Raw genomic sequence first — 60948 nt, 5'->3', positions numbered from 1 at the left:
CTAAAAAAAGATAAAAACATATTATTTTACCGGGCATGCTCCGATTCTGATTCGCATAATCCTTATAGGATTCGAGTATGGTTTCTCTTATGGTGGGTCTGATTGGACCCGACACCAGTATCTTAATCAGGTCTAGGTTTGGTTCCACCTGGGTCCGAACCAAACCCTACCCGTTGACACCTCTACCTGCCCCCACCAGAGTACCACTAAAGGCCTTAGTGCACTTATGACCTATGCCACAAAATATCGCGTTATATTGAAATATTGCAATATCCAATACATAATCAACGATATTTTTCAAATTATCTATTATTTGAAAATATCACATTTTATCACAAAAATAAAATAATAAAAACATTCCCTAGATTTTCTCTGAAGAAACTATATTTACAGTACACTACGATATTTTTCCTCGCCGATATTTTCCTGAGATTGTTTATGACTAACCAAACCAAAAGAGTTCAACCTTCAACGGAAGCGCTCCCCAGTCTCTTGATGGCTTCGTCGATCTCTCCTCATCTGAAGGCTACGCTTCAACGCACGCTGTATACTCCACGGGCGGGCCTCCCACTCGTGCGAATCACACGCACGAAGGAACGGCGGAAGATGTCGTTCACACCCATCTGTTCGGCTTCTCAATCAGGGGATAATGGAAACCTCCCGATCATTACCTCCAACTCTGGTAAAAGCGACCACCATCCTTTTTTCTATTTGTTTCACTATATTTTGTGTTGAAGATACGAATTGATCGAATACTCCGGGTTTTTTTAAGAAAATTTTTGTTGGGTATCTTTAGATTCGCTCAAAATGGGGAAGATGGTAGTAAACTTCGTTTGTTTTTTAGATGATATTTGTAGTAGTTTCTATCTGTTTCAGATAGTGAGATCTGGAAAATTTTATGCTATTCCTCTATTCTTTAGATTGAATTTTGGGTAACTTTTTGTGTTGTCTCAATTGGTAAGACAAATGTTGAAGAAGGTAGATAAGAAAGCGTTATGCTGGATTTTCATTTGGGTGGTTTTGATTGTTCTTTGTGGTTGATGAAACTTTTTATGGCTATGGTCTTTGGTAAATGTACTGAATTCGAGCAATTGGACCAAAGTTTATTTCTTGAGGATATGGTGTTTTGGAGACCAATTGGATGGTTTTCTAGATAGTCTTTGATTTTTTAAATTGGGGAGAATGAAAAAATGATATGCTTATTGGGAGAGTATCTGGTGGTCCTTTTTTGTTTGTTTGGATAGTATGATTTATCAGAACATTTCATGTTGGTGTGCAATTATGATTTGAGAGAGAAGATTCTTTTTTGCGTTATGCAGGGCGAATTTCTGAGGTCAAACGTATGACAAGAGAAACAGACGTGCAAGTGAAGTTGCATTTGGATGGGACAGGCATTGCTGATTGCAATACCGGTATACCCTTTTTAGACCACATGCTTGATGTAAGTATTTAAGTTTCTCTCTCTTTTACCATGTAGTTAACATTTTTGTGATTGAGGAGAAAAAGTGTACACTTTTGCTTTTCGTGAGAAAATTATATTCAGTTTGAGACTTTGAGTAACTGTACTGATTGTAACAAGAATTAACTAATTAAGTTCAATTGCGTCATTATTATTATGATACGAAAGGCTCCATGAAATGCAGAGGGAAACGCTGCATCTTTTTTTTGAAATGCATGGCTTACAATGGGAAACCAGAAATTTGTATACTCTAAACAGATGGGCATGGTTTCTTCAACATGGGAATATTTGAAAATAGACATGAACGACTGCATGTTTACGTGCATGTTGGTAACCCATCTATGAAACCATTTCCCAGTAGGCTGTTGCACAACAAAGGTTTTTTCGCCTTGTAAATTTGAACAATTTCCCAAGGAAAAAGAAACATGCATGCATTTGCTAGCCCAAGTTTGTTTCTGAGTTTTCTTTTACAGATGACTTGCTTGTGTAGCACGTATAATAATAGTTGGGATTCTACTGGGTGTTGAACAGCTGTATACACTCCTGCAAATTAACTTACATGCTGTATGTGTATATGCAGCAACTTGCCTCTCATGGCTTGTTTGACCTACTTGTAAAAGCTCGTGGAGATATTCATATTGATGATCATCACACAAATGAAGATGTTGCACTTGCCATTGGAACAGTACTCTCTCTCTCTCTCTCTCTCTCTCTCTCTCTCTCTCTCTCTCTCTCTCTCTCTCTCTCTCTCTCTCTCTCTCTCTCTCAGTATTAATATTGATGATCATCAACATGTTATTTCAGCTTTCACTCAGTATTTTAAAGATTTATATTATGTTTCACTTACTGCGGAGGGTGTCATTGGTCATGTTTTTGTTGGTTCGATTGAGCAAGATCAAGCCAAAATTATGCAAATGAAGTTATCTGAAGATGAGATTTTTAGGGCCATCAAAGGTTTGTCGGGGTGGAAAGCCTCAGGTTCTGATGGGTTTCATGTGGATTTCTTCAGAATTTTTTGGTCTTGTGTGAAGCTTGATATTATTAACATGTTTGATGAGTTCTATCGTAACTCCAGATTGCCTATTCAAACCCACTTGGCAATTATTTCTTTAATTCAGAAAGATGATGTTGCCACTGATATCTCTAGGTTTCGCCCGATTTCTGTTATGAGTGCCCTTTAGCGGATGATTGCCAAGGTGTTGGCTAATAGGTTGAAGGTCGTGGTTAACCAAATATTTTCGAACTCTCAGTTCGCCTTTGTCCACAATAAGAGGATTCACCATTCACCATCTTGGCCTCTGAAGTAATTCACTCCTTACATCTTAATGGTCAGCCCTACTTTTCTCTTAAATTAGATTTTCATAAAGCCTTTGATTTTGTGCATTGGCCTTTCTTATTTCAAATGTTATCCAATTTTGGCATTGGTCGTCGTTTTTCTGGGTGGGTGAGGAATTGATCTCTAATGCTCAGGCTATGATTAAGATTAACGGCATTAGAGGTTGCCAAATTAAGTTGGGGCGTGGATTACGACAAGGCTGCCATCTCTCGCCTTTGCTGTTTAATGCCATTGTTGAGGGTCTTGTGGTGTTGCTCAAGCGTGCTGCGGAGAAGCGCCTGATAGATCCTTTAGATGTTCCGGGTTTCTCAGACCATATTCTTATTTATGCTGATGATATGATTATTTTTGGGCTAGCAAACGTGCAGCAAGTGCTTAGATTCAAACTTATTTTTCAGTTCTTTCTGTCCCTTTTTGGGCTTTCCCTAAATGATAGCAAATGCTCTCTTAATATGTTCAATGTTGAGTCTTATATGCTTGCAACAGGTCAACGAATTTTTAATTGCGCTATCTCTGAGTTGTCGATGACGTATTTGGGTATGCCGTTACAAGTGAAGCGCCTCTCTTCCGTTGCTTGGGCTCCAACTATTCAAAAAGTAAAAAAATAAGCTTTTTGCGTGGCTAGCGTCTTATCTCTCCATCGTTGGCCGTCTGACTTTAATCAGACATGTTCTTTCTTCTATTCCTGAATTCTTCATGTCAATGTTCGTGATGCCTGTAGGTGTGGAGAAACAGATTTGTCGTTTAATGGATGATTTTCTTTGGTCTGGGTGTCAACTCCAGAGTAAGCACCATTTGGTTGGTTGGCGAACGGTGGTGTTACCTAGGCATATGACCGGCTTAGGTGTTTTTGCTCCACGACATAGGAGTATTGCTCTTGTGGCCAAGCAATGTTTGATGGCCCATCATCCAGATTGTCCATGCGCTAGTTTGCTTCATGCTAAATATGGTACTCTTGATTTATCTCTTTTTCGTCATGGAACCCGGAAGTTGGCGATCTCGCACTTGCGAAGCATGTGGCTAAGAGCCTTATCGTTCTTCAGACATCAAATTGGAGATGCGGGAAATTATGATCAGTAGTTGCAATGGGCGATTGCGCCAAATGGTGCGTTCCTCACCCACAAAGTGTATAAATCGTTGCTCCCCCTGGGGGCAGATTGGTTCCCTGAGTGTGTGTTATGGGCTAAGGGTCTTTCCCCAAGATCTCGAGTCTTGGGTTGATTAATTTTGCATAATAGGATTTAGACTCACAGTTATTTAAAGAAGTTGGGCTTTCAGTTTCCTAGCTGGTGTGTGCTTTGTCAAGCTGTTGAAGAAACTACTTCTCATTTATTCTGGTCCTACCCAATCTTTGTGGCCCTATTTAATAAGACATGGAGATCTCCAGATGTAATTGTCAAAGAGGAGTCTTTTGTGCTCGATCTGCTCCTGGGGCCTATTGGAATTAGACGTTGCAAGCGGTGGAGACTAATCTGAAAGGCGTGGTTGCTTACTACTTGGTGGTTTGTTTGGATGGCACGCAATGATGCTACTTTCCGTCAAATTCCGGTCGTCCTTAATAATCTTGTCCATAAAATCTTGGTTGATGTATATGCGATTCTACGTATGCATCTTAGAGACCTCTCATTCACTCTTAACAACGTTCACTCATTGGTGGTTTCTTCTAATCCAACGGATCCTGGTTGAGCTTGGCTTTGTTGTCGGTTGTTATCTGTCTGTAGTTTCTTTTTCTTTAGCTATTTTTTGTTTTGTTTTCTATATTGTTCGGTTCATGGGTTTAACATTTTGTTGATCTTCATGAGTGGTAATGTTGATCTCTCTCTCTCTCTCTCTCTCTCTCTCTCTCTCTCTCTCTCTCTCTCTCTGCTACAAGCCAGTAGGCATGGGTTCATTCAGGCCTTTTACCAAGTTTCTGCGTGAACCCATGTGCGAAACCAATTATTTTTTTTCTGGCCTAGGTGCATAAATACTTTGCTGTTAAGAAGTTTTTGAGGCACTCGAAACTGACCACTCTTCAGCTGGTTTTAACACTGCTTTAAGCCCAAACCATGTTGTTAGTTTGGAAGGAGGTCCTTTTGTTGGATTCCAATAATTCTGGCATCTGTGGTTGTGTACTTACATAAGAGCACATTGTAGGTTGATGAATGTCTGTGCATGTGCATGAATGCAAAAAAACTGTTGAAGCTTTAATGATTTATGCTTGGTGGATTATGGATTTCTTGTTTATTGCAGGCATTGCTTCAAGCCCTTGGAGACAGAAAGGGAATCAACCGCTTTGGAGATTTTTCTGCTCCTCTTGATGAAGCCCTTGTGCATGTTTCATTGGTACAGTAATTTAGCTGGATTATTGTGGTAAAATTCCTAGTGTTTCTCATCAATATACCATTATGACGCCAGCAGTTATGTAAAAAGCACAATCATCATTCAACACTTGTTTGGAGTTGACTCAGAATGCCTTTTATATATATATATATATATATATATATATATATATATATATATATATATATATATATATATTGGTGAATTTATTCACCGCAATACTTGTGAGTCACGGTTTTAAATTGTAAACAGTTGTCACAGAGAGATTGAGAAAAAAAATATAAAAACCATGACATCACAAGGATTATGAACAATTGAATTACAGAACTCTCCTTCAACCCTTTAGGCATAAGAACCTTGGTGCATCAATGTGATTTTGATGTCTATTCGATATGTTCAATTTTCCTATTGTGCCTACAGTTCTATTTTCCTCGAAATTTCAAATGTAGGTGATAGATTAGTATTTTCTCTGTTCAAATGCAATGGAGACTTTCGATTTTAGATTGCAAAGCATTTTTATATTGTTTTCCTTCTAAATTTCTATACACACGTATAACTCATATTGCGGGCTTTTCCCATTCTGAAGACATCAACATCCTTTGTGAATCCAGGATTTATCTGGACGACCCCATTTAAGTTATGATCTAAAAATCCCTACAGAGAGAGTTGGCGCATATGACACTCAGGTAAGGCCAAGTGAATTTATGCTTCCATCTTCACAACTTTATTATTGAATTGTGTTAGTGATTTAAAACACTTTAGCCTGCTATGGTACGATTTTTATTTCTTTAACTTCTTTTAACTGATTAAATAGAAAGAAATTTTGTATGTGGACTGCAATCATTTTGCTACCTGTCTTTGCAAATTTGAAGTTCAGCTGTACTCCTGCAAGGCATATTATACTTTTATGGGCTCATATTGCAATAGTTTACGATCATATCTGGCTAGTCTGTCCCACCTATGTCGCACTGATACTCCATGTTGATTTTCGTTTTGCATCCCTTTACATAATAGTTATGCTGGAAACTTCATAAAAATGGCTGTATCCATGTGTGCCATGTGTCTAGAAGCACTCCCTTGTGGGCTCTCAGCTCAGTTCCCTAGTATAATTCCAGACACACAAATGCACATGAGTGTGCATATGCATGTGAGTATAAATGAGTCACATTGGGACTAGATCAAGTTTACTTTTACTCTTTAAGGCTAGCCTGATGTGATCCATTGCATATGAATGGTGTCTGTGGCTGTTTTACTCACAGTATGGTGGATCATGATTGACTGGATAAACTGTAATCCAATAATAGTTGACACTTGAATTGTAAACACCCTTAGATAATGATTAGAAGATTGTTTCATTGATCCAGTTGTCAACAATGCTTTTTCTGTAGCTGGTGGAACATTTTTTTCAGTCTTTAGTGAACACATCTGGGATGACCCTTCACATTCGGCAGGTACGGGCTATTAGCTTTAAATCATTAATCTTTAGTGAACACATCTGGGATGGTTTGTGCAAGACTTGTTTTAGGTTCTGCATCAAGCTTCTTATGTTGCAATCCTGACAGCTTGCTGGGAAGAATTCACACCACATTATTGAAGCAACTTTCAAGGCTTTTGCAAGAGCGCTTCGGCAGGCTACTGAATATGACTTGCGACGCCAGGGGACTATTCCAAGGTCGTATTGCCCTCAACCCTTTAATAATCCAAGTTTAAACTGGAATTTTAACTAAGAGGAATTGGTGATCTTAATTTGCAAATAGTTGCACATTTGAAAGAAACAAAATTCTTGATCCTTGGTCCTTTTAAGTAGTGTGTGGTCTTTTCTTTGATTGTCATCTAAGGTTCTTTTTTATGATCACAGTTCTAAGGGGGTGCTATCTCGCTCATGATGCTGGAAACAGTCACTAGAAAGCTAAGGTAAAGTTCAGGATGAACTCTCTCTCTCTCTCTCTCTCTCTCTCTCTCTCTCTCTCTCTCTCTCTCTCTCTCTCTCTCTCTCTCTTGTGCCATAATTATGTTCTATGGTTTTGAATCACTTTTAACCTTGATGGCAATATCCTTTACTGCGTTATTGTTATTATTACTACTATTGCTACTACTACTACTGTTGGTGAATGGCAGGTTGTGTTGCATTTGATCAGCTTCCAATCAAAGGTGGTGAGAGGAGTTGGAAGGCAATTAAAACGGGTCCACTTGCTAAAAAATTGGACATTATCCTATAGAATGTCTTCTGTAACAGTAAGTCGCGATAACTATATAAACATGTATTATGAAATTAAAAAACAGAAAAGGAAAAACGGGGGATATGTTTCTGGAATGTTGGTCCATACATGCATGGAAGCTGTACTCGATGCCATGTTGACAAATCTACTTGAGCATCCGTAATATATACCTAGTGAACTTGATGTGAATCATGCACATTCCTCAAGTATTCACAAACTGAAATTGCCAATATGATGCTATTCCTGGCTTGTGTTTGGGATTGCTCGAGTATGGCTATCTAAGCTCCAAGCTATCGAACATAACTAAATATGGTCAAATCAACAGCTTAATTTTGCAGTGAATAATTCATATAGTTGGGAAGGAATCAGATAGGTGGATGACAAAAGTTGCAGACTAAATGATCTCAAGTTTAAATCTCAGAGGTATATGTGTGTGGGATTGAGAGAGTTTTTATTCGCCCCATACAGAAAACCGTGTCTATGTTGCTTATGAGTGTACGTGTGTTATTAATAATACTATCCAAACCAGATCAGATCTGCTCTTATATAAACTAAGGGCCTGTTTGGAACTGTAGCTGGGATGAGCGTTTATGGAGTTTATGCATTTGAAGAAGTGTCAGCTGCCAAATCCATGATTTAGTGTAAATACAAAGGAGAAAGGGATCCACCTAACCCCACCGAGGTGGTATCCACCCAGTGCCAAGATTCCAAACAGGACCACCAAGGTATTTTGACCAAGATTTTACCTTGGGACCACCAAATGCTTAAACGCCCATCCTAGCGCCGAGTCTCCAAACAGGCCCTAAAGCAAGCCAGGTGCGGATATGAACATGGATAATAGTTGCAAAGTTTGTGCAAGGTTTGGATTTTACCCAGACAGCCCAAATCTGAATGGTCTTCTAGGAAAAGATGTTTTTTTTGTCACAGCTACTATCACTTCTCTGGCTTGCATAGTTAGGGCTTGGTTCAGAAGAAAGCAACTGCAACATTTCATCTAATTGGACATAAATAGATGTGATCTTGCACTTTATTGAGAGACCATTACCAAATCCAACCATAATATGGAAAAATATGCTAATCACTGATTTGATTTTCCTCTGACAATGTTTTTTCACAAGACTGGTTTCAAATTATGTCGGGTTGAGATATGAAAGCTTAAGCCCAACCCATCCAATATGAAGATCATTTAAAATGTAGAATTTCTACTTAATATGCACCAAATTCTCAGGCCAGATATCCATAAAAAATTATAGCTTAAACCTGACCTGTATATTATTCGGGTCGGTTCAGGTCAATCCAGATAACATTTGAGACAAAGCTGTAAGCTCTTGCCCAGAAATTCGGGTTAAGTAAATTATCTACTTTTTCAGATGAGCAACTTAGGTTGCATTGCAATTAACCTGAAAAATATTAGAGTTCAAGCTCTATGCCCTTACCCAGACATTCAATTCAGTAAGAGGCAGATACCTAATACAGATCCAACCCATTGACAGCCCTACACAGGAAACTCAGGAGAATTTAGACTTTTTATCTTGGATCAGCATCACCACCCTTCTGACTATGGGCATAGAGAGATCCAAAGAAACACCACGAAAAGAAAAATTATTCTGATTTGGAAGACCCACCCACCTCAAATTAAAAATAACTATAAAAAAAACGATGCACAACCGAAAGAAATCCATACCAAATTTGATACTCAACCTGCATTGATCTAACATCTCATTGGAAAGAAGCTGGCATTTAGAGCCAGTGGAATACTTCATATGCATCAAACTCACAATTCATAGAGACCGTTCCAAAATGACTAACTCTCACACCTCTAATCTAGTTATAAATGATTTTTTTTTCAAATGTTTGACACCCAAGTTATAATTTCACATATCGTGTTGCCAAAATAAGTTTATTGGTTATGTATCAAGTATGGTATATCACTGAATCTACCACCTAAAATTAACAGAAAATGTAAGAATACAGTATTACAGTGGGTTACTCGAACGCGACAAGCTTAAAGGGCCTTGTGTTTGAGCTTGGTAACCCTTCTTCACCGGTCTGTTGTCTGTGATAACTGAGCCATCCTCCAAAATTGTTTGAACTGGTGGAAAGGTGGCGGTTGTCTTTGCAACCCATTTTGTTGGTGGTGGTGGTGGCACATAAGCATTCTGTGGAGGCTGTCGGTTAGTCTGGAATCCAGGACTGTGGCCCCTCACAAACATCCCTGGTCGAGACTGATAAATCACCTCTTGACGGCCTTGAATTGTCAAAGCCGACATCTCAGCCTGTATGCTAGCATACTGTGGTCGAGGGTAAAATCTTTCTTGTGTTCTTGAACTCTGTCTGCTATCTTGTCCTTCAGCACAACCAGAGGTTAATGAGGATGGCTGACCGTAGAAGTCATGAAAATTATTATTTGCATCACGGTTCTGACTAGAAGATGGACTGAAGCCTAGTTCATAACCAGAAGGTCCAGCTGGCCTTGGTCTATTGAATGTATGGCTTGAAGCATTCCAGTCTTGTGGATCATATGGTCTTGAACTGCTATGAGAAAACTGTGAAGATCTGGGACCATTGTTCAGTATCTGAAGTGTATTCTTGAGTAGGCGATGTGCTGCCTCCCCTAAGAGAGGTCCAGAAATAGCATTTGGCACCTGAGGTCTGAAAAATACAGCTATTAGCATGATATCAGGAAACAGACGACGCTGAGGATTTTCTAAGTGCCCTGCCTTTAGGCACTGCTTGGGGAAAAGCTTTGGTGAGATTTTGGTGGAGAGATTTTGGTCAAAGTACCACCCAAGATGTGCCAGGGGAAAGGAGGCATTTGGGTATAGGAAGTCGTTGCTTTCCTTAATTGAGGGTGCCCTCAAATCTCTTAGTCATGGATTACATCTTCTGGCCTTATTTTTATTTCTCCAATACCCAGTGCCCCAAAGTTTCTCATAAGAGCCTGGTATCCAACAGCCTTGGAGCATACTAGTATAAAAGCTCCAGATTACCATGATAAAATAATTGTCATCTATTCTTTCCTCTTCGAAGACCTTTCAACTATTTACTCAGGAGATGAGGTGCCACTGGTCCACAACCAGATATCCAGAAGGCTACCATAATATGAACTACAGTTAGAGAAGTACCTTTCTCTGGTTTGTTGACGCCGACCGCCATTGTCTTCATGCCATAATACTGGGAAGGGCTTTATGTCTAATGGAGTTAGAATCTGAAATGCAATCAGCAGCACAGAGTGACTATGATGGGCAATTACATGAGAGATGAGAAGAGTTGCTAATTACAAGCCATTGACCATGGAAACAACATAATTCCAAGCTTGGTGTTGGCACCCAATGCAAGGACACTAACACTTCTCGAAAGTCAGAGCGCTTAACCAAACAATAAATGAAAAAATAGCAGTTGATAAAATCTCAAAGTGAGAGGTGGTGCCACCAAATTGAAAAAACACTGGAGAAGAACACAAAATTAATCAGTCATTTATCGTTAGGAATACCTTTGTTGGCATTGTTACACCTTCTGGAGGTTCTGGGACGTGTTGATGTGGCCCAGGGTTAAGATAAGTTGCATTTCTGCATAAGGCAATAATGGGTCTCAAATTCCATAGGCCATGCAAGTAGTTGGCAGCAGAATAGTTGAAATGTGTAACTTACCCAACACCATTATCTTTGATATTTTTTAGTCCCCTGATAGGAGACTGTATTTCATAGGCAAATGTGTTCCTCCAGCAGAGCCAAAGGTACCCATTCATCCCACCACTGCATCAGCAGAAAAAAGCATGAGAAGATTCACGTCATTTGAGAAGGTAATGCTTGCTACTGGACTAGGCCTAGTAGCACAGTGAAGTGACAAGCATTGCTCAAAGTAAATAACTACAAATAGTCCCAAGACCACATTCTTCTAAAAGATTCTCACTCTAGGAAGCATAAAGAAGGTTACACAGGAAAGTTATGAAATAAGAAACACTACGCCCCAAGGGGTTAGCGTAGTTGGAGCAGGCCTTGGCTGGCACACCACCAGTCGGGGTTCAATTCCCGCAGACGCTACCCCCTTGCATAGGCCGAAGCCCAGCATAGGCCCAGGGGGCGAGGGTCCTAGCCACGGTGTTTTACGCCCCGAGGATGGGGACTAAGTCTCCGTAGCCCAGGCTGCGGTCTCCCCGTGTAAAACATGGGGAAAAAAAGAATTACTAAGAATCATTTATACAGGAGTGGCTAGTTAGCCTATAATAGGTTTAAGGCTGTGACATAAAACAATGATCCACCTTAATGCACTGAACCAGTCCACTAAACATGGAATTTTTCTTGTTGGCTTTCACTAGCTCTTCAGTGCATAGAGTCTATAAGGAAGAAAAAGATCATCTTAAGGGAACAACAAAACCATCTTGCTTCTAGGCACAAAAATTAGACAGTTATCAGTAAGCATTCAATTTTCCTTTTCTCAACTTGTGACGGAATTAGAATGGAAACTAGTGCACATTTCCCTATAACAAAAAGAAAAACTATTAATAAGAAAGCATTAGATTACTATGTTTATATCTCATATAAAACTAAATAATGTTATATCATATATTAGTCTTAATAATTCATCACTATATCCTATAACACTGAATTATTACAACAAAAAGTTACTTCCAGGTTTACCCCATTTTTTGTAATTTCCCAATGTTAAGATTTCAAAGTGAAACAAACTTTACATTTAACATTAGGAGCTTAAAGTTGCCATGGGAGTATCAGCAATAAGATGAAAGAACTCCCAACCATCATTCGCAAACTTAAGCATAGCCAAGTTGACTTGCACCACCCCCCAACCGAGTCAGCTCGGCCAAGTCGGCTGAGTCTTATCATTGTCTCGGTTAAGTCGGAAAGGTCTTACTTTTTATTCATTATAATAAAATGATAAAAAAGTATATGTTTATTATTTATTATACATATGTTAATCACACACTTATATTGTTTATGATTTATGTTTCATATATTAAATAAAAATCTGTGACTCTGCTTGAATTGCTGAGTTGCATGTAGTCAATCAGACACTCAGTTCCGAGTATGCCAAACATGCCCCCAACTCTCAGAGACAGTTCAGAGAATGCCAACAATGCTCTCTCTCTCTCTCTCTCTCTCTCTCTCTCTCTCTCTCTCTCTCTCTCTCTCTCTCTCTCTCTCTCTCTCTCTCTCTCATTGTAGTTCAATTTATCATGATATTTCAGATATTTTTTGTTTCTGAAGAAAAAGCCTTAGGAAATATGACAAATTGAAGATGTTTGGGACGATAGTGGGAATACAGCATACATTGCAGCATATTTAAAATCTCCAGAAAGCTTTGCATTCTTGAAGTGAGAAAGAACCAACACTTCACAGGATTTGTATCCAATACCTATTGTAATGGTAATGTTGAAAAAAGTAATCATTAATGGCATGAGCAAAAGTGCTTTATAAATGAAACTAAATAGAGCACCAAAAAGCATCTAATGGCATACACAAAAAGGAGAATAGAAAGGAAAGCAATTCCAGGCTTTTCAGTGATATACTTTTCAAGTAAGAAAGGGCTAATCTGAACTTTGCAAGCATGATTATACACATAATTGCATGTATTCATTGCACCACTCAACTCAGAGCCATACTTGACTGAAAGGTAAGTTCCAGCTTTTAGAAATTAGTGAAAGGAGAAGTATAAAATTTTAAATGCTACAGCTAGACAGGCTCCTTTTGCATGGCTCCCTTGGCAGCCTATAAACAGCTGGCTTCACAAAATTATGCTTTACTTAAGTTTTTTCTAGTAAGCCCTGCAAGACTGGCGGACTGGACCAGTCTAAAATTGACCTTTTTCAAACACCTCAAGTCAAAATGAACTTGTTCACTGACATTACAAACTGAATATTGAATAAAGAGATGCACAAACCTGATATTTGTGTCAATCACATGAGGAACCCAATGTTCAACTGGTAATCGGCAAGACATTTCATATAGTGAGCCAAACTGTACAGCCAAGGGATGACTATTATGTACATAGAGTAAATCAAACATCATGCTGTTCCTAGCCTTCTCCTCGTCCTGAAGAAGAAAACAGAAGGTTGCTTTCAGTTTCTACATCAAAGTTAGAGAAGCATATCAGGTAAAACAATTTCTTCAGAAACAAGGCATTGTCAAGGCTATCCATTTTTCATACCGTTAAAGTATCTTCAAGTTTTCTTGTTTCAGCAAGCAAACGATTCTCATCTATAAAAGGCAACTTAGCTACACCCTGAGAGGACACAAGAAATAAGAGACTTAGCATCTTGTCAGTGATGAGGAAAATTTATCTTGAGTATCCAGTATGAGCAACCATACCTGCCACGCGAAGCGCTTCCCATTCATGTCTATCTCAAAATCTGTTATAAAGAAAAAAAAAAGCTTATCATGTCCCTAATCACACTAAACCAAAAACAATTTGACAAAGAACTGAACAATACTTTACCAGAAGGATAAAAGGAAGAGATGGGTGATGATTTATCATTCATCAAGGCCTGATAGTGCCTAGGAAGAGCATTGGAACTGCATTGGAAACATAAATGTCATTCCAACAACTTACTAAATGTGTGGCTCATGAGAAAAGCACAACATGCAGTTAAGAACCATGCATTTACAATGATACAAATCAATGAAGAGATCCAACCTAGCAGCTGGTAGTGTTCCCATCAGCTGATCAAAAGGTTTAAATGGTTGTCCCAAGAAAAAAGTGATCTCTAGATCTGCCAAATCTTTAAGATTGGACGCAAAAGGAGCATAATGATAAGGATAGAACCTGAAATGTTAAAAGAACAAGAAGAGATGAGCTCAAAATCTGACAGCATATGTGACAATATAGCACAGCAATATCACAAGTACATATCCTCGTTATTTTGTTATTTTGCCTGTTACCAGAAGAAAGTGAATAACATGTTAAAAGTGGGAATTAATTTTCCACGTCTGTGGTACTCTGATAAGTGATAAGATAAACCCAGTATGTGCATGGAAGATCTACAGAAACAAATATTTTATCAACAAATATTTCAAAATTTTCAACACAATCTAGATAAAAGTGTAGGCATTCCAAATATAAAAATCCAAACAATTTAACAGCTATTTACAAAGAACCTCCAAACTTTTTTGGTTATCATATTTAACAGTTTGGTTTCTCATCTCCTGCCTCAGAAACATGTTTGGTCCAAAAAATCATTCACACGATCATTGTTTAGTCAAACAAAATGATTATAGGTTTTCAACAAAAGAACATAAGATGAATTAGGACTAAAAAAGTAATTTTATGCTTAACAACCAAAAAAATTGGAGCTTTTTAGATAGTCAATAGGTTGGGTGGTTATTTGTAATTTACCCAACTGAAAAAAAAGAATTACATATTAATCTCATTTTAATGACTGATGGATGTCCAGAATAACATCAGCATTGTAAGTCATATCATGCCTGCAATCTATTCGAGTAATGTAACAGTCTAACAGACTATTTGATAAGAGTTGATAACTTTTCTTTTATTAACTAAAACCACCATTTTCTTATATTGATTTTCTGTTTTAGACCACTTTGTATAGACATTTATAGCATCAACAGGATAACATTTTCTTATTTGTGTTTGCCAAAGGCAACACATATTGCCCCTCCCTTTCATAGCCTCAAGATTTCCCATGTTGGATTTTCCCATTTTCATCAAAAATCAAACACTGCTCTTCAGATTAAGTATAAGGTGAGTTGATTTAATGTCACAAAAGTATTCTCTTACAAGATCGTGTTTGGAGAGTTCAAATAATGAAATAAAGATTTTTTTTAGATTATTGAGTTATGGCATTAGAGAGAGATCAAACATTTTTACTTTGCATTTTGGCAGAGAGCACAAGTTTCTATTTAACACATGATATGGAACATAAAGGAATAAAGAGAAGGGATCAATCCCAGCAAATGCAGTAGTGTTTTGAAGATACACTTACCATTGCCACGAGCAGACACCCTGATAATAATACCGCATGACCCAGCAAAGGCCTTCAACATACTTCAAAACCTATAAAATCATGAAAAATGTTTTCTTAACAGTGTGCTGTGCAGCACATGACACTAGTTCAATTGCTGCATCTCATCATTAGAATTTAGAACTGACGACTTAAAGTAACTTAAGCCATGAAAAAAAATGATAGCATTTACTATAACGTGGAGAATTCAGGAATTAGAACTGGATTATGAACAGTTCTTCATGAATTTGCAAATTTCATCTCTAGAGACAGAATAGGTAATGTTAAAAAGTTCCGACTGCATGAAATCTGAACAAGTGATATGGCAAGACTCTGCAATCAAAACTAACCACTATGGCATGGTCTTAGTAGTCAGCCAAATCAAGCATCCCAGTTCACTTCTGACATCGGATGCCTGTAGAAATGAGATCCTAAGCAAAGTGGAAAAGTTCGCTAGGACCACCATCACCAGAACAGGAAGCAATCACTTGGGGGGAGTTGGTGTCACAGAAGAGAGCTCCATGGTGCTTTTACCGTGGAGCTCTCTTCCATGGAAGATGAGTACCCCCCCCCTGCAGAAACCATTACCGTGGAAAAAGGGGGGGGGGGGGGGGGTCTAGCAATGATTTTTGGGTCCCTTTTCCCCAAGGAAAGAGATCCCAGTGTTTGCGTTGATGCAGTGGGCCTCGCGGAAACTTATCAAAAGTTCTGTGTTTCCACGGAAAGCCTCAGCTTTCTGCGGCACACAAAAGTGCCCTTAAAGTTTAAGACTTCAAATGTGAGAAGAACAAAGGAAGCAATGTGGAGAATCATTCGGGCAGCTAAACAAGAATTGTCCATGAAGTGATCGAAAAGCAAAGGAGTAAGGGGGAGTTTTTTAGAAAATACATATCCTAGGACCTAAACCATGAGCCATGGCATAAAGATGCCTAAGGGTATAGTGTGCAACATAGTATACCTGGCACCAAGATTGTAAGTATCATATCGGTCAGGCCCAAATTAAGATTGTATTGTATCATAAAATATCATAAATTTTTAATAAAAAAAATCAAGAACATCAGAAAAAAATAACAAAAATTATAAAAAAATCATATCACATGAAATAATGATGAATTGCACAACATACAACCATAAAATCACATATGAAGCATTTATGTCTCTATGATGTGCATAAGACATCATCAAACATCAATATAGAATCATACATAATATTGCATGCATATCTCAGAAGAACAATGCAAAATATTAAATATCTTACAAATAAGAACATGCCACAAGACTCATACTTTCATATTAAATAAACAAAAACAAAATAACCAAGTTTACGAACAATTAAGTATTAAATAACTAAGTTTTTTTAAAACATATTATATAAAACCTCAATAATCATAATCATCTTCATCATCATTATATTCTTCTTCTTATTTTTCTCCTCCTTCGATATCCACATCGTCTCCAAGATATGTGAGGTATTCATCATCTGTGATTCTTCCATGTTGATCCATTGAATGTCGTCTTCATTCAAAAAAGTTTATACTTCTTCTTCAACCCACGCATCCAATTCATCAAAATGTTCCAAGCTAATAGGATTGAATTGCGTTGTGTGTTTTCTTGATGAAAATTTTTCAATTTGCCTAAAAAGATGACATGAAAAAATTAAAATTAGTTGGGTTTTGAATGATATAAAAAATAACTTTAAATAAGCACGTGAAAAATGATAAATAATATTTATAATTTTTTATATATCTGCCTTAGTCATAGTAGTGAACGTAGACGAGGTCATTTAGCATTTTTGGCTCCAATCTATTTCATCTTTTTGTATGGATTTATCCATCTTCGTCATATCAGGGCTCCGCATGCCCCATTTTTGCCTCATTCGTCTCTCTTTCTTGCCTTTTTACTCTAAGACCATCAAGTAATTGTTGACATTGCCATTTTATGGCATCAGAAAATTTTCTTGGCGTGCATACAACAACATTAAGATGTGTCCTAGTTAAATGATGGTTCAACCAAGAGATACCACCCGAAAAAGTATTTTGGCAATAGTTTCACTTGATTTTTAATCGGTTTTCATTCATTACTTGAGTGCCCCATTGTCATGTCGGATCCTCTTATACCATCTACCCAAAAAAACTCAATAAGAAGCAAAGGAATAGGGATTTTTTACCTTAACCCACTTGAATAGAAAAACAGTAGAAATGCACTCTTGGGAAAATCATAAAAGCCCTCTCCCTAGTGCACAGATCGACCCTCAAATTGCTCTCACGACTCTTAGGGTGAGTGGGTTCCCCTCTAATTGCCTCTACACAAATGAGGGAGTCGGCCCTCAAAAGGTATTTAAAACCCAAAAGTTAAAAAGTAAGTTGTGGCCCCTTTTAAAGTGCATGGATATTGTATCGTACGATACACCTTATATCGTAAAATATGGGTTGATACGGGGGTGTATTGTACAATACACCCTATACGAGTACGATACACACTTGTATCAACCTCAATAGCAACGATATGTATAATATTGTACCGTACGATACAATACACTACCTACAACAATGCTTGGCACAAGCCTCACAACACAAGTATTTTCATATAAAGGGTGCACGGCCAAGTGTGCATCCACATTTGTGTGTTTATATGTGTGAACATCAATGAAAATGAAGAAAGAAAATGGAATGTGAAACATGTGGATGTAATTGATATCATACTCGCAGATATAGGTGATATGTTGAAAAAATAGTGATAATATAGCTATAAATCATAAAACGATATTAAAGGCAAAATATCACGATAATTTTAAAATAGCAGAAATTTATGTCATGACATTATCACGATAATATCACAATATTATGAGTTACATTTTTCCTTTATATATTTTTTTATTTATCTTATTATATATGTAGTTTATTATATAAAAATGTTATTTTTATATTTTAAATTTTTTTGGCACCGATATTTTTCTGAAATCTATCAACTAAACATATATTATTGCGTGAAATTGCCTTGCCGAGATACAGCCGAGACCAATATTTGTGACTATGATTAAAATATGTAGAAAAAGGCAGCACCAAGCAGCAGCATATTCAAGCATCAAGAAGGGTTCACAGGGCATTTTGAAATATGCAAGCTGCATAGTTCACAAGCCATATTGAAGAACTATGAGATTGCATTATTAGCAACATCAAACACAAAAAATAATTTTACATGCAATATTTGAGACAAAAATAACAATTATGAATGGTAAGGGTGCAGAACAACAGTCTAATCAATTTCAATTTGACAAGATATTGGAATACAACAGTCTAATCACTTTCTGCATACTTGGCTAGATGCACTTTAACCAAGGGTAAATGCTCAAGAACAACACTAGAACCATGAGACAACAACAATGTAACAATATACTACAGGACAAAAGTGAAATTTCTATAACAATATAGTACAGAAATATGGAGTAATCCACCAAATCGGATAATTACAAAATTGCACCAGGAGAAACATTCTGAAGAACAAGTTTGTGACTCAGATAAGCAAGAATACTTACAACATCTTTCCGAACCTCATCAACCATTTCAGGCGTTGTAAGACCAAATTTCTCAGCATAGTATCTCTCCTTGTAACCCGGTACCCCTAGTCTTACCTGTGCGTTGCATTATACAAAATTTTATCATAACATACTCCTTGCAATCAACATCCTATATGCAAATTCCAGTAGTGCCCTCTCAGTGTGCATATGGGCTATATATATAATATCATAGTTTCCGTTATTTTACATGTTTCAGCATTGGCATCTAAAAGATTAAAAAGTATATTAGTGGAGTTGAAAACATGTAACATGAAAAATAATTTTTTTGAAAAATAATGCAATACTTTCATGTTTGATCATGTAGCTTTTTCCTAATTTGTTGTGATATATTGCACTTTTTTGGAAAACTTTCTCCAAAACACAATAAAACCAGAAGAAACACGATACTGACATTGTGAATGCATGAGAGAAAGAGAGATGCAAAACATGTACTGCATACATTGGTCAAATGCAGATCTACAGCTCACAGCTGCTTGCAAGTGCACACTTGTGTGGATGAATACAAGCTAGGACATCTTTTCTCACTCCGAATGATCAACATAACTCTAGCTTTTTTACAGTATGGTAAGTGGAACTTGAATTCTACATCCAAGGTGCACAGTATCGAACTAATCCACAATCCACGTGATGAGGAAATACAGAATTGCCGCATTAAATGCATGTGCATGAGAGCACTTACATATGCCTACAGGCTATAACATGCCTATAAGAAGTTTGGCTATCCAGCCTCAAGTAGCCATATCAGCAATATAAGATATCTGATAGGCCACTATAAAATTGGTTCACTCAAATTATTTGTCAAACCCATAATCAAGATCACAATGGAAAACAGACCATATCTGGAACCGCAGGCTGCACTTCCTCAGAATTCTCTCTTCTCATTTTAAGCTTCAACCCTTCAGCATTCTCTTGAGCCTATGATGCAAACAACCATTGGAGATCGGAGGCAAGAAACATTAGAAACGATCATATTTTGCATATATTTATAACCAAAATAAATTGTGATACTATACTACTGAAAAGATGATTAATCAAAAGAAAATGATTAGCAGACATTTTACTTTAGAAAAAGAAAAAACACTAAATACAGCAGTATAAACAGCTGTAAAAGACAAACAAATTAGATCACATTAAAAACATCAAAAAACTATGGAGTAAGAGACGCTGTGATTAACCTCCATAACAAGGACCATATCCGCTACTCACAGGTCCAAAAAGATCATCTACTTGCTAATCACATCCATCTCATGGTACTAAGGGCAAGTTTAGTCTTATGATGGTTCCAAAGCTACAAAAGAGTTCAAGCATAGGCATCAATATCGCCGTTATTTTGAACATATCACGATATTATTTTTTTCAAAAGTCAAAAAACATAAAAATATGACAACATTTTTAAAATATCACCAGAAAGTAAAATATTGTGATATTTTTTCAAGACTTTTTTGAAATTTTCCTTATTTTTATATATTTTAAGTATACTTTTTCTATTTTTATTTGTTTTATATTTTAATAGCAGTTCTAACTGTTTCTTTGTATTTTTGTCAGAAAATACAACAAAACCTATTCTTGTACCTGAGGATGATCAAAATAATGACATAAATATATTATGCTAGTCAATTCACTTTTTTAGAACCTCAGCTTCCATGCTCCAGGTCCTCTTTGTGGATACCATGAGCTGAAAAGTAACAAATTTTAAATGGTAGATCACCTTATGCTAGCAGCTTCTACTTACAAGTTGTAAAAATGACCCCAAATTGTTAAGAGAAGGTTGAAGAGAAACTAGAGTCAATAATTTAGCAGAGAGGTAACCATGAACTTGTTATTCTTTAACTAATATGGTAAGAAACCTAACCTAGACATTCAGGCATATTCCACACCACAAAGTGGACAATCTGTATTTCTAATGGTCTAGGAGATAATGCTTTCAGTCATCGCAATCAATTGATTAATTAAGACCAACTGCGTGTAGACCAGATTTGAACATCAATTGAGAAATTATGATTACATTGATTCATAAATCATAAACGTCACCTATAGAGTCAAAATCGGCAACCATGCACCTAGTCACTCTAGGCGTCGGGTCAGCGCCTAGTTCAAGGAACTTAGGTGCCTTGGACTTAAAAGGTCCTGATTAGTCTGACTCGTCCCTGCCTCGGCCCAAGCTTGCCTTTTTTTACCATATATATATATATATATATATATATATATATATATATATGAGAGAGAGAGAGAGACATTAGAATATGAGAACTGGAAACATAAGAACTACCGTGTGAACCGCAATTTTCATGGAGTTTTTGTTCATTTCTCTTAAATCTAACCGCTCAGATGTGATCTACATGATTGGTTTTATGAGGACCAGTTCTTGAACCATCCATTTATGATGCATAATTTTAAGGCTTTGAAATAAACAGCTCACAATCTTCGTAAATATTCAAGCATCCAAAAATCACATTTTCATCGAAAATACACGATCCAACTGCTGATTCCTAGCAAATTCACCATGCAGAACACATTTACATGGTTGGATTTGCAAAAAAATGACAGAAATGTCTGGTTCACACGGTAGTTCTCATAACCGAGTGGGCGCGGACCATGAGACATTTCTTTGCCCGGCATACTCTGTCATCTTTGTAGAATCAGTCATCTAGCCGGTTGTAGCTACCCACCGTATGCAGTCGGGCCGTCATCTCCCAGACGCCCTTCGACATCCCTCCGAGTACCCTGCCCTCAAGTTCCCCTTGTTAAATTGGTAGAAACAGCACTTGTGGCAAGGGGTCCAAAAATCTTCAACCTTAATATCTCCTTCCAAAACCTCTCACCAGGAAAAGAAGGAAACTGACAAGACTCAAAGGAAGGACGGGTGTGTTAAGCAAATAAATGAACTTATCTGATGGAGAAGTAGAACTACCTATTAGTAGTAGGAAGAAATGAATGTGGAGTTTACTTGATAGCCATGTCAACAAATATTTCTTCACAGAACAACAATTGGACATCTTCCACAATATAGGAATATATATTATGTTTTCCATATATACATATTTATAATACAAACTGTATTCTTTAGATGTGTATCTACTTTTTTTCTTCAGATATATGTATATATAGGGTATATATATCTGTGTGTATAGATTCTATTAAGTTTTACACAAATATATATATATATATATATAAAATTGTAAATTCTGCATTTTCTCAATCTCTTTTTTTTTGGGTTCCAACTCTAGGCCTCCACTAAGCCTTTTAGACATCTGCTGCCTAGGCGTTGACTAGAGCTGTTTACTACATAGAACATCACCTATTACAAACTTATTCTCAAAAGATCCTGGAGCACAATCATTGATTTAAATTTTTCTTACTAGTTTAGCAACCTCAAATACTCAGTCATAGTGAAGAGAAATGTATGCTCCCTACAAGAGATAATTAAGATCTGTTTGATGCCTATATAATATTTGATAGACTGCAGAACTAATTTATCATATGAAATAAAAAAAATCAAACTGAATTCTCAAGAATAGAACATAGGATAAACCAATGTCATAACATTATGAAGTCATAATTTGAAGCACTAGTAAAGCCATAAGTCTTTGTGTATCACCTGCTGGATACGAGCTCGTTTCTGAAAAATCTGGTCCTCATGGATAGCAACTAATTGAATAAAATGCTCCACCGTTCCCAAAATTACCTAAGGGCATGAAAGTCACATTCGAAAAGCATAACTGAAATAAGGCATGAACGAAAAATGAAATCAAATTACAGAAACAATTTTACTATCAAGCAGTTGACTAAGACAGGAAACAATAATGACACTTAAAAGTGCATAATCTACTCTAAGGGATGACTATGTTTCACTATTTCATATATACATCACACATTACTGGAAACTAAATTACCCAAAGCCAAGCTACATGAAACCAGAAGCTGATATCTAGACTCCAGAGAGAGATGGAACAATAACAATAATCACCATTAAAGTCACACAAGGAAGAAAACTAGCACGTTCTGAAACAGAGTAAACTAACTTTTGAGACAATTACAGGAAAGGGCAAAAAAGAAAAATGGATACTGGAAGTTTATAATGTCAAGCAGCCATTGGATCGCCCCAAGAGTTTTAATTAAAAAGGAAAAATGCCCTCCCACTTTACAACTAGGAACAAATCTAACCTAGAGGTGCATCACTCCAGTAATTTGAATATCCTATCCTAGTACAAGATTGAAACAAAGTGCAAAGTGCAGGGTAAGGGGATGCCTAACAAACACTACACTTAGAAGAGAACATGTCATTAACAGAGAGCATGCAATAGCCCACAGAAAGCCTCTATCCAAAAGGTTTTAAAACATTAACCAAAGAAGCATTATGTCATTTAAGTGCATCTCTCTAAGTCGTTTCCTTCATTCTTAACTTTTAAAGCTCCAGAAAAATGAAATACTCCATCTGAATCTCTTACAGAAACTGTTACATCAACCATTCTTAAATTCTTAATACACCTGAAAAAATGAAGTTGCGAGGATTGCAGATTTAGTCTCTTCCTTTCACATAGCATTGGTCATCCTTGCAGCCAAGTCACTATGAAGTATTTCTGTCTTCTAGCCCACTCGATCTTCTTATAAATTTCTTTTAATGAAGCCTCAATTTATCCAATGATTCATTTGATTGAATAACATGCTCCTTAATGAATAATTCTATTTTTCATGCACCAGATTTTCCAAACAATCTTTGCCAACATATTTGCATCCAGTTCATATCAAAATGAATGAAAAACCACCATATGAGGAAGATCATTTTACTCAATACCTAGAAACAATCTTTTTTCTATAATATTTGAAGAAAATTTGCAGTGAAAAAAACAAGTGAAAGAGGATTCCTTACCTCTACAAATGATGCACTTATTAAAAAGACAAACTCCAAAGAGTTTCAGTCTCCATTAAAATATATAGGGTCCATGCTGCTCTAGGTAAAGCAGAATTTGGGCCAGATGAGACATCCCCAAGGCATTATTTTCTCGGCCATTAAAACCTCAACGTCTCAACATGACCATGGTCATGATCAATTCTTTTTCATTAATTTCATTGAATCATCATTCTATTTCTTTTTCATTAATTTCATCAACATCATTATTCTATCACCATTACCATACCCTCTACACTATGATCATCATCACCTTTGATTCTTTAATTTCAATAATCAGTATCATCAACTTATCATACACTCTCTCTTACATCATCATAACCACAAGCCCACACTGTCAATGCCAAGTCTAGTTCTTTTTGTTTTTTGGTTAGGAAAGGAGGAGACTCCATACTCATGAAGGGCCCTTGGCAAGGAATTCATGTCAAATCCCTTGTATCCAAAAGTACAGAATTATGAACACACTAGTCAATCCATGCCAATTGCAATAGATCTTTCAAGAATGTTCAACACCCAAGCAAGTGCAAGAGTGTTTCCTCCTTATATATCACACAGCAGCTTAGTGAGTGGACAGTATGCTGTTTTTAAGAACTGTGCAGTAGGAATACAGTCAATCGAACATAACCACCCGAACATTCTTACACTTGGACTACGCCTCCACCAACTTGCTCTCCTAGGGAAGGCGCCAACTGAAACTTATGTCACATGGACACGGATGCAGGAGAGGGACAAGATGAGGATATGCTTGTTGCGATACCATAATTTTCAAAATTTAGGACACAAGGACGGTTATACACACACATAGATGTATGCATATGTGTGTGTATAAAACAACAATTTTAAATCACTATAGTTAGGAAAATCAAACAATGAAACTAAATTGAAATGTAATGTAATTGATAAAAAATTTAAAAGAAAAAGAACTGGAGTGAATATGAAATAACTATATAAGATCATAAATGAAAATAGATAAAGACAATGAAGCAATGGTGATTGTATGTGAAAATGGTTTGACTATGTCCATGAAGTGTCATGCATGTGCGTGAAGTGTCTAAGTGGTGTGTCGTGTCGACACAGGATACACATGATAAGTGAAGTGTTCATGTGACAGACTGCGATAAATAACAAGGCCTGAGCAGAAAAAACCGGGAGGTAGTATATGACCAGCCGATGTTGTCCATACCATCATCCAGACTACCACCTACGACCCTTATTAGAGCCATTCACTCTTCAAACTCCAATCCCACGAGCCATGCCTCAAAATCACCTGCCATTAAATCTCACCATCCCAACAATCAGCAGTTATGCCAGATTTTGAACAAGCCAAGCATGATACATGTGAGAAGGATATCCTTCATGTCCTCTCTCAATCCATGAGGCCTCCCAGAAGCTAAATACCCCACATTACCTGTTCTGAGCTGAATGCCCCATTTAAATTCAACTAGCCTAGCACACAAAATCCGACAATGAGGCAGATTAGACCAACATTGTCAGACTATGAAGCGGAAGCGGGAAACGATACAAGAAGCGGAAGCGAGAAGCGATGTATTTTAAAATGTATAGGAAGCGGGAAGCGAAGAACAAAAAACAATATAAGAATTGAATGGGAATAGAAATGGAACACATTAAAACTAAAATAAAAGTGATTGTTTTTAAATTTATTGATTTTTTAGTATAAGAATTAAATTTTTAGCAAAATCTAAAAATGATGACTGCCAATTTAGAGAAAGCACATGGAAGTGAGTGAGAAGTGTGAAAGAAAACACATAAAAAAGCATGAAAAGTAGAGTGAGAGAACATATAAGAAGAATAAATGAAGCATGTGAAAAGCATAGGAGAAGCGTGGGAGAATTGAGATTTTCATCAAATTTCGGAAGCAAGGAGTATCGTGCTTCCGAAGCAAGTTTTTGGGAAGTGGGCTTCCCACCTATCGAAGAAGCTTACGGTAACTCTCTGGACACTCCATATTTTGATTTTAAGAATGTCATCCATCACCTCCTCAAAAAAGATGAACCGCTTCATAATATGTACTATATTCCTCAACTTGACCCTCTAAATCCCAACCACCAAAATTTGTGGGACAAATACATCCCCAAGAAACCTAGTTTAAGCTTTTTTTGAGCCTTCATCATCCCACCATAGAAAGGATGCCCATAATCTTCTCAATCCTTTTTAGTACTCTCTTCAGCATTTTTTTATGTGAAGGAAAGGATCAAACTTCCATTAAAACAAATGGTGAACTTTCTTAAGCATGACCGAGGAGGAAAGATAGGAAGGCAAGATAGTTATATCATGATTGATAAGAAGAGCCTTGCCCACCAGTAAGAGATACCTTGTCTTCTACACTTAAACTTGCTTCCATGTCAACCAGTGTGCTTATTTTGAGATACCATACCGAATATTAAGGCCTAAATAGGGATGCACACGAGTCGAGCTCGAGCCAAGCTTTGCATGTTCAAGCTCGGCTCGCCCAAGTAAACTGGTGTACATGCTCGGCCCGAGCTCAGGGCTCAGCGGGCAGAGAGAGGGATTGTCTAGCTGATTTTGCAGAGATCCCTCGAGGACTAGCAAGAAGTAGAAGAAGAAGAAACAGAGAGGAAAGGGAAGAAAAAGAAGATGCAAAGCCTCTATCATCGACTCCTATCGCTTCGCCAAATCGTCTCCTCCTCCCACCTCGGATGGCTCCCTTCCACCCCCAAATCATCCTCCCTAGACCCCCTCAATCATGGTAGTAAGCCATGCTTCGTCCCTACTCTTGTCGATTCTAGAACCTTCGCGAAGAGATCAGAGCATGGAGAAGATGAAGATGACAACTCTTAGGATTGAAGTGGAGGGATATAGACGTCGAAAAGGGTGGTGGTGACGATGGTGACGCCAGTGTTGGGAGAACATCTCCTCTTGGTCTACCAAATTAATGGAGGAGGATTTCGAAGGCAAGACCGCCGGTCGCCCGGTGATGCTTATCCTCCTTCGTCCTCCAAATCTACGGATGCCACTGCCACCCTGGTGGTGGACGGCGATGACTTTGCGGCGGAGTTCGAGAGGGAGAACCGATAGAGCAAGGATTTCCTGGGCAGCTAGGAGGAGAGGATGAAGGATATTAGGGTTCTAATGAAGCATATGGGGGAGCCTGAAGAGAGAAGGGGTGGGGCTCGAGGCAGGCAGAGTGACATTTTATATATATGTTATATATTATATATTTTGGATTATATATATATATATGTATATATATGTTATATATTTTATATTTTATATTATATAAAATATGTATACGAGCTGAGACTTATCGAGCTCGGTAGCCCAATCAAGCTTGACTCGTTTGCTTGGCGGAGCCCCAGAGCTTAGTTCAAGCTCAGCTCATTAACCAGATGAACCGAGCCCAAGCCGAGATTTACTGAGTCGAGCCTAAGCCAGCTCAGTTTGTTATGCATCCCTAGGCCTAAATACTTCATAGGCAGGCTCCCAACTGAGAATGTCACAGCTAGAGATGCACACGAACCGAGTTCAAGCCGAGCCAGGGCTGTTCGAACTTGGCTTGCTTCAAAATGCATGTGTTGAAGCTCGGCTCGATTCAGAGCTTCACCGTTATTAAAAAAAATCCAGAAAAGGTGGGTTTCAAACTCCAATCTCTCCAGTCGGAGCATAACTAGCCCACCATTATGCCAGTATTTGTTTTGAGATTAATATAACCCAGAAAATTTACATACAGTAAAAACCTGCTAGATTATTGAAGAGAAAAAAAAAATCCAGGATGTGAAATTTGAAGTCAGCACCTCTTGGTACAGAGACCAACGCCCTAACCACTACAGAGACAACACCTTTCATGATTTATTTTGCAAATATAATATATATATATACTCTTATGCAAGCCTTATCGAGCTTTTCGAGCTTAATCGAAATCAATGACTTGATCAAGCTCAGCTCGTTTATGCACACCGAGCCTGGACTTTTGTTCAAGCTCAGCTCGTTTATTTTTTGAACGAGTTCAAGCCGAGCTTAAACGGGTCGAGCCCGAGCTAGCCCGGCCCGTTGTGCATCCCTAGTCACAGAAGCCCATTTCATGTCTTCATACAAGTGAAAAACCGCATTCAAAAATTACTTTAATGCATTTCCTAAGGCTTCTGCAAAGGTGCAAACAAGTTGCCTATCAACAAGATCCTCATCTGTTCACTAGAAGCCTCTCAAAAAATTAGAAAATTGCCGGTGTCAAACAGGAAATTGAGATCACTGGACTCTTTGAGGGGCTTTGGGTGGTCTAAGATCTCACTGCTTCAGAAAATTTATCTACAAGTTATACAGCAGGGGTTTCTGTCATAGTTTCCGTCCTGTGACATTTGACTTCCAAAGCATCACATAACAGAATTATTATATTGTTACATTTTCATGATATGGCTTCAAAAATATTGCAAATCAGAGTATCAGATACCTAAAGGTCAAGTAAAAGATTAATTAATTAAGTTAAGATGAAGGCACATTTTAGAGTATTTCACAGCATAAATGTGGCACACTTCCCGTGTGGCTCTAATGCATCTCAATGGAGGTACGTTGCTATACAAGACTTGTCCACATCAATAGTTCTGAAAATCCCAGGACTTACACAAATGCAGTCATAAGCATTAAGCTACAAAGAAGACATTACCTCCCCAGCATCAGTGAGATATAATCATGCATACACAAGACTTGTCCACATCAATAGTTCCGAAAATCCGAGGACCAACACAAACACAATCATAAGCATTAAGCTACAAAGAAGACATTACCTCACCAGCATCAGTAAGATATCCACCAATTCCTCTAAATTCTCTTTTATATACAGACATCAGCAGGTTTATTGCACCCTGATAGACAATCAACCAGTGAATGTCAGAAGCATGTAAAAGAACAAAATTCCACCTAGATAAAAAGCATATTACTGCATTGACTAAAGATCAATGACAAGAACCAATATGTCATTACTACATTGAAAGTAATGGAGTAAGGTAATGCTCATGGAGTAAACTAATGCTCATGCAACCACAAAACCTACAAGAATATGTCTTACTAACCTCCCGAATCTCTAGAGTAGGCATATGTGGAAGAAAATCATTTCCAACAAAGAAGCACATAAATACAAAATCGTCGACAACACGTTCAAAGCTTATCTCGAATGGTGGATCAGGTATCTCCAAGTCATATTCTAAATACTCTCGCAAGACCCAGATGTTGACGAACTGCCCAAGTTAAGATCAATTAAAAGCAATCTCATAAATGGTAACAATAATGAAATGGATAGCAAGTAGCAAAAAGGAGACAAAAAAGGAAAGACAAGTGTCCAATTCAAAAAAATAAAAAAATGCAACCTGATATCTTTTCTTGTAGATTGCAGTGTCATCCACAGACCCCATAGCCTGCTGCCCGCCAGTTTTGCATTCAGCTGCCAAGTGCCCAACTTGACCACACAAAAAGCACTTCTCCTGATGCCCAGGCATTGTAATAACCTGCATAGTTGGCACATAGAGCTTCTTGACACAGTGACAGCATACAGCCATGCTTTATGGTCATAGGACATAAAAGATAGGGTTTCCAAGAGAAACAAAGAACAAAATGTGCAAGTTAACAGAACATACTTCTCTCAAGATTGAAAAGTGAACCTCATGGGTTGCTAGAGACAGCATAATTAGATCTGCATCCTAAGCACAACCAAAAGACAAATATGTTTAGACCTTCTGTGCAACAAAACAAGGAGCTAAACAGAAACAAGGCCTTCAAACCAAAATTAGGGGAGCTAAGAATCAAAAGGAAGGAGAAGCAAACCATCATCAAAGACACAGAATAAATTATTTCACCATATATTCAATCCTTAACTGAAGAAAAGGGAAAAAATAGAAAACTCACCAATCCATATAGGCAATGACGTGTATTTGGGTTGAAACCCGGTAAATTACGTTGTAAACGAATATATGACATAATCTTGTGTTCACCTTCACCAGGTACATTTGCATCTGACAGTATAACCTTCAAATAATCATCCAATGCACACCTCCATGAATAAACTTACAGACAGAAGTATCCTGAAAACCAAAGTAATTGAAAAACGTACAACCAGCAAGGATTACTCCACTGAGTGAGGAAGCAATCTGATGCTAAGGTAGACAATAACTTGTTTAGATGGTGTAAAAGCAGACCTTTATGGCCCACCATCCAGAGTTGTGATTCAGTCTTAGCTGTATATAATATTGAAGCGCAACGGATAGTGAAGCCATGAATTCAGTGCCCGGAGTTATGACATTTGAATCGGATGTTTCTGTTTTCAATTTAGGAGGAAGTCTTCTCCCTTCTGCTTCATACTCACTCCTCAATTTTTCTTCCTCTGCCGCCTAACATTCACAACGAGAAAATCCATCACTGAAACTTGCCAAGTTGCAAAAAAAAACTGATGTGGAGAAAGGAACCCCTCTTTAGACAGCTAAGAGCTTACAGCATCAGCTGCATCTTTTGCAGCCCTGAAACGGCGAGAACGCTGTTGATTCATTTTAGCCCTAGGTGCGACACCATCTGTAACCAATCACATTTTATCAAAATAGTCCTTAAGATGATAATATTAATACTCTTATTACAGAGCTTATAAAGAGCTTACCAATTGCCAAATATAAAAGCTTTCGTGGGCGTACCAATGAAAACAGATGATCAATGTAATCAAATATGGATCTGAAAACATCACCATAAGTTGCTGGTGCAGGCTGCACATAAAATGATCACAATATCAAACATTCCAACGAGATGAAAAACCAGTCAAAGGACACCATTTATCATTCCCAAGCAAAGGTCTCTAGAGAACTATCATAACGAATGCTAAAAGTATATGAAAGCATGCCCAACTGGCAGACAGGAGCACCTGCGCTTAATCTGTAACTTCAAATAACCAAACATCAGCGGCCATTATAAAATCTGACCACTGGAAATAAAATGAAAAACTGATAAGATGACAATAGAATAAAAGCTATATACCGGCTCAAGTCATATGGGAAACAAGGACACAAAATCCAAGTTCACCACTGCCAGGGGGTTTCCTGTATTGGATCAATGAATCATCCTATGGCTTTTCCTCAACTATTCCAACAAATTAATTATCATAAGCAGCCCATTTTTGGCAAAATTGGATTAGCTTGGCTCATTATGAAGATGAAATCAAATTACATCAAATATATATTTGGCACTGGACCAGGCAATGACCTTAGTTTTGGGGTTGAATCATATTTCCAAACACAAACATCCCTTTCAATAATCAAGGATTTTAGGATTTTCCACTCTAATTAGTGATTTTGTGCTTTCTTGGACTGATCAGTCATCCATGAGCTTGTGCATGATTGACTGTCGAGAAAACTAAGCTGTATATTTCTTTTTCCTATTTTCTTCAAGTTCTTGTAGAATTTTATTTTCCATTAAAAATTTTCCCATATTCATTTCAAGTTCACAACTGAATCAGCTGATTGATCATGGAAATTTATTCAAATGATTACAAGAAGAAATGCAATTCAGTATGTCAGCATGATTCAGTGTGATCTGTTATGCTTTTCATGACATCTCATTTACATGCCAAAGGTATACTTGAGCAATTCATTATAGCCCAACATGTAGACCAGAAGACAGCCTTAACACATCAAGCAGCATTGCAGAAACTTTTTAGTGACTATCATGCTTTTCATGACATAAAATTACATGATAAAGGTATAGTTATGCAATTCATTACATTCCCACCACATAGAGAAGAATACTGCCTTAATCCATCAAGAAGAATCTGTAGAAAAATTTTAGTGTTTTTGCTCCCTATCCAACACCCTTCCCATAGACCTCTCTGGAAGAAAACATTTTGCAAATTGACATTAAATGCCAATTCAGTCTCTCTTTAACCTATTTATATGTTCAATGTCATGCCATGGAGAAGCCAGTCTTCCGCATATTTTATTTTGGTCCCACCTTTCTTTTCCCCACCAGTTAATACTTTTTATGTGGCAAGAAAGCATCGTTTGTTGGAAACGTATTGTTTCATTCAGAAGATCTTCATGGCAATTTAGTTGACAATGAAAGGCAAAAGATGGGACAAGTGATGAAAATCTCTTGCCTGGTATTTTACCTGTTTAGAAAGGAATAGAAGAATATCTGAGGAGTCCAGTTATGGCGCAACTGAGATGGTATCCAAAGGGCTATTTATCTTTTTGCAAAAATAAAACAGCCACACACTAATTAAAATAGCTAGGCAATCCCAAGACAGGAAATTTGTCGAATGTTAACTTGTAGTTTTTTTTATTCTCAACTAGTTTGCTTCTCCTTCTTTGTGTTTGGATGGTGACCCTTCGTCCTTGAAACCCTGCTTTGCTTCAAATGAAAAAGGGAAAAGAATTTGTGCATTTGCATGGACTAACAAAAGACTGCCCTGTGTCAACAATTTCCCCAAAGCAACTGTCGGAGAACAGGTACTACTTCAAGAATAGGATGTTGTGCCTCAACTAATTGTTATGATATCATCCACAATTTCAAGGACACAATGGTAGCATGTTTTAAATGTAAACACAACAATTGTGTTAAGTTTCCATTGACTGTGTCTCCTCCTCTACAAGAAAAATACACAGACTGAGCTGCATCAACTTCAACAAAACTGAACATTTTGCAGGTCCAGTGTCTTTTCTTTCTTTTTCTTTTTCTTTTTCTTTTTTTTTTTTTTTTTTTGGGGGGGGGGGGGGGGGGGGGGCATTGAAATCCACTTCTGGAAAGTGATCGGTTAAGTTGTTGTGCTTTCACCGCATGTATATCAAATCTTGAGAACTGACCTGGTAGAGAAGCCTCCAAAAAGAATCAAAGGGTCATTCAGGAATCCCATGCTTTTAAGTTCTAACAGTTGCTGCGCTAGTAGTGATGCTTATGAAAGTGCAGCTGCTGTCAGTAATCACCTTTCCAGATTTGATTCATTATTCTAGACAGCATATTTCATTCCATTTCCAAGAAATGCCATATTTTCTTGGGCCTAGCTGTCTAATCTCATGCAAGCATCCATGACTAGGTACACCACTTGACAAAGAGTCATCAATCCACTTCCAAACCTTTCGATAAAGATGCTTTGTCAAACCATCAGGGGTAAACTTTTGCAGTCCAGGAATTGGCAGAAAGCAATTAGCCAATTACTGATATCACAGTTTCTTGCAAGTTTGCTATCCTCTATAAACAGACACCTGCATAGAGCTAAAGACCAGCATCTGGTCTGGACAGTGGATACCCTTTCGGCCATCTTGAACCTAAGGTAAATGGGAGAAATCACCATATACATGACATCAATCATTCATCATATGTTCAGCACATTCTTTTGAAATCCTTCAACTACCAAAGATCTTTATGTGTTCCAAGATATCTGACTAAATGAACGGTCAAACTTGACCTTTTTGACCCATCAACGACAAAAATCAGCCCCAATTTTCAGCTAAGGGAACCACATTGTTTATCTCATCCTAAAATCATGCTAAAAATGCATATCGGTTGTCAGGAAAAAGAGGTATGCGATGCAATGTTTCTCAATTCCTTCACACCTCCTTGTACTAACGTCACTATGACTTATGTTCATGAAACAAGCAAAGATGGATTGTTATCAGCAAGTGATTTAACAATGAGGAATTGTATATTAACACAAAAGGACAATGAAGGGTGTGTTGAACGTGATTAATTAACAATCACCGTCTCCCACTACCCGGCTAAGTGTACAATCACAAAAATGTTCCACCAAACATGAGTAATTCTCCATCGATGAATTCCACCGATAATTTGTGTGCATCTCAATCATCGTTTCCGCTGCCCGGTAAATGCAACATAAAATCTACTATATTACCACAACCATTCTCCTTATAATTCTCTCCTAAGAAAGTCCACATACCTTCGGCACATAAACAAATTAGAAACCCAAAAAAAAAAAAATATTAATATGCGTATAGAAAAAAAAAACATCGGTGCAAACAAATGATGCTAAAACATGAAGAAAATGAAAACAAAAGGGAGATATCAAGAACTCTACCAGAATCGCCAAAAAACCTCCCCAATAGTATCAAAAGTATAAATTTACGCAAACCACCCTTCTCATTAGCAAACAGCGGCACATTCTAGCAGCTGAAACCCACGCGATTTCCCTACATTCACCATGTCAAAAACCCATGTCGCATGGGCACGCCTAACAGGACGCGGGACGCGCCATTTTTGTGCAGTTTCCTATTAGCAATAGTACATAAAGCGACGGGACACGGGCGTAAATTGAAGCATCCCGGTGACATTGGGGCAAATCACTCGGTTCCGTCGAAAAAACACGACGATTCTTCCGCCCATAATCCTCGCCCCCCCCCCCCCCCCGAAAATCTCATCAATCAACGAAAAATCGAAAAAAAAAACACATGGATCTGAACCAATCAACCCACTAGAAACCAAAATCGACCCAAAAAAGTAAAAGAAAGAAGAGATCGAGGGATAAAAAAAAGAGGGAGGGGGATTCGAACCTTTCCTTCGGGGTGGAAGCAGGGGTGAATGATGCCGTTCATGTCGAGGTAGAGGTTGTCAAACTCGAAGCCGTTGGGGTTGGGCCTCGAGGGGTCGATCGGGAGGAAGACGCCGTCGGCGCCCTCCCGGTGCTCCTCCTCCACCACGTCGGAGACCGTGAGAGGGTAGCGGTCGACCAGCCATCGGAAGAAGGCCGGAACTCCCATCGATCCGTCCTCCCCTCAGAGTCGCAGGGCCGCCTCAATCGCTTCGCCGAGAGAGAGAGAGAGAGAGAGAGAGAGAAGAAATGACTCGGGGGAGAACGAGAAATTGATAATAAAGAAATAGTAAAACAAAAAAGGTGGGGGGAAGAATATCCGAACAGGGGTTAAAGGAAGGGGACCAGCTGGTGACTTAAGAGAGACCCAAAGGTCAAGTTCTTCGAATTGTGCACGGAGTTTGTTGAGGGTTCTTGTCATTTGTGAGATGGATAGAGTGTGAAGGGGAAAAAATAACTAATAATCTCATGCGTTTCAATACATACTCAAGGACTTGCTTTTTAAGATTTTCAGACTGTTGTTAAAGAAACTTTTTCTATAGAGTAATGGATTAGAAAAGAGACTCGTAGCGGGGGAGGGAATACGAAGGGGCGGGAATTTTAATAGCAATGAAATCCCGAAAGTTAAAATAAAAGTTCTTTTTTGTAGGAAAATACTCGAACAGAAAATTATTGTTAAAAAGTTAAAATCGGTTCACCAAGTGAAACTGGGTTTTTTTTACAGCAAAAATAAATATATTGGACCAAAATCATACCGGGTTTTTTTTTTTAAATTAGAACATTAATCTTGTAATAGAATGTTGATAAATGATGAAATTGAGGATGCTTAAAGCAAATGCTTTATAAAACAAACTCAGTAAATAAAGACTAATATGAATGCAATACTACGTGAGTGTGACAAACTAACAACAGTTGTTGTTTCATCTGCATCTGAATAAAAAGCATACAATAGGAGAACAATTGCTCAAGTAGCTAATCATTTTGGTGGAGAAATGTGGGCACGCTCTTGTATGGGAATATATTTTCTCTTTTTATTCATCTGCAGGTTGAAATGGAACTGAAATTGCTGCATATATTTAGTTACCGTAACATGAACTTTTGCATAAGCTGAAGCTTGTTGAATCCCTGGGGTCGAGGGGTAAGCACTCGGAGTTTTATGCTGACATGGAAAGATACCGTTAGTACGGCAGGCTGAGCCAGCGCGGCTAGGTCTCTGCGCTTGGGGCAGTTTCTCGGAGTAAAAAAAAACATGAACTTTTGAGCATATCATGAATTATCCATATATGTCCATGTGCATAACTATCGACACACACTTGCCGGTTGAAGTGAAATTGAAATTTCTGCACATATTTAGTTCCCATAAAATGAGCAAGCTTGCATATCTGATGAATTATCCATATCTATCCACGAGCATATTAGTAATCAATTTTTGTAGTGAACCAAATAACCTTGGTTAAATATTTTTGCTTGGGTATTTTTATTAAATGCGCTATTGCATGATATGTTTTATAATTACACTTTGATGTATATGTCATTTTAGATCTTCCAATTTCTGTTCCTTTTAAGCTATCAAAATACTTTTTATCTTTTTTTGTCATGCTTTTGACCAATTGAAGTTATTTCTTTAATTCTTTTTTTTTTCCTTTTCCTTGTTTTTTTGAAGTCTGCTGTTAAGTTTGTGGTTTCCCTTATCACTTGGTTAGAAATCTAAGTTTGTTATCATGATGCAAGTGATATGGGCTTGCTATTTAAATCAGACAAGATGCACATGTTCACAAAGTTAAGACCATACGTGCATACATTCTTGAAAGAAGCAAGCACTATATTTGCCATGCACATTTATATGATGGCGGAACGATAATATGTCATAGAAATGACTGAGTTGCTTGACAGTTTTGGTCTAATTTCACCTCCAAAGTTATTTGGAGGGTTGACAGTGAGAAGGATAAAAAAGGGTTTGGATGTGGTCTTGGGAGTTTATTCTGCTACTCTGATTCTTGATGGCATAGAGGAGGTTGGTTTGGTTCTGACTTGGAGCTTTATCAAAATTACAGACTGTTTTCTTGTTTTCTGTTTGCTAAACTCAGGCAAATCTTGAACAGATTAAAATGTTTATGTAGTTTTCTTTTCTTTGACTTGTGTGAGCTAGGATACATGATATATGTCACTCTTTTTTTTTTGGAAAGAGATACATGATATATATGTCACATTGCAGGAGATAACACGGTTAAGTATCGAGAATAATGATAGGGTAGTTCAATGGTTATGCTTATTAGAGGGCCTAGTATAAAAAATTCCCCTATCATGGAGCAATTGTGATAATTTTACTAGCATTGAGAACCTTGCATCATTTCCTTTTTCCTGGCATGGTAGGTACTTTACTGGGTATGTTTAATACACATTGGTGTTTTTTCGCCCAATATGATTCAGGTCTAGGGAAGCACACAGAAAACCTTGTACTAATGAAAAGTCTGTGTGATCTTATATATTATGGTTTATTGATATCTTTTGTTCTTTTGATCTTCAAATTCTTATGGGTAAACATTTGGTACTAATGAAGGTATACAGAACTATTGAGTAAAACTGATCACTTTTTTTTGGATTTTTTAAGTTTTCTTTGGCAGACCGGATCCTATGGAAGTGATCTACCGGTTTTGTTTAATAGAAAATGGGCTTTGAATCATGTGATCTTGACATGTAAGCAAGTTTTTCAAGGTCTTCAAAACTCAACTGCCCACAAATCCATAATATATGAAAATTCATGACTTAAAAAATCATATTTTTTACATTAAAGAGAAACGGGATGCATCTACCCAAAAAACCATGCTGAATGCATCTATGTGGTCAGATTGAGTTTGAGTTGATACAACCTGCACCTATGATTTTCTGCTCAATAGTTAGGTATCTTTATTAGTACCATATATAAACCAATTCTTACACCAAGAGGGAGGCTTTAGTAGCATAACTCTGGGGCTTCTCAACCTAATCAGATGAAATTTTGTTTGGTTTCTTAATCTATTTATTTTCCACCCCTCCTTTTGGACTGGAAAGACATCATGACATTGTTGCATATTTGATTTGTAGTCATGAAGTGGTATCCAGCTAAATAGCTGAGGCAGTGAAAACCTCCACTTTTTGCAGGGTAGCTAGTCTGAAAGGAGTGCAAGTGGTGCAACAATGAGCAGCAGATACAGTAGCTACTGACCTACTGCATGACTTCTTTGCAGATATTTTTTTTACTGCACAAGCTAACAATTTAGTTTAACATGAAATTGACACCCTTTCTTTTACTTTGTATGTTTTCTTCCAGTGGCCACATCTTCAGCATTACTGCATGACCTACTGCATTACTACACGTTTCCTAGTGCTATCCCGGATCAAGATCAGGTGCAATATGATTGCACAAATATTTGTGCATTAAGCACCTGATCACCCTCCATCTCTGTAAATTTCGGTTTTTAATGTTACCAAAATCCAATAATTAAATTGTTTGAATAGAATGCAAATGTAAGCCAAGCTAGGTGGGTTCAAGCCACACGGCTTGGCTAGGTCATGGTAGTGGGAGTCGCTCACTCTCCCCATCTATGTAGGAAGTATCCTCATAATTATGAGGTATTAAGATGACTCATCCTTCCCACGTATACTTAATTATGTGGGCGAAGTGAGAGAGGCCCCACCTTTAAGAATGGGTGCCTTTGGGACCTCTAAGAGGCTTTCAAGCTTCAATATTTCCTTCTATTTCTGATGAGAGAGAGAAAGAAATAGACAGAGGAAAGAGAGAGAGAAGGAGAGAAAAGAATAGTGGGAGGTAGAACGCAGTCCGTCTAAGGGCCCATCGATGATAGGTAAAACCCCTCTCCTTCTATTGTTTTTCGTTTACGTGAGGGAGAGAGATGACACTGGCAACCATGGTGGTTGCCAACGTTGGTCATCACAAAAGAAAGGCCTACAACCACAAGGGTTGTCGACACCAATGGATGAGAGAGAGAGAGAGAGGGTGAGACAGAGGGAGTATCGTTTGCCTCAAACTGGCAACCACTGCAGTCGTCGATAATAATAATAAAAAAAAGGGTGGGGGGGCCGACTCAGACTAGAATCGCCCAGACCGAGTTGTGTCGAGATTAGGGGCGAGACAGAGAGCTCAGCCACAAACAAAACCAACTCGGTATGGGCCCAGACCGAGTTAGGTCGAAAAGGAAGTGAGACAGAGAGCTAGCAAACGGACCGACTCAGTCAAGGATCACCTAGACTGAGTCAGGTCAAGAGAGGGAAGCACTCTCTGTCTTGGCCTTTAAGTAGATTGACTCGATTTGAGATCGCTCAGACTGAGTCAAGTCAAGAGAGGAGCGAGACAAAGAGTTTCTTTGCTCTCTGTCTCAACTCACTTCAGATAGACTTGGTATGGGTTCACCCAAACTGAGTCTGGTCACATATACAGGATGAGACAAAGAGCTCGGCTCTTTGTCTTGACCTGCAGAACAAACCGAGTTTGGTTTAGAAAAACTGTGAGACAAAGAGTCCAGCTCTCTGACTCAGTCTGCAGAATAGACCGATTTGTTCTCGGTGTAACCCAGACCGAGTATGGCCAACAAATGGGGCAGGACAGACAACAACTCTCTGTCTCGGTCTGCAAAACAGACCGATTCTGTCTCGGTGTAACCTAGACTGAGTCTGACGAATAAATGTGGCGAGAAAGACAACAACTCTCTATCTTGGTTTGCGAAACACTAGACCAACTCAGTCCAGGTTTTAACTGGACCGAGTCGGCCAAGACATTAGCCTAGGTGCAACCCAAACCGAGTCAGGTGAGTTTGCACCCAGACCAGCTTAGTCTATGTGAGACCCGAATCGGGTATGGTTGAATGAAAGAAATATAATAATAATAATATATATATATATATAAGAAAAACTAAGACAATGATTGTCTTGGTTTTCTATCATGAATTTGGGTCAGGTTTGGATCCAACTGGACCAAACCCATAATGGATCAAGTTTGGATCCAGTTTGGACCACCCAAAGTGGATTAGGGTTGGGTCTAGTTCAAACCAAACCCAAATTGGATAAAAATGAAATGGATCCCGATCAATCGTACTGAATATAGATTCAGTATATAAAATAGACAATGAATCTCTATTCACATTGGGATCCAAACTAGAATAGATTGGATTTGGATCCAGTCTGTTAGGGAGTGAAACAACTAGGTTCAGTTTGGATTGAACCCAGATCTGGCTAGGTCCGAGTTAGGTCTAGTGGTTTTAGGAATAAGTGAGCAGTAAAAAAAAAACTTGCATGTATGAGATAGGGTGGGGTTAGGATTTGAACTTCAAACCTCTCACTAACAGGGAACTACTCCCAACGAATAGACCAACATGGTTCAGTTGGTCAAGAATGGCAAACACATTGTATATATACATGTTTTGGGTTTGACCTGTAGGATAGGAATATGGGGCATATCCAATCCAAAATAAGGAATCAAACTTAGAGGGTTGACTGGATCCATCGCAAGTCTTGTTATCTAGATCCATACCTGCTTAAGGAGTGAAATGACCTTTTTTGCCTTTATTCTACATATTTCGATAAAATGATCATAATTTTTTACTCTAAACTCATAATTGGGTGAGGTTTAGTGCGCTACAACTGAGATGCAGAGGGATCAATCTATTTTATTTTCATAGTCAAGCACACAACACTCGTCCTCTAAGCTAATTAGATAGTCTGGAAATTGCCTCCTGAGGCGTAGCAACCCATATAGACAATTCCAGAGTCTACGGTGTTGGCCAAACATATGAACTACTTCACAACAACATAGTCTAAATCGGTCCATACTATTAACTTCCAATCGCTACAACTTTGCTCACCGGTTGCAAGTCACATGACCCAATATGCCCATTGATAGCTAGCCGAAGAGCCCAAAAGGCTATACCTACCCTAAGGTATTTGAAGAGCTATATCTGCCCTGAAGGTTTATCGTTCATACTACTTCCTACATGTGTCTAATAGGCAATATTTTTTACTCCTAAAAGTTGCCTAGGAATTTCTCAAGATCTTAGGCATAAAAGAGGTACAAACACGCCTCTTAACAAAGTTGTAGACCATGTCCATCCCGGTAGAGTTCTTTATCTCTCTTTATGTTGCTATGCTAGGTGCATTATTCCTTTCATTTCATTTCCTTTCTCAGTGTTTAGCATGTAATCACATAGACATGCTATCAATTTTAAAGATAATGAACTATCACAATGATACATTATCAATTAATCAAGCCACGACACTTACAATACTCCTCCTTAGGTACAAGCGTGACATTCTCAAAGTAAATTATACTATGAAAAATCTGAAATTCTAGCTCTCTTTCTGCATTCATTTTCATTTTCTAAAACATATTATATGTGTTAAAATATTATCTTCATTTTCACAACATGCGCATTCATGGTACGGGTCATATCATATGATAACATTTCCATGACATGATTAAGTACTATGATAAACGTGTAATATGTACCATAATCTACGTGCATCTTATTGAAAGCATCATAAATATAGATTTTTAAGCATGCAATTTAGTCAAACTATTCATATACATGAAATAACCATCATACTTTTAAAACACATATAATCATATAACAAGATGCATTTATAATCAAACATGTATCTTATTTATCTAAGAAATTATTTGCAAATGTTTCCTTACCTCGAATGCAAGAATCACTACCTTACTTTGTAGTCAAATCTCTCATAGTCATTAGATATTTTCGACAAATACCGACTCACTGAATTTACCAAACCAATATTTTTTTTATTTGCAAAATTTGCAAACTACCTTTCCCGAATATGGTTTGTCAGACCTCAAGTGTATTATTGTATCTCATAAGAGAATCCAATGACCTAGAGCAGTGGGTCAAGAATCCTACAATCCACTTACGTAGTGGGCCCTTGAGTTATGAGCAACTGAGATAGTGGTGGGCCCATAACTCATTGGATTTTTAACATGTTTGGGAATCCAAAAGGCGAGTTAGGATAAAAAATGGATACCCACGAGAGAAGGATATATTTCCATACCTTACAAGAGAATATCGATGTGTATCAAGAAAATTACCCTTGAAGTAGGCAATTTATCGTACTCTGTCTGTAATGCTCCAAATTCTAAACCCAAAAATGTAGCAAAAAATTATAAAATTTATTTTTAATCAGCAAAAAGTGGGACATAATCATGCTTAAGAAAAAAATGCACATCGGATAAAAGAATGCACATCATATAAAATAAATCATAAAATTCACTTAATGAACATTAAAGATTTAAAATACATAAACAAAAACTAAATTGTTGATTTTCATTAGAACCTATAACCCATATGACTAAGAATGCATACATCATTTTTTTATATAATAAATTAAATTAAACATATATTTAATTTGAATACTAGAACACAAGTATTGTTTTGCAAAAACTTTGATTTCTAGCCGCATGTCATGATTTGAATCATACATATTGTTTTTTTTCTATATATAGGCCCGATTCAAGAACTGACTATGCTAGGAAATAATATCATTCATTTGTCACGAATTTTCTATGAGACTAGACCCTTAGTGCACCGGCTAGGCAGCTTGATGTACAAGACCAAACAAAAAAAACCTGCAGTTTTCTGAAAGAAATGTCATCAATCCCATTACCAAAAAAATTGCCTAACCATCTTAAAGAAAATTGAATAGAGAAAAAAAACATATTTCCTCGCATCCATATAGACGTCCATAAACCCTTAGAAAATTTTCAATTATGAATTAAATCATGCAGCCTATGCCTACTTACTTAAACTCTATTAGCAATTTACATATCCAATGGATAAAAAAAAAACATATATCAATCTCAAAGAAAAACGCCCATACCAACATTCGTGTATCACATGAGAACTACAAAAATCCATAGCATAAAAAAAATTTAATGCTCATGGCCTAGACCTACACGCATATACTAAGCCAAAGTACCTACATATTTGACTCAACTGAGATATCATATATCAATTTAAAAGAAAACACCAATAAGACTTTCATGTCAAATACTAGCATTTGATTACCAATTGAGAGCTACAAGAAATCCACAACATGAAAACAATTAACGTTCATGGGACCTAAACGTACATGCATATACTAAGTTAGAGTACTTACCTCAACAACAGAACTTCAAGTCAATGTGGCGTCGATTGAGCTATAGTAGTCGGCCAATAATTCCTCTATCCACTGCTCTAAATCACCACTTTCCAATTGTGAGGAGAACGAAGCAAAGTGAAGAGACATATTGATAGGGAGAAGTATGAAAGAAGAGAGGTCCATGTAGGCTTTATATAAAGAGGGAGGGAATGAGAGTTACAAATTTATTTAAGTGAGTAATGGTAATGGTTTAATTTGGGGGTTTCATAAGTCATTCTAAGAGTCACCTAAGTTAGTCGGGAGGGAGTTGGGGATGAGAGGAGGGTCACATATAGGGGTTGTAAATGAAAGAGACGTGGATATGAGAGTTAGGAAAATTAGACAAGAGTTTCACGTTTTTTTTTTCTAACTTATGGTGGATCTTGTAACTCTCCCTTCCACAAGTTTTAAGAAGTGGGAGAGTGGGTTCAGCCCACGTCCCTCTTCTAATTGTAACCCTCCTTATAATGCCCCCAAAAACGTGTGGCTTCTTCATGATTAAATAAATTGATTTATTGATTTATTTATTCTTTATCTCTTCTTAGTATAGGTGGGGTCTACTAAAGAGGATGTCCCACTCTTTAATGCCTTACCTCCTCAAATTTTTTTGATACTAAGCTACTTATTATTTAGTATATATCTCTATGTGCATACTATGTAATATTTTATTAATATAATACCCATCTTATAGTTATATATGTATTAAAATTTATATCTAATACTACCTCACCTTGTTCTTTATTGTTAAATTCTGGATCCATGTTGGATCCACTCCTATGTATATCGACTCACACTCACATCCAAAACCATTATGGATTTTGGGTCTTGGGATCCAAATCCAAATGTTGGATCCTCTTGGGACCCAAATCCAATTACTAGAATCTGACATATATTATTATTATTATTTATACAAAAAAAAGTATATTCTTTGTTGGATCTCGGTTTTGCTATAAACTAGATCCAAATACTGGATTTGTTTACCCTAGATAGTGGATTTAAGATATTTTAGATAATTGGCAAAAATCCAAATCCCAATAGGTTTAAACCTACAAAACAAAATTTTTCGGTTTTAAAATTCTTATAAACCTTTAGTTTATTTGAATTAATGCTTACATTTGCTTTTCTATAGATTAATTCAAACTTTTGAATTTACACTAGTTTATTTACCTAAAATTTATGTTTCTTACACATTTAATCATCTCATGATCAAGAGCTTGCTTTAGACACAATTGCAACTATAAACATGCATGCAATATTTATAAAGTGTCCCTATTGAAGTAATACATTGTTTTCCTTTTAACAGCTCAGTGGGTAAGCCAAAGAGTCACATAACCCAATCCAAATCACATTGAATATATTATTCAATGTGTTTAAATTTAAATCGAGTGACCATTTGAGCTAAAACTACCTTAGAGTGGTCCAATGGCAAAAAAAACTCACCAATGACTACAAACACAATTGATCATTACTCTACAGAGACATGGACATACTACCTATGACAAGTTTAGGTAGTCTAGTCCCTTAACTTCATAGACTGGAGATCAGTGAGACCTTCCCCTTATAAAATAAAACAAGGTCTACGCAAGTTGTACCACTGCCCTCTCCATGGTAGGTCAGGAAAGTCCGATCACACAAGTTCAACGACCAATTTTGACCGAAACCGCAATGTGATCCATCATCCTGCAATTTCAACAACTAATTTTGCTCAAAAAACACCCTCATGGTTCTCTTTATTAGTGCAATAGGTCAGTGCAGACGGGTTGCCCACCCACACCGTATGTCTTAGGTCAATAATTTCATAACCAAATGCAAGTTTGATGTTATGTACAATCATAACACACTACACTTAACAATTATCATATGCGCATTGGATATCATATGCAACAATCACATAGCTCAATGCTATATTTTAAAACAGCAAATTGAACCCCATATGCACCTTATGCATACTTACTGCATGTCGTAGCCCTATATGCATTAAAACATATTACATGCATATCATAAACATGTTATTATATACAAGCACATGTATATTAATTCATGTTAATCATCACAATATAAAAGCATTCATAATCTCCAAGTGTACATTATAAACATCAATAACAATGCATATTAGTATTCAATTGTTTTTTGCATCTATCTGATTTAGTTCTAGAACAAAACCATGTCCCAACTACTTCACTTTCGAGACACAAACAACATAAGCACAAGAGTTCCAACTCAAAACTGTAGAGACTTATATTTATCAATTGGTGTAAATTCTATCTCAATTAGATTTTAGTAAAGAAAAAGTTGAAATTTTAAGAGTATATGCATGGATGTGTTAGCTAAACTCAGCCACAAACCTTGCCTCATTTGGAATTCGGAGTAGGAAGAAATAATTATTGTACTGAAATTGGTTTTAATGGTCATCTACGGACCTATTCGGTTCTGCCCTTCCAAATGAGTATTGATTTAGTATATTTACAAAACCAGGAAAATTCAGTAAAAATTATTGTAAATAGAGAAATGTGTCTAAAACAATCTCTCACTGAGATTAGGTGTAAACTATATCAGAGTTGTGAATTAAAATTCATGAACCTCAGCTTATTCATGTTCTTAGACAGGGCGTACTGCAAAATTTTTTAGGTTTTTAAGCTAATTTCTAATATTTGTAACATACAGATCATAATGAATTTGCATACTATTTTTTATTGAAACTTCCTTAATATGTAATCTAGCTTACCTAAAAGTTTCAGCTATAACCATAACATAGATTAAGAGAAATAAAATCATTAATACAGTATAATCAAAATATATGATGTCTGTCACGACAAAAAATCTTTTTTGATTTCCAGAGACCATATCTTCTCATTCGAAACTCGAACGGAGCCAAAATTTCTCCCGAGACTTCCTCAATGAGATAGAACATCCTTCTAAAATTTTAAATTTTTTGACCAAGCCGTCTAAGCGTACAATAAAGTTTTTGAAAAGTCTCTAAGACTGTGAAAATCAAGACAGTGTGTCATTTATTAGAAAATCGTATATATTTCATATTTTTTACAAAATAAACCATATAAACATGATTTTTCTGATTCAATTTTTTATAATAGATTCAATTTCAGTATAAACATGCATCAACACATTTTTATGTTGCATATAAATTGATTCAACGCATCAAAATAAAATTTTACATAGGTTATAAGGCCCTACAGTCAGCCTTGTCATGTGATGTCCATAGCATTTTCTAAGTTCACTATTACACATCATAAAATCAAGCAATTTACAAAATAATCAATTTAGATATTAATGCTGGAGCAAACTTATAGATTGATGTTGGGTTGCTGAATGGGCTATAAACCAAACTTTTTTATCTTTGCTCTGATACAAAATTTGTAACACTCCAAAATTTTTAACCAAAAAATACATTATTTTTTTCTAATTATAATTTATAATTATCCAACAATTTTAACAACAAATAAGTTCCAGCAGTACAAAGCACTAAATGACCTGCCTGAGGGTAAGCATGAGCATATCTTTGCCTCCTAGTGCCAGATGTAGTACTGAACAATACTGACAACCGATTAAATACACTACATAAAATAATTATTGAATTATATATCTCACCAAAGACATCGCCTTAATCGAATCAAGCTCTAAGGAGTTAGCATGCACAAGCACCGACATTTACTATCTCTCTAGAATAATATTTGAGATGAGATGGTCAATTAATAAAACTAGTTTGGTTTGAAATCACAACAAAAATAACATTTAGAATCGGTTAAACAATTTGAGCGAGTTACAAGTATACGTCTCTACCAAACCAATTCATTCGATTAATAAATCAAATATTTAAAAGAGTTAATTAATAGAAATAAATAATTAGAAAAGTCCCAAAATGTCTCTCTGAGATTAATAGTTGATTCACATGACACATTCACAGCTTCCCCCAACTGCTCCAACTTAACTATATGTATATGTTATTTTTAAAATTCATGGGGTCAAACTTCCACAGTTTTAGTAGGAATCACATCAATAAGGCATATATGCAAATCATGAAAGTTATTTTTAAAAATTTTACGTTTCTAAGCTTACTTTTGTGATTTTAAACATACAGACCTTAATTAATTTGTATAGCAATTTTTTATTGAAACTTTCCTAATATGTAATTTATCATACATAAAATTTTTAACCATAACCATAGTATAGATTAAGAGAAACAAAATTGTCAATATAGTAGAGTCAAAATATATAATGTCCGTTAGGACAAACATCCTTTTTTGACATTTAGGGACCATATCTACTCATCCAGAACTCGAACATAGCCAAAATTTATTTTGGGACTTCTTCAATGGGTATAAAATATCCTTCTAAAATTTTAAAATTTTTAAACAAGCCGTTTGAGCATACAATAAAGTTCTTAAAAAGTATTCGAGACCATAAAAATCAAGACAATGTGCCTTTTCATAAAAAGTCATGTATATTTCATATTTTTTTACAAAATAAACCATATAAACATGATTTTTATGACTTGATTTGTCATAATAGATTTAATCTTAGTATAAACATGCAACAACACAATTTTATACTGCATATGAAATCATTTAACACATAAAAATGAATCTGAAATAACCAAGAAACTCAAAATCCCCAAAATAGATTTTCTATATTTAGGGATTTATTATCTTTTTAGATTTTATTTAATTAAACATTTTAAATATTAAATTTGATATAATTTTAACATGTTGATCACATAAAACACACATCCAATATAACCTAGATATATAAATCATATTTTTTATGAACTATAATCAAGAATCAAGGTTTTTCATAAATCGTTTTTGGAAAGATCATGTTTTGGGGTTCTGTAGACCTTCAGAAACATTGGATATTAATTCGAGCACATGCTTGAGACTGGTATCACCTTTAATATGTCTTAAACTATATTACAATATATAAATGCACCCTTGGTGCGACGTACACATGCACAAGTTGAAGGTTCCCTACCTGAAATTGCGTAGACAAAAAAAAACGTCGAATGTTCGATGTAGGTGTGTAGCTTCACCATCAATGGATATACAACCCCATATCTAATCTCTAATGGAGGTTTGAACCTAGAGTTTGAGGAAGAAGAGGGTAGAGAGAGGAAAGAACAAAAATGACTTAGGGGTCTTCTCCTATCCTTTTATAGATTTTCCTAGAGTCCCTTTCTCAAGGAGACTCATACTCCTACAAAAACTCTATCTTTGTAAGAGGCTTATAGGCATGAAAACTCAACCGGATTCGATGTTTAAATAGTCGATTCAGTAGCCCTTGAAACATAGATTGTCATGATGGTCTTATATTTAATCATACATGCACATATCAGTTAGAAAATTTAGTCAATGTTAGAAATTGTTATTTTTCAGGTTATAGTTATGTATGAATTTCGGTCGATGATAAAACACTTAAATCAATACCAATTCAGGTATGTAGATAATCGATTTTGATGCTCTCAAAATGAGAAATGTCAAGGTCGACTCTGATTTAATCAGTGAACTACTGATCGGCTGAATTTTTTTGTCAAAACAATAATGATGTTGTTCGGAGCATCCCACCTTATGTGTCTAATCTTTTTTAGATTGGATCAAAAGAACAAATCAAATTCAGTCCAAATTCCTTAATTAAGAGTCCAAACCCACATTAAATCCAGTTAATATGCTTTAGATATATATCAAATAAATTTAGAATCCATTAATTAATCCAAATTCGTATTGGATCCAAATACTAATGTTTGGATCCATATATAACCTATACAAAATCCATTGTTTTAAAAAAATACCAAATAACTTGTATCCACCTGCATGATATGTACACGTTCTTTAATCTTCATTAGGCATAGAGAAGGGGAAAATAACCATTATACCCCTGGCCACCTCCACACCCTCTGTGGAGTCCTGTATTGACATGTGGCACTCCACAGGGCTGGGCATGACCCTTTGGGACCAACATGCCACCATGGCATCCTATTAAGACTTTAGGTTGGGTCCAAAATATAGTCTGGTCAATTTTGAAAAATGTATTTCTAGATCTGATTCAAGTATAAAACCCAAAATAGAGGTCAGTCCAATTTAAAAATATATATTTTATGATACAACCCAAATCCAAAATTGCCAAATCGGATCTCCCATGGGATCTACGACTCGTAAATGATCTAATTATAATTATATTTTAATTAAAACTCTTAAATTTTTCCTACATTTAACCTAATTTAAACTTGAATTTCACTCAAATTTAATAGTTAAAATAAATAAATTTTACATGTGTCACATTTTACCCCCTTAGAGAAATGTTGTTCACGAAATTAGGTTAAGGTTACCTAAATAACTTTAGTGAATAAAATTATGACTGTTTAAATTAAATTTTGTCAAAAGATTAACATAATTTTAACTTTATTTCCTAAAAAATTATCAAAATTTCTCAAGTGTTATACCTTTCTCCTCTAAAATAATTTTTTATATTAGTTTCAAGGCCCTACAATCAGGCCTGTCATGTGATGTCCACAACATTTTCTAAGTTCACCATTGCACATCGTAAAATAAACAATTTATATAACAATCATTTTAAATATTTATGCTAAAACATACTTACAAAGCGATGCTAGGTTGCTAGATGAACCATGAACCAAATTTTTTATCCTTGCTCTGATACCAATTTTGTAACATTGTAAATTTTTTTAAGCGAAGAAAATATATTATTATTTTTAATTCTTAATTTATAATTATCCAACAGATAAGTTCTAACAGTTCCAAGCACTAGATAACCCGTCTGGGCGCAAATATGAGCATATCTTAGCCTTATAGTGCTAGATCCATTGTGGAACACTATTATCAACCAATTGGACACATTATATAAAATAATTATTAAATTATGTATCTCATCAAAGACATTGCATTTAATCGAATCAAGCTCAAAGGAGCCAGTTTGTGCAAGCATCAACATTTACTAGCTTTCTAAAACAATATTCAAGATAAGATGATCAACTATCTACATTTATTATTTTTATAATTTATGAGGTCAAACTTTCACAGTCTCAGTATGAATCACATCAATAAGGCATATATGCATAACACGAAGCATACATGCACTAGTAGTCATAAGCATTCAATTAACCAAACAATTTCAGAAAATATAATATTCAGTTATATCATAATTAATCATCACATAATCAAGAGCATGCTTTAGATATAATTGCAACTATAAACATGCTTGCAATACTTGTAAATTATCCCTATTTAACTAATGCGTTGTTTCACTTTTAATGACTCAATGGGTTTACCAAAGAGTCATATAACTCAGTCCAAATCACTCAGAGTATATTATTAAATGTGTTTTAATTAAAGTCGATTGATCAGTTGAGCTAAAACCACCTAGGAGTGGTCCAACACCAATAGAAACTTACAAGTGGTGACAAAGAAGAATGATACTTACTCTACAAAGACATGAAAATACTACCTAGGATAAGTTTATGTAGTTCGGCCCCTTAACTTTGTAGACTGAGGACCAATGAGACCTTTCGCCTAAAAAATAAAATAGGGTCCACGCAAGTTGTATTACTGTCCTCCCCAAAACAGTTCAGGAAAGTCTGATAAGGCAAGTTTAATGACTAATTTTTCCTAAAACCGCAATGTGATCCACAATCACGTGATTTCAACGATTAATTTTGCACAATAATAGCCCACATGGTTCTCTTTATTATTGTAATAGGTCAGTGCAATTGGGTTGTCCACCCATATTGTGTGTCTCAGGTCTATCATTTCATAACCAATTGCATGTTTGTTACTATGCAGATTCATGCATACACATCAAATTCTATGCACAATCATTATCATATGCGCATTGAATATCATATAATAATCACGTGACTCTATATTATATTTCAAAACACATATGTAAATATAAGCCCATATGCACACTTATTTTATGTCATAGCCTTGTATGCATTGGGACATATCACATGCATATCATAAATATGTTATTCTATACAAACACATGCAATATATCAATTCAAGTTAATCATCATAACATAAAAGCATGCATAATCTTCAAGTGCATATTATAAACATAAATAACAATAAATATTAATATTCAACCATTCATGTATTCATTTGATTCAGTTATGGAATTAAACCATGTCCCAACTGGTTCACTTTCGGGACCCAAATAACTTGAGCACAAGAGTTCCAACTCGGAACTGAATTTTATCAGTCAATGTAAATTCTGTTTTGATCACACTACAGTGAGAAAAAATCTAAAATTTTAATAGTATATATGTAGATGTGTTAGCTAAACTTAACGACAAATCTTGCCTTGTTTGGAGTTTAGAGCAAGAATAAATAAATATTTTATAGAAACTGATTTTCCTGCTCCTCAAAAGACCTATTTGGTTCTTCTCTTCTAAATAAGCATTGATTCATCATCTTTACAGAACCAGGAAAGTTTTGTAAAGATTATTGTAAATAGAAGAATATGTCTAAAACAAATTTTCATGAGAATAGGTGCAAACTCTAACAAAGTTGTGAATTAAAATTCATGGACCGCAACCTGTTCATGTTCTTAGACAAAGCGTACTGGAGAATTTATTAGGTTTTTTAGCCAAGTTTCATGATTTTTAATTCACAGACTATAATGAATTTGTTTACCAAAATTTTATTGAAACTTTCTTAATGTGTAATATAAGACACATAAAGTTTTCAGTTATAACCATAATATAGATTAAGATAAATAAAATCATCAATATAGTATAATCGAAATACATAATGTTTGTCAGGACATAAATCCTCTTTTGACTTTAAGGTTCTCATCCAAAACTCGAACGGAGCCAAAATTTCTCTTGGGACTTCCTTAATGAGTATAGAACACTCTTCCACAAATTTAGAAATTTTGGACAAGCCGTTTGAGCGTACAATAAAGTTCTTGAAAAGTGTCGGAGATCATGAAAATAAAGACAATGTGCCTTTTTATGAAAAATTATGCATATTTCAGATTTTTTACAAAATAGACTATATAAAAAAATTTCTTTATGATTCAATTCATCATAATATATCCAATCTCAGTATAAACGTGCATCAAAAAATGTTTATGTTGCATATAAAATCATTCAACACATACAATTGAATATAAAACAACCAAGAAACTCGAAATCCGCAAAAATCGATTTCTATATTTAAGGTTTGATTCTCTTTTTAGATTTTTTTTTAATTAAACACCATAAATATTAATTTCAATATGATTTCAACATGTTGATAAAAAAAAAACACCTCCAGTATAATTTAGAAATATAAATAATGTTTTTTTACGAACTATAATCAATAATCAGTTTTTTTTAAAAATCATTTTTTGGTAAAATCGTATTTCAGAGTTTCGTACACTTTCAAAAACACTGGATATCGATATGAGCACATGACTGAGACTGGTATCACCTCTAACACATGTTTGGAACTATATTTCAATATATAGATGCACCCTTGGTGCTACGTGTACACACACATATTGAAGGTTCCCTACTTAAAATTGTGTGGACAAAAAAACCCATCGAACATTCAATGTAGGTGCGTAGCTTCACCACCAAATGATATACAACCCCACCACTAATTTCTAATGGAGGTCTCGACCTAGGGTTTGATGAATAAGATGATCGAGAGAAAGAGGGGGAATTGTGAAATTAAGCAAAGGGTCTCCTCTTTTTTTTTTTTAGATTTTCCTAGAGTCCTTTTCTCAAAGAGACTCACACTTCTATAAGAACTCTATCTTTCTAGGAGGTTTACAAACATGAAAACTCAACTAAATTCGATGTTTAAATAGTCGGTTCAATAGCCCTCAAAATGTAGACCGTTGTAGTAGTTTTAGATTTATTCATACGTGCACAAATGAGTTAAAAAATATAGTCAATGTCGAAAAACATTGATTTTAGGGTTGCAGTTATGCATAATTTTCGGTCAACGATAAAATAATCAAATCGACACCATTTTGGGTGTGTAGATAGTCGATTTTGATGCTCTCAAAATGAGGAAAGTCAATGTCAACTCTAATTTAATCGATGAACTATTAATTGACCAAATTTTCTATCAGAACAGTAATAACGTTGTTCAGAGTGTCCCACCCTATATGTTTAATCTATTTGAGATTGGATCAATAGACTAAATCAAATCTGGTCCAAACTCCTTAATTAAGATTCTAGACCAAAAATATAATAAAACCCATATTTTATTTAGTTAATATGGTTTAGCTCTATATATAATATATTCAAAATCCATTAATTAATCCAAATATGTATGGGATCCAAATACTAATGTTTGGACTCATATATAACCTATACAAAATTCATTATTTAAAAAAAAAATACCAAATGACCTGGGATCCACCTAGAGGATCTCTATGCATTCTCGAATTGCCACTTGGCATAGGGAGGGTGAAATGACCATTATACCCCTAGTTACATTCATGCCCTGTGTGAGCCCCGTATTGACATGTGACACTCTACTGGGTTGGGCATGACTCTCTAGGCTCGATATACCACTGTAGTATCCTATTAAGACTCTGGGTTGGGTCCAAAATACAGTCCAGTCAATTTTGATTTTTTTTTGGATCCGATCCAAGTGGAAAAACCTAAAACAGAGGTCAGTCTAATTTAAAAAAATGCATTTTATGATACAACCCAAATCCAAAATTTCCAAATCGGATCTCCTAAGGGATCTATGACTCATAAATGATCCATTTGAAGTCCTATTTCAATTAGAACTCTTGAAATTTACTCAAATTTATCTTGATTTTAACTCGAATTTAATAGTTAAAATAAGTAAAATTCACAAGTATTACATCGAGGGCATCCCACCCTTGGGATCCTACTTGCTTATTAATTTTAATTAATTAGCATTTCAAGTTCAATTAAATTCTTAATTCAATATCCTAATTAATTTCTATATTGAATCCAAATTCAATTCAAATCTATTTTTTAAAAATTAAATCCACATTTTAATGCAAATCCAAATGAACTTCTAAATCAAATTCAAATATCATATTTAAATTTAAATTTAGTTAAATTAAATTAAAAATCTTATTTAATTAAATTCAAATTCTTATTTAATTAAATTCAAATTCAAATTCAAATTCAATTGAACTCCAAATTCAAATTCACACTTAATAAAATCCAAATTTAATTTAATACCAAATTCAAATTATCGTGTAATTTAAATTAAATTGAAATACAATTTTCAAATGATCTTTAACTTAAAATGAAATTAAATCTCAAATGAAATTCAACTTCAAATTGAAATTCAAATAAAATTTAAATTAGTTTGATATCCAAATTAACTTGAGATTCACATTCAAATTTAAATTATAATTCAAATAAAAAGTTCACCATAAATGAGATATAAAATTCATTTTTATTGATTTAATAATTAAAAAAAGTTTGCGGGTATTACACCCCCCGCAGGCTGCGCGGCCCCGTGCTCACCTCTAACCATTTCTCAATCTGGTATGGGTCTCGTTCTACCTGGGTTCGAACCAAACCCGACGCGTTGACACCTACGGCTTCCATACATACAAAGAAAGAGATAAGAGTAAATTTACGGTGCGGTACATCCCCAGCCTCCGTTTCCCCCATCTCCCCCCTCCCGTTTCGGTGGCCTCGTCGTCGTCCCAGAGGGAGAAGGAAATGGTGCGATCGTCGTCGTCTCCCCGCCGAGATCTGAACTCCTGACGGTCGTCGACTGGTTCTTCTCTGACATGGCCGCTCCTTTCCTCTCTTCCCCCTTCCAACCCTACGTCTACCAGGTCGGTGCTCCTCTCCTTTCCCCCTGGCTAAAAATGATCCCCGATCACCCTTCTTTTGGTGGAATTTAGTTTTTTTTGTGTGTGCATATTTTCTTGTGTTCCGGAGAAATTAGTGTTGTCGGGTTCCTGAATCTCGCTTCCATAAGGAAGAAACGTCGAATTTGTAGTTGATTAGTGAGGATATGGCGATCGTTTGTCGATATCGGATGTATTGCACGTTGTGGTGATTCGTTGTCTGTTGTTTCTCTGTTTCCTTTTCTGTGATCCGTGTTTTCTGTTTGATTGGTTGCGCGGACCGACGATTCCGTCTTCGAAGCTTGGAGATCTTGGTGCCCAGAAAGTTTCCTGAATTGTTGATTGTCTTGCTTTGGAATTTCGTTGTTTTTTTCGATCTGGTGAAGGGTTTTAGATGAACTCTCCTGATTCAGGGAATTCGAAGATCTTGGAGCCCCATAGCGTGTGAATTTCGCTGTGGAGAGATTCTGATAGATGGTTCTGTTCTCAAGTTTTTCTTGGTCCTGAAAGATTTCCGCGAATTGCTGGTGATCATGCCTTGAGAGTTTTCGCATTTTGCGCATTGGTGATGGGTTTTAGATGGGTTTTTCTCTTTTGCGAAATTAGAAGACAATGACGTCCATAAGACACTGGAATGCATTCGTTAGGAAAAGTTTTGTTTTTCTCAATTGATTGTTCGAGTGTTTGAGTTTGTTTGTTAAATTCAATGTGGATTGATTGCAATGAATGGTTTGTGGCCTCAATTTGTTTTTGGCGCTTGAAAATGTCCCCGGTTTTTTTAGTTAACATGATTTTGAGTTTTCTTATTCTTTATTATCGTGTGCTTGCCTCAAGAATTTCAATATGAAGAGATTGTAACAAATGAATTCGGTCTCAAATTAGAAGTAAAAAGATTGATGTGTGTTTGTAGGGCTGGTAAATGATCTAAACGAGCCAAGCTTGAAGTGTTAAAGCTTTGCTCATTCTTGTGGCCAGACCTCATAATGAGCCCGAGTTAAACAGGCTGAGTTCTAGCTGGTTTGTTTACATAAAAAATACATTGGTATAGAGCTTAAAGAAATATGATTACAAAAAAATGCATGTAAAATATATCAAAAATATATTTTTTTAATGCCTAAGAAGCTTATACGAGTTGAGCCAAGCCGACTACCTATTGTTCATATTCAGCTTGCCAAGCCTATTTTACAAGTTCGCACATGCTCTTTACCAGCCGAACATGAGTCTTGGCTTGTTTCCGAGCCCTGTGTGTGTGTGCATGTTCCATGACACTTTGAACCATAGTCACAAATATTGGTATCGGCTATAATATCGCGTTAATATCACAATATTCTCGTGATAATATCACAATATTATCAAAGTGGTGATATTTTCAAAATATCATGATATTTTACCTATATTATCGTTTGCTGAATTTACAGTGATAATATTGCAATATTTTGAAAACATCGCCGATATCTGTGATTATGCTTTAAACACAGTCCTAGGCTATTATAAATGAAATTAGATGATCTTATGTGTAGTAGTACTTATATGTGAAGCTTATTTGAGGCTACTATAGCACTTGCAATCTTGGTAATGCAGTGGTTTTTGTAAAAAAAAAATAGTCCCAATTTGTTACAGTAATTTTGAAGTTTTCTAGTTTATGCTAAAGTCATTATTTTATTTCTCGCTCTTGGTAATGCTGGACAAATGATGAGTTGCATACAAATGTTCTATCATGTGAATATTGATGTGTGTGCATTGAAAACTTGTCATTCTTTTTTCATTTTTCCATGAAATATAAGTTGATCTGTAACTTGTGTCTCAGAGTCCACAATCAACCGTGACACCTTTCCAAATTTTGGGTGGAGAAGCTCAAATAGTACAGGTGATTGTGAAAAAGAAAAACACCTTTCTTTGTTTTTTTAAAACTTGGGAAGGTACAAAATAACTTGCTTATAGAAAACATAACAATATCATTGTTTTCCATGCGACTCTTTTGTAAAGTTTTTCATAGATATTCTTCTACTGATGCGGCTTTCTTCAATCACCAGATAATGTTAAAGTCACAAGAGAAGGTTGTCGCAAAGCCTGGTAAGTATCTATCATGTTTGCTTGACATAACAGTTGTTTGAATGATGATGATGCCTCATGTTGGATGGTTTTGATTTACTTGCACTTTAAACATCTGTTGAACATCTTTTCGATGCCCCAGTCTGCGAACTTAGCACTGTAACAGTTATCAGAAATTAAAGGTGTTTAGGATTGGCCTTTTAGGATTCACTAGTGTCAGCTAGTAGTTGTGATCTCTCACAAAAGTTGATAGTTTTTCTGTCTGTAGGTCAGCACATTCTCTGAGTAACAGCCATATTTTTCTTCTGGAGTTGTAGCAGGGATTTGGAAATTTATCACAAACCTCTCTGGATATATTTTAATCATGTACAGTGAGAAGAAGGAAATGCTCGTGATAATGAAAAATTGTCAATTTCTTATATAACTCATCTTGACTTTGCTCACGAAAGGATGATATCTGGTTATTGCTTTGCCTTTTTAAGAAAGCACTTTCTGAAAGAGAGGCATGGAGATGCCTAAGTGGATTTATTTGAAAGATACTCCTAGCAAATCATGTGGTTATCTATTTTGATATTTTTGGTGCCCATGAAAAAAAAATATTCGGAGCAGGGCCAAGATGCTGCATTTAGGCGGATCCTAAATAATAACATTCACAAGGATAATAAAGAAGATAAAACGGGGATATCGTGCAACAATAAACTAGCGAGAGGACAATCAGAGCGTCCACTATTTTCATCCCATAGCCTTTTCTAGATGCACAGCTTATCATTCCAACTTTTAGAATTGAGAATCAATGGTTTGAGGAAGAGAACCTGCTGAAGTAGTGTATTCATACTTTGAAACTCATTTTAGCAAAGATGCCAAGAGAGACTTGCAGTTTTCTAAATCCTCCCTTTAAAATGATGTTAATCAACCAAAATAATCTGCTTGATGTCCCTTTTAATGGAGACTTAAAGCTGTTCTGGAAGTTGGAAAATCATAAAGCATGATGTCTTGATGGCTTTCTGATAGTTTTTTAAGATAATGCAGGATGATTGTAAGCTTAATATTATTGGAAGGACTGCAGGAGTTCTGCTTAAACAGGGGTCTCTTATTTCTTCCATCTTCTTGCAAATAAAGATGCTGGGGTTGTTAAGATGAATGTATTCTTTTGTATATATATATATGTATATATACTCATATATTAATATAATATATATATGTATGTATTTATAAGTATATATATATATATTGAGTCAACCTAGATTGACTTGTATAGCCATTGGAGAGGTTCCAATGGCTAGATTTCTATCCATTGGAACCTCTCCAATGGCTAGAAGGGTTCTCCCCTTCTCTCTCTTCTCACCTCTCTACTCTACAAGTATGTGTGTGTGTGCATCTGTAGTGGTTGAGAGAGTGATGGGTAATTTTAGGATTATGTGTGTGATTTGAGTGTATTGTAGTAATGATTCTTTGTAATTTTATATATAATTTTTTTGTATTATATGAATTTCATCCTTAATGAAATTGTTTATTTTTAAGTCTTGTGTTCTATGGGTATTTCTATTGTTACTACATTGTATTCTTGGTCCATGGGACACATTTCAGAGTACATTGAGATCTGTATCATTTTGTGACAGAGGTCTCTTATTTCTAGATTGGGGGGAGAAGGGAGGAAGGGGGGAACATGTAACACTTAAAAACCTTCTAAGACAATGATATCTCCCAATGTGGAAGATTAATTGAGTGCTTGGTTGTGTAGTTTAACTGATGATAATGATGTTATTATTGGGGCTCTATGATTAAAAAAGTAAGTTCTCTATTAGCCATCTTATGGTTCTCTCCTATTATATGGCATATTGAGTGCGATTGAAAGATTCTTGTTTCTTTACATGGTAATAAGAGCTTTTGTTACTCGACTCTTGAAGATTGCTTGTTGCCTCATTTTCTTGCCCAAGGAAGAAAGAAAGATCTTGGTGAATCAAGTGTTCGTGGAATTGTGCAAGTGTGGCTTGTTGGCTCGGGTGATTATGATGGTGTGCTCATGCTAGTTCTCTTTTTTTTTCTTGCCTATTCTCTCTCTTAATCTCTTTCTCTCCTTTTGTTAGAATGGATGACAATGAGAAGTCACCATCATACCCATGAAGCACCAAATCCGCACTTCTTTATAGAGGGAAATTTACTTCTATTGTTGATACTATTGAAGAATTGAGTATGAAAGATAATAGGCTGAGAGACCATCCTTTGAAAAATGAAGACGACTCTGTTTTATCCGTCTTTAGACCAGAAAACTACATGCTTCCTTACAAGCCACCTCATTGGAAATAAGGAAATGAGGTTGATAACAAACCTTATTGGAAACAAGACAATGAGTATGACAAGAAAAATATTATTTGTTATGATTGTCATGAGCCGAGAAGAAAAGAAGGTGGCTTCGGTTGGTTCGTCTCAAGAAGCGAGTGATTTGAACAAATCTCATGATGCACCCGTGTCTATGTCACAAATTATGAAGATTCTTCAACCTCTTCTTAAATGAGTATCTTCTTCAAATAGAGCATCGATTGGATTCACAGTTTCTTCTTTCTCCGATCCCATTAAAACTCCTTGAGTCCTTGGCTTCTTGCCTCTAGTGCTTCGTTTCATATGACCCCCAATCAAAATGTTTTATCAACTCAAGCGTATCAAATGTTTTCACAACCGATGTACATCCTTGAAATAAAATGAATTGAAAATTTCGAAAATACTTTACAAAATTTTAAAAGATTTATTACTCGAAAATATGGTTTGGACATATTCGGCGAAGGCCTAATGATGCTCCAGTTAGAAGGTTGGAGAAATGGGAAAATATATTAGTTAAAAGAGGTCGGGGTAGGCCTAGGAAGACTTGGATGGAGATGATAGGAAAGGATATGAATGCTTTGAACCTCACCAAGGACATGGTGTTGGATAGAAATGATTGGAGGAAAAGGATTCATGTGGAAGACCCAAAATGAATTTCTTTTTTGGTTCATATCGCTGACCCCAATTGTTTTGGGATGAAGGCGTAGTTGTTGTTGTTGTTTGTTGTATTATTCCCAAAGTAGGGTATATTGTAAAATTCTCCAGTTTTTCAAATATCTTACTATAGATGTAATGTCTCCTCTTTGATGGTTATTGGATGCAGGATCACTAGTCAAGGAAGCTGATTGGGGAAGGCCATAAAGGAGACACATGGATTTTTTAGAAATATCTAAGGATACCTTTTGTTTCAATGTTTAGAAAATTGTCTTGGATTTATGGCACAAACGACTTGGTCATCCTAATGTATCCAAAATTCAATATTTTTCAAATCTGATTTTTTTTGTAACTCTAGAAATTTTAAATGTAAAGATTATATCGTTGGAAAACTAAAGAGATAACCATTTCATGAAAGAACCTTTATTTCCTCTAGATCGCTTGAGTTAATACATTCGAATGTCTAGGGGCCAACACCAGTTATATCAAAGGGTGAATATACATACTATGCAATTTTTTTTGATGATTTCACTAGGCATACTTGGATCTACTTCTTTAAGCATAAGCCTAAAGTCTTTTCTCTTTTTTTAAATATTTCACAACTTAATCAAAAATAAGTTTAAAAATGACATATCTATCTTTTGCACTGATTTAAGGAAAAAATACTTATCAAAAGAATTTAAAGATTATTTGAATTTACATGGCATCACACATCAAAAGTCTTATTTTCACACAACACAACAAAATGGTTTGGCCGAACGAAAACACAAACACATCATAAAAACAACTAGAACTTTGTTGATAGCAAGTCAAGTACCAAAGGATTTTTGGGCTTAAGCAACCCTAATTGCCACATATCTCATTAATAGAATGTCATCTTATCTACAAAATATAACACCTATTGAAAAACTTTTTAAATTAGCTCCTGATTACTATAGATTAAGAGTTTTTGGATGCAAATGTTTTGTTTTTACTAATAGAATTGATAAACTTTTCTCTCGGGCTATTCCTCGTGCATTTTTCGGTTATGCAGATAACCAAAAAGGCTATCGGTGCTTTGATCCCAAAGGTAATTTTTTTTTGACTTTAAAAAGGCTAAGGGAGTAGTTGAGTATTTGTTTTTATTTGATTTGATTCCAAATTATGGAAAATATGTTCATGAACATGATCTTGATGATGACATTGATATAATGGATGAATGTAATCTTGATAATGGTCCTATAACTAACGAATAACATTCCGATAGGAACCAAAACTATTTGCAATATTCCAAGAGTAAGGATCCTAATCACCCATGTGCACTAGAAAAATATGCTAGACAATCTGAAGTTCAAACCAGGTCATTTAGGATCTCTAAACCACCTACGAAATTCGTATCCTATGATTGTTTTTCAAAAAAATACGAAGCATTCATTGCATTATTTCACTCATATGTAGAACCTTCAACCTATGCTCAAGCCAACGAACATTTTGAGTGGATAGAAGCCATGAGAATAGAGCTCGAAGCTTTAAAAAAAGCTAATACTTGGATCATTCAAGATGTCTCACAAGGGAATAAACCTATACGATGTAGGTGAGTATATAAGAT

General features: G+C 36.1%; 3 protein-coding genes across 5 annotated transcripts in view; 2 read left to right on the top strand and 1 right to left on the bottom strand.

The window, feature by feature from the left end:
- The first annotated feature begins 473 nt into the window (after positions 1-473).
- On the top strand, positions 474-7553 carry LOC149831702 (uncharacterized). Of its 2 annotated transcripts, none has more exons than XM_090014075.1 (9): positions 474-682; positions 1320-1441; positions 2040-2144; positions 5028-5120; positions 5729-5803; positions 6506-6568; positions 6680-6789; positions 6976-7031; positions 7256-7553. In XM_090014075.1, the coding sequence occupies exons 1-8, from the start codon at positions 496-498 to the stop codon at positions 7001-7003; spliced, it is 783 nt and encodes a 260-aa protein (XP_089870201.1). In that variant the 5' UTR covers positions 474-495; the 3' UTR covers positions 7004-7031; positions 7256-7553. The 2 variants fall into 2 exon arrangements, with proteins under 2 accessions (XP_089870201.1, XP_089870202.1); XM_090014076.1 differs by having other exon boundaries at positions 7236-7431.
- Positions 7554-9137: 1584 nt separating this feature from the next.
- On the bottom strand, positions 9138-34605 carry LOC149831701 (5'-3' exoribonuclease 4-like). The gene is made up of 22 exons (XM_090014074.1): positions 34306-34605; positions 30414-30516; positions 30255-30331; positions 29962-30153; positions 29672-29791; positions 29404-29466; positions 29137-29274; positions 28843-29007; positions 28558-28635; positions 22487-22573; positions 19723-19803; positions 18847-18942; positions 15294-15364; positions 13988-14116; positions 13790-13866; positions 13663-13703; positions 13502-13576; positions 13235-13386; positions 10987-11091; positions 10830-10905; positions 10462-10544; positions 9138-9988 (listed from the first exon to the last, which is right to left on the bottom strand). The coding sequence occupies exons 1-22, from the start codon at positions 34510-34512 to the stop codon at positions 9313-9315; spliced, it is 2892 nt and encodes a 963-aa protein (XP_089870200.1). The 5' UTR covers positions 34513-34605; the 3' UTR covers positions 9138-9312.
- A 19520-nt stretch (positions 34606-54125) lies between these two features.
- Positions 54126-60948, top strand: part of LOC149831700 (uncharacterized) — a 26364-nt gene continuing 19541 nt past the window's right edge. Inside the window, exons 1-3 of one of the 2 annotated variants that reach the window (XM_090012176.1) lie at positions 54126-54320; positions 56143-56202; positions 56369-56408. In XM_090012176.1, the coding sequence (XP_089868302.1) occupies positions 54273-54320; positions 56143-56202; positions 56369-56408 (148 nt within the window). In that variant the 5' untranslated portion in view covers positions 54126-54272. The remainder of the gene's footprint in view (positions 54321-56142; positions 56203-56368; positions 56409-60948) is intronic. The other variant, XM_090012177.1, reaches the window with a different exon arrangement.

The sequence above is a fragment of the Nuphar pumila genome, chromosome 7 (genome assembly GCF_984573655.1).
Source record: "Nuphar pumila chromosome 7, dmNupPumi1.hap1.1, whole genome shotgun sequence".
Classification (NCBI taxonomy): domain Eukaryota; kingdom Viridiplantae; phylum Streptophyta; class Magnoliopsida; order Nymphaeales; family Nymphaeaceae; genus Nuphar; species Nuphar pumila.
This window is presented reverse-complemented; position numbering and strand designations above follow the sequence as displayed.

Bases quoted from the DNA above. Each gene is read 5' to 3' on its own strand.
- LOC149831702 (XM_090014075.1), top strand. From the start codon at position 496: ATGGCTTCGTCGATCTCTCCTCATCTGAAGGCTACGCTTCAACGCACG. The intron at 1,442-2,039 runs GTAAGTATTTAA...GTGTATATGCAG, and splicing joins TTTTAGACCACATGCTTGAT to CAACTTGCCTCTCATGGCTT. The intron at 5,121-5,728 runs GTACAGTAATTT...TTGTGAATCCAG, and splicing joins CCCTTGTGCATGTTTCATTG to GATTTATCTGGACGACCCCA.
- LOC149831701 (XM_090014074.1), bottom strand. From the start codon at position 34,512: ATGGGAGTTCCGGCCTTCTTCCGATGGCTGGTCGACCGCTACCCTCTC. The intron at 29,467-29,671 runs GTGAGTTTTCTA...GGTTGTGCTTAG, and splicing joins GTCATTGCCTATATGGATTG to GATGCAGATCTAATTATGCT. The intron at 18,943-19,722 runs GTCTGTTTTCCA...TGCAACGCACAG, and splicing joins AGCCTGCGGTTCCAGATATG to GTAAGACTAGGGGTACCGGG.